The 71,432-nt window shown below is 47.8% G+C and overlaps 1 protein-coding gene across 1 annotated transcript; it reads right to left on the reverse strand.

Annotated features, from left to right (window-relative positions):
* Positions 1 to 18,743: 18,743 nt before the first annotated feature.
* Positions 18,744 to 31,622, reverse strand: GATA5 (GATA binding protein 5). Its single transcript, XM_032705304.1, has 7 exons — positions 31,364 to 31,622; positions 30,155 to 30,754; positions 27,812 to 27,978; positions 22,255 to 22,380; positions 21,249 to 21,336; positions 20,565 to 20,689; positions 18,744 to 19,561 (listed from the first exon to the last, which is right to left on the reverse strand). Exons 2-7 carry the CDS (start codon positions 30,672 to 30,674, stop codon positions 19,406 to 19,408), a joined length of 1,182 nt encoding a protein of 393 aa, XP_032561195.1. The 5' UTR covers positions 30,675 to 30,754; positions 31,364 to 31,622; the 3' UTR covers positions 18,744 to 19,405.
* Positions 31,623 to 71,432: the final 39,810 nt, after the last annotated feature.

Below are 71,432 nucleotides of genomic sequence, written 5' to 3' on the forward strand. Positions count from 1 at the left end.
CGCAGGATGCCTGGGAATGACAGAGAGCATTTCCCTCAGACGAGGCCAAACACATTTCTTGATAAACTAATTAAGCAAATGTGTTGAAACAATGTGAGTGTGACTGGGTGCTCGCTTCTCTGTGTGCTGGCTGGGGCTGCTCCCGGGACAGGAGGCAGCCCTGTGGGGGATAAAGCATTCTTCCAGGGACATGGAACCAAATAAAGTGCAGTTTGGGAGTGGGTCGTGACCACTGTACCCACTGTCACTGCTCAGCAGGGGATCTGCCTGGCTGAGGGAAGCTGAGGGGGTGCCCATCCCTGGGGCCATCGTCCCACTGTGTGGAGCAAAGGTCACTTTGTGGGGTTTGTCTGATATAGAGTGGAGTGCTGAGGTGGACTGTGGCATGTCACTGTCCCCGCTGGCTGGGATAGCCCATAAGAGTTCAGCCTCAGGGCAATGCTCCCAACCCATGACAGACATGACATTTTGTGGTTGAGGCTGCCAGCCTGGACCAGTCAGGCATTGACACCAGAGATATGGAGAGATGTGTTACAGGGACCTTTGGGCAATAGCTCTGAGTAAAACCAGCTGCAGGTACTATTTAGTTACTGGTGCTGCTGGAGTTGCTGGTGAGAGTGAAGGGGAAGGTGTAAAGTAAGGAAGCCCAGTGCATCCATCACCTGCTCTCTCAGGTCAGCTGGGAGGCAGCTGCTCTGGTGTATCCTGAGCTCCTTCCTGTGTCCATCACTTCAGTGCAATGCCTACAGCTTTCCTCACATGTGCTCTGAACCAGGACTATGGGATGCTTGTACCTTTAGACCTTCTCCTATTTCTTTGTTCGCACAGGGAGCATCCCTGAGTTCAGCTTGATGTCCCCACCATTCCTTGCCTTTGTGTTTTTTCTGCAGCCAAAAATAGTGACCAGGAGAGCCGTGCCAGGGCTGCAGAGACAGCAGCTGCTCTCTGCCTGTGCTGGGGACTCCCTTCCTCCAACCGCTCAAGGCCAGACCATCAGCAGCAGCAAAATGAAATATTCCCATCCCACATGCCTCCCCTCGGGATGAAAGATTACATCCTATCCTTCCTTCTCCTCCCTCTTGGTCCTCCACTGCCTTCCAAACATGACGTTGGGCCACGTGTATCCTGAGCAGCGTTCGCTCAGACATGACAACCTGGACTTGACCCCCGAGGTTCTGGCTCCACTGAGTCTTCTTGGCCGCTTTGGGCAGCAGGAACCTCTGTCAGCGCTGGTGATGGATGGGTTCAGTGGGAGAGAGGCCTACAGACAAAAAGTCTCACAAACACAGCGACAGGCAAAAGCAAAATAGACCCTGAGCAGCAGCTTGCTGTGAGTGGAGCTTATGGTCCACAGCTGCAAAGAGCTGTCCCTCCTCGGGGACACTTGGTTGTCACTGTCCTTTCTGCAGCCCATGGTGTGGATGGAGAGTTTTTTCTCTTGCCCAGGCATATGTTGGCTTTCTGACCTTCCTGCTTCAGCTTAACCACCAACAGCTGGAAATAAAGCAAACAGCAGCAAATGTTTCTGTAGTGTATCAAGAAGCAGAGGTGTGGGCTCCACAGGTGGAGGAACTGCCACCACAGACACCACATCTACCTGAGGCCATATTTTTGTTTATTCACAACTGAGCTCCCAGGAGCGGAGATGGTCCATAGGTATCTCCAATCAAATGTTGTGACCAGCCTGGCTTGACCAGCAGATGACTTTATTATGTTGTGCAGAGTCAGGACAACTTCTGGGCAGGATCCATCTCCTCAGGCCTGTGCCAGCTGCAAGAATTCACTGAACTCAAGGTTATCTGTCATCTCTGCCCAGCATCCACCCCTCCCAGCTGCCAGTGCCCTGGGCTGGGGGTTTGCACTGCAGGAATCCCTGGTGAGAGGCAGCCTGGAGATTGATCATGGAGACATCAGTCCCTTGACTCTGCTGCAGTGTCAGGGCAGCCAGTGCAGCCAGAAGAGGAAATGAGGGTAGAAGAGAGAGGATCTGACCTTGTATTTCTGCCTCCTTTTCCATATTAGGCCATTTCCTTATAAGAGACACACACCCTGCAGTCCAAATATTAGCTGAGTTTCCATTTCAGGCAATGCCATCATCAGCAAACCCAATCCCAGCATGCGCCTGTACCTGCTCTCCATTTCATGACATTTTAACATTGAAACTCTATTCATTTTTAGGACCAGTCTTTGATTTGTGTATCTAGTGCAGACAGCAGAGTCATTCGAAGCACGTGAGAACTGGATTGGGAGAACATCAAATTGGAGGGACAAGTCACAGCAACCCTTTGCTGCTACCCTGACTCCACGTGCCTGGACGTGAGCAGAGCAGTGCTGCTTCTGGGGACAGCTGAATTATGACCCTCCTTATTCCAGCACCAAAGCAGCAACAGGAGCCACGTTGTACAAACCATTTCCTTGAACCAGGAGTTCAAGGCTGAAGAATAATCCTTTGGGAATATTGACTGTGGCCAAGGAATAAGGGTTGCTGTCAGACGGTGACTATGTGTGCTCCAAACCCTTGCCCTCATTGCCCATGCCCCTTATTCACCTGGTGCTTTATGATGGGTTTTGCTAACTTACATGAAATTTAATTTCCGGTTATTAACCCACAAAATGGTATTGCTGTTTTCAGAATTACATTGCTTCCAATTAGTGTTTGCCCTTTGGTTTATGGTATGTTGTTTTTCTTGAAAACCTTTGAACCAGGCTGTGCACCAGATGAAGGGCATTCTGGGGCTGTTAATAAAGATTAACTCTTTTGAGCAAATACAACTTCTGATTCTGTTGTGAGGATTGCACCGTCACAAAGGAAGGGGCTTTCAGGAAATGCAGATGTCTCTTTGCTTTCCCTTCCATTTTCTCCATATATTTATGCTTTCCAGTTCCCATTTTCCAGCCTTGCTAAAGGTGATGTCTTTCTTTCCATTGTCACAGCAGGATGTTCAGGACAAAGTAAGAGCTGCCTTCAGAAGATGGACATTCAGCAACTGCCCTCCTCCTGCTAGAGAAGGGCTTGGGCTGGCTTTGTCCCATCCTTCTGTAAAACATGTATGGAGAAGAGAACACTTGTAACACCAAGAGGAGAGAAATGGGTTATTGTCACCTAGGAGCAGTGCTATACAAATTTGTTTGATGTCTTGCTCATTCTTAACTCTCACTGCTCATCTTTTCCCATGCAACTGTGAAATTTTATGCTTCAGAGTCAGCTTTAGTGTTTCTGTTTGTTGGGCATCATTTAGTCATCTCTCTAGCTTCAGACTACCAAATACAAAGACAAATCTGTCCTCAACTTATACATTTTCACTCTGACTGAATTTCAGCTTATTTTTGTTATAACATTACACTTCTATCATGCTGCCAAAGGCTGTAGTCTCCCATGCCCGTTTATTTTGTCCTTTCATTGGACCTTCCCCAGGCAAAATATTTAAAACCAAGGGGAAAAAAAGAAAATTTACCTTAGGAAATTTAGCTCATTCCTGACTTTCAGCCAAACACTTCTCTAGACTTCTTGCAGCTCCCCCAGGGGTCACATGGTTTTCAGTGTGGGTTCTGGGTTCTTGTGCTGTGCCTCTGCAAGCTGAGGTGATGGCATTTCATCCAAGAAGGATGGCAATGCAAAAGAATTCAATTTTCCTTTAATAAAGCTCTTTGCATTCACAACACCTGAATTTTATACTTCTTTAAATGGGGCACAAAACCTGTCCTGTTGTTCTGCACATACTAACAGTGTGTAGCTCTTATTTTCCAGTCAGATCACTTGAGGAGGAGATCATTGATGTTTCTGATTAGTTGATGGTACTTTTCCTCTTAGGGCATTATGCCAGTCGAAGAGGCTGTTTAAGGTGATCCCAACACTAAAAACTATCCTTGCTGCAGCCTCTCAAAACTGTGTCAGTCATTTATTAGCCCTTTACTAGGCAGGTTATCACTTGATGCTAAGCAATAAACCAGAGCTGGTATATCTGAGATGCCCATCTGTAGGTTTTCATCTAAATTCTTAGGATTTCCCCTGGACTTACTGTTTTTCCCCCTCCTGTTGTGTCTGGGTGGCACAAGGTGTAACTTCTTCCTGCCTTGGTGCTGAGCTCCTGACACCCATGTTTTCCAATGGACACATGACTCTCCAACCTGGAGTTCCAGGGCAGAACACGGCAATCCCACATTTCTCCCCACGCTCCAGGGAGACGCAGACATGTCACACCTCTGAAAATCTACTGCTGAGTTCTCGAAGTGTCAATGTGTGCAGAACTCCATTATCTTTAATTTCAAGCAAAAAAGGTGTTAATTAGACTCATTGGTGAACAGGTTTGATGCTTAGGAAGACAACATCCACATGGATTTCATTGCAATTCAGGAGCATCTCACCCATTTGCAGATACAAACCAAAGGCAAGATCTATGTGCCAGACAGCCATTGGTCAATATATTCCCTGGCTGAGCCCATTCCTTATGGAACAGGTTGCTTCATTCTTTGCATGTTTGAACAGTCTTGTTTAATCAACTCTCCTGGACTAGGACTTTTCCTGAAATTTGGTCTATAAAGCAATGAGCCCCAGATCCTGAGTGGGAAACACATGGCAGTTCCCTGTTTGCAGCATGGCTGTGTATCTGCAGGGACACACGGTGAGCAGAATGACTCCAGCCTTGGAGGGTCTGCAGACATTTATTGTGAAAAGAAGCTGGGGAACAATCAAAGTGATTGCTCTGGGCTGATGTACATGTTTCTAATGAGTGTCACTGCAGAGAGACTTATTCAGTGTGTCTGTGTTATTTACACAGGACAGCACTATCAGTAAAAGGTCTTATTATCTTCTCTGTATTTGTTTCTGTATCTTTCAGTTTAGCAACTCTCAAATTCAGTGTGGGTTGTTTTTTTTATTATTTTTTATAGCTTGTTTCCTCTTTAGTGATATTATCATGGAGCCAATAAAAGTGCTTTCCTTCTACATCTGGTCAAGGGAAGATTCTGCTGGGTACACAAGTCATATTTCTGTAAATGCCTCCAAGTGAACATAAAAAGCTGTTGGAAGCAATTGAGTTTACTGTTGCCTTATGTACTGTCATTAATTAGGAAATAAAGCGAACTGCATTTTATATCACTTGTAATCAAAATGTTACAGTCTTAATGTGAAGCCTTCCAAGTGCAGAGCCTGAAAGCAGGCTCTGTTCTTGTACAGATGAGCAGTGCAGAAAAGAATGTAGAGATCCTTTAAGTTTTAAAATTCATGGCCCAGATTTTCAGAGGGCTGCCATGCGGTGAGGAAGGATGGGGTGGGCAGGCAGGATAGCTGCACCTTGTAGCTACCTGGATAACCTGGTGGCCATTGTGACTGATGCCACCAATGCAGCACCCTGGCTGAGCTGCAGCTCATAGTCTGGCTCCTGTACCGGGTACCACAAAAAACCCATCTTCAGCAATCACCCGTTTCCTCTTTTTCAGATTAAATGGATATTTTTGCCCCCTAATTCTGTCCTCATAGAATTCCGAGTTTTCCTGATCCCTTTTCCTGCCTCTCAGTTTAAAACATTGAGCAGGATAAAATATAAATAATAAAAGAAGTACAAACAAAATACTTTAAAAGAAAAGAAAGAAAAAAAAAAAAAAAAAAAGGCATTTCATCAGCACCCCTTTTTCCACAACCTTTAACATTAGGTGCCTTTGTCAAATCCATTAGGACCATATCTGCACTTTCCGGAGTTTGAATGCTTTCATATATTTGGCTCCATATGAACAAACTGGTGGAACAAACATATTAGTAGATCATTTGCCATGTACATGATTCAGATACCCAGACATGTACAAAACCCAGGCAGGGATTAACTGAGTCTGACAGCACTGAAGTGACTCCAGTTCTGTGTATGTATAAGCGATAATGAACCAAAGGCCCTGTTTGCCTTCAAATAACACACAAAATGATTAATTAGACAGAGGGCATGAGTAATAATCACAATATTATATGCTCCACCATAATGGAACGCTGCTCTCTCCTAGCTTTGTTCCTCTAATCTCTGAGAAGCAAATATCCACAGGGTGTTACCAGCAGAGAGGGAGGCAGATTGTGGTTGCTCACAGGTTACGAGCAGCACTTCTTTCCCACTGTGATTTTATACCCCTGGGACATACAGAAAACCTCTTTGGAAAATACACATGGTTGCTAAAGGATTAAAGGGATCTGCAGGAAAAAAAAAGCAAAGTTGCAGATTACAGACTTGAACATGTTCCCATTAAATTCAATGACAAAGTTTTCTTTGATTCAGTGTTGGATCCTGAGTGCTTTATCATCAAGATACTTTTTGGTAAAAGTCATAGTTTGTCATAGGGGTACATAAGAAAAAAGAAATAGTTGCTCAACCCCCTATTTCCTGTTTATTCATCTACTTCTGCTGTAAGGCAAAAGTGCCCTATTGAGTATTTACCAAATGACTTTTCTGGGAGTGGGTCCCACCTTGGTGATGCTCGTGGTGAGTTGGGCACAGGTACCATTGGAACTTCGCCCTGGAGCTTGCCCAGGCTCAGCTTCCTGCCCACAGCCAGAGTCAGCAGAGGGAGCAGCAGCCTTGACTTGCTCCTGTCTCCTTGTCCCTCCAAGGACCAACATGGATGGCAGGTTTCCAGCACAAACTGGAAGAGTAAAAGATGATGTTAGGAGCCACCTTGCATGTTGGTCTGTGGCCCAGAGACCAGGCAGCAGCAACTGCACAAGCCCATTTCCAAACTGCTTCTGCAATCCGAGCCCTGCCCTCCACCCCTCTCTCCTACTTGGCTAAACAGCAACCAAGAGAAGGGAGTAAAATCCCCCACTAACACTCAGTGCCTTTAATATGTGATCCATACTTGCCCCCCAGCACCCCCAGGAAGCCCACAGTTGTGCAACAGCCCCAGGATAAGTGTGGACAGGTGCAGTGCCAAAAACGGGTTATTAGATTTGAAATTAAACCGACGCTAAACCAGTTACCCAGCTAAACAGACAAAACTTTCATTTTCCTCACTTAAGTAACAAAACCCATTTTTCTCTATTAGCTATATATAACTTTGCAATCCTCCAAGGTTAAAAATATTATAGGCAAATTCCTGTCTTTGCCTATTTTTAGTTGCTATTGTCCCCTTTGACATTTTGGTGTATGGTATTGACTTGGATGCTCATGGAGCTGGCAGAGGTTTTGCAGGGGTTGTTCAGTAGGAAGTGACCAGGGAACACGAGCTGTGATGCATTTCTGCATTTTAATTCGTTAATTAGAGCTCAGCCCAAGAGAAGATGGTGCACTTCCTCAAGCACCACATTATCTTCTCCCCCAGGGACCCTTGGGTTTGGAGGGACAGAGGAGGTGATTGCCTGTGTGGGAACCAGCCCCAGACAATAGAGTTTACAAATGCATATTTGCTTTTTACCACTATATTTTTCTCCTTCAAATGACTCCTACCTCTCTTTCCTCAAACATTACCTGGCTTGGGGTGCACTGTGCAAGCAGGCCATGTTCAAGTGGAAGCAGTATTAAGTTTTTCAGTCCCCAGGGTATTTCTCTCTCAGCAACATCAGTTTCTGGTGAAAAATTCTATATAGGATTACAAAAGCATTTTCTCGTTCAGTCAGTGAAGTAAGTTGTTTCCTCCATCACCCCTTGGTCCACCTCTGCATTTGAAACACTCATGTTGGCCACTGATGGACAGTACAGAGATCTGAGGTATCCTCACAGACTGTACCAAGCTCTTGCATGTTTCAGAAGGACCTGAGAAAGTAAAAGTTAAGGTCTCTTCTAGCCTATTCCAGAAACACTACCTGGATAAGGCTGGGAAAACTGGGAACTGTTAATGATTTAACTGTCTTTGTAATACTGCAGTAACCTCTGAAACACAGACCCAGACAGCTCTGCCAGAGTGGCTCATGAACATCAGTCTTTCCTTCACCATGTCTGGATCCACACTATCCCATTCCCATCCAGGGCTGCCCACCCAGCCCCTTCCCCACAACCTCTGGAACACCATGCACCCCATAACCACTCTCCTTGCCAGCCCTGACATTTGCACACACATTCCCGTGACTGACCTGGGCAAAGTTGGAGTCTGATGCAGAAGGGAAACTATTCCCTTCACTTGACATACCTACGTGTTAAAATGAAACAGGCTCATAGAGGGAAAAACCCCTCACCCTTATCAGTGTGACATTGTGGAGTCTCACGATCATAATCCAATATTAGTGTACGATAGGGATCCCACTGGTGGTGCAGCCTGTGCTGCAAGAGAGATTGGACCTTGTGAGTGACCTCTGCTTGGCCCACAGGTCTGCCTTCACCTGCCACAACCCCCCAGAACCTCCCTCAGACCGGGCTATTTGTGACTTTGGGAGAGGAGAGGAAGGTCTAGGACCCTTCCTCCCCTGTCACTGCCTTTGTGCAAAGTGCTCTGTAAGAGAGACCAACCATCAGGAATACTCAGATCTCTCTGGGTCTCCTTCATGTCCCAAAAACTTCCCACGTTTACATCAGGAAGGACTGTAGGAAACGTGGAGAATTCCGTGCTGGGGAGATGCAGTGAGGCTGAAGGGGAGGTTGGATGCAGAACAATGCCTCTTCCCATCACCCCACCCTTCCAGATCTGGCCTTCTCCCCCACCCTGGAGGTCACAATCTCATTTGGGTTCCTGCACCCTTTATCTTACACTTGCTCAATTGCTCCAGTATTAAAAGACCTCATCTTTTTGGCCCCTGAATAATCCATTCAGGGGTAGTCCCTGCATTCCCTGCCCGCTGTCCAGGGTGCAGGTGGCAGCAGCCCTTGGCTCAAAGGTTATTGTGTGAAGCAGAGTTTGGCCCCTGGTCCTGCTTCTGGACAGGGGTTTCGGACATCAGGAGGCAGCTTTTTATTCACACTCTCTGCTGAGCATGCCATGGCTTTGCTGAGAAGAACAGAGCTGAAGGCCACAAGAGTCCCACATCCAACTGGGATCCATGACAACAAACCTTGTTCCTCCATCCTGTGATCAAATCCCAGCCAACAGAAACCTTTCCTCGTTTTGTAAATAAACAAATATATATATATATATATGTCAAAGCATTATAATTGGATGTGAACCTGAAAAGCCCTGTGCCAAATGATGGTTTAGGAGTATTAAATCTCTATTGTGAGGGCTTCACTTGAGCCCTTCTGGCACCCTGGCATCCTCCAAGCCTTCCACAAAGCTCTGCCCATGGCTGGCAGAGCCAAACCAGCCAGCCTGTTCATATCTATCTTCCTGTAATCATTCTGGCTCAAGGAAGGACATTTAACATGTCAATCATATTCCCATTACTGTAGCAATTCATTAGTGCAGTGGAATGAGGTCCTGGGAGAAACTCCCTTGAAGGAAAGGGGTGGAGAAACAGGCTGGGGAGTCTGCAAGGTTAATTCACTGGGGAATTGCTTTATTTTTTAATTCAATGCAAATTCAATCATGCTTGCCAGCTATTTTAAGGAAAAAACAATTACCTCTGGTCCTAACACACTGCAGAGACAAGGATAACTAGGGACTGGCCTGAGTTATATCCCTAAATACAAATCAGATTTAAGTTGTTCCAAACCACGGGCAGGAGAAACAGGACAACAAATGGCTCACCCAGGCAGCCACACAGCACTTTCCCCAGTAGTGAGATCTAAACCTAATATTAAAGTTCAGTGTGACAGTGGTTAGATAATGCTAGAAACCCTCCTTTTCCTTAGTTACCTGCTTGTAGCTCTGTCTGTACCAGATAACTTCGTCAAAACAGCAGCCTGCTTATTTGCACCCCACACAGATCAGTGGGATGTACATGAGCTCCTGAAAGCCCAGCATTTGTCCCTGGCCCAGACTTCACCAAGAGCTACATGCAGCTGCTGAGAGCATCCATTTATAACTGAGACAGTGGAGATCCTACTCAGCACTACGGAAAGGCTCTTTACGTCATAAATTGTATTTAAAGACTCTTTCAAGAAGACAAGCAAATTTAAGAGGGCAGTTAGCTCCTGGCACTTAGATGCATAACTTTATTTGAGTATTCAATTTCCTCCTTCATTCATAAAGTAAACATCTGAGTTATCTGAAAGTGACTGTATACTCATGGAGTGTTTTCTTAAAAGAGTCAATAGGAGCAAGGCGACATAAAATGCTTCAGAGAGCATGACACAGGAAAACACGAGCCTTTAAATTATACACATTCAGGAAACGGTTGAATTCAGCATTTTAGATGGAAAGGTTAAAATGTTTGTGCTGAATTGTATTAAATCTTTCACCAGTAAATCCTGTAGGAAGCAGAACATTTGAAGGAGCCTACTTATTCCCAGTGTCTAGGAAAGACTCCCAGAGTTTCAAAGGAAAACGTCCATTAATCTCATTGGACAAGTGCAATCTAATAAAAGCTGTTGTTAAATTAAGGGGACTTTGTTAAATGTTTTCCAAATTTAGTCTATTCCCCCCCCCCAACAAAATCCCTTTTTGGTCTGAAATGGAGGATCTTCGTTACTTTTCAGCCTGAAATGACCTTTTTTAGGAAGATCATGCCAGCTCTGAGGAGGACAGCACAGTGCTGGTGGGGATGACCAGGGTTCCTCTACAGCAGCTCAGCTCCACTCCAGGATGGGTTTGCAGATACAGCTTCATCAGCAGGACTAACCCAGGCCCACTGTCTACCCCCAGCAGTGGTTGCATTGCTCAAAAACAATCCAAACTTTACAATGTAGATTGGTTTTACCCTAATAGCAAGACAAAATCCAGAGTCAAGAACCCAGGGCTGTTTCTGCCCTGGACCTCCTGCTGGATTTTTGTCAAGGTCCACTTTGCCTCATGACATCCCAGCTCCAATCACTGCTGAAGTGTGGATGCAACAGATGACTTATTACATGAAGATGACACCAGAAAGTGCCCTTGTGAATACAGGGTTAAAGCTTGAAAATCTGGTAGAGATTAAACATTTTACCAGAGTTTTACCAAAAATCTCATTGGGGAAGGGAAGGAAATCAACTGACAACAGGGGCAGCACTTTCACAGCCTCTTGCCATATTAGAACTGAATTAGTAATTTCAGTGGAGGACTGAAAATGCTTAGCTATATTTTTTTTTTAAAGGAATTTAGCACTTCTGGAGTCCAGAGAACCTGAGGATCCGAAGCGCTGAAACTCAATTGAGCTTCCCTGTGTTCAATTCAGAGTTGGCTGGGAAGGGAAATTCTCAGCTTTCTTACAAAACAAACTAAAAGCAAAACAAACCACTTTTCCTGGTGAGACTTTCATTCAATTCTGCAGACTCAGGAAGCTCCCGAGATAAGGCTCCACTCCAAGGATACGCTCCGTGCTGGCCGCAGCCTGGACCCGAGCTGGTGATTAGCGGGAGCGCAGCCTCCTTAATGAATCACCACCTTTGGGCAGCCCGGGCTCGGGGTGGAAAAATAACCTAAACATTTGGGCTGTGTTCTCTGCAGACCAATTGTGCACCTCGAGAAAAGGCATCAGTGATAACAAAAAGCATGTCGGTCTCCCAAGAAACCTTAGGAGGAAGTCCCTAAATTTCCTGCCTCTGAGTAAGACTGAGAAATCACAGGGATTTCTCCCTGACATTTTTTTCTTTTTTAATTCCTAGTTTTGGAGAAATTCAGAAGCACTCAAATGCTGCTTTTAAAAAGGCTTATAAACCTCAAATCAGATTCTGGTTTTGTTTGGATTTGGCTTCTGGTGAAGAGATAAGTACATTTCTATTCTATCCAAACCAATTTCCTACTAATTATGGACTGATCCTCAGCCTGCCTTTCTTTGGAAAATCAAAACTGGATTTAATTACAGGGATAGAAGACAGCTATTTTAACTGGAAAACATGAATGCAATTGTGGTTTTATTTTTGGCTTTTGCCTCCTGCAAATGCAAGAAGGTTTGGTTGCCATTTATCCAGGCTGCCTTTAAAAACCAAAAGGAACTCTGTCCCTGGTGACCTTGCTCACTGTTCTCCAGATTTTGTGGTTATGTTACAAGCCCCATTGACAACACTGTAACCAAAATGATTGGTGATGCTTGAACCAAGCCAGAAAAAGAAAAGTCAAGAAGTATCTTCATTTTAGAACAACCATAGGCTTTAAAAAGTTTAAGAAAACACAGTCTGTGTGAGCACAGAGACCTTCCAAAACCCAGAACTCCTGAGAAGGAAAAGTGCCAACATCTCAAAGCAGCTTGTGGTGTCTCCAGTCTGTCCTGGTTGTCAGTCCCCCACCCAAAACAGTAAAAGGTAGTGCTTTTCCTGTATGCACTTTGTTTTAGACATAGGTACCAACTTCCAGGGGTAGATGACAACGGCAGCCCAAGGGTCTCCTCCCCACGATCACCCCAGGGTGCTCCCGCTCTCCCAGTCATGTCACTTCAAGGTGATGGGGCAGATGTGGCTCACCTCTCCCCAGATTTATTTCCATTAACACTGCAAAGATAATGTTGGCTCTGAAACTGAAGTGCCCAGGGCACCCCAGGCAGCAGGGGAAAGGAAGGAACACACAGACCAGTTCTGCATCTTTGTCTAAAGAAAAGGGCGAGCAGCAATGTCAAAGTCAATGACATCAGAGCAGAGCCCGTCCAAGAAGGAGCAGTCTTATTAAAACTTGCTGCTCAGAAACGAGTTATCCATTATTAATATTTTAAATTGCAAAATCCTTTCTAATCATGTGTTAATATGAGGCAAAGCTGCATGATTTAAAAGCAAAGCTCAAGCCACTGTCAATCACTCCTGGGCACATAGCAAAACCTGTTGTGAGAATACTGATGAGACCAACTTTCCTGCTGAAGTGATGCTTCTGGAGCAGTTTTGCTGGGTCCTCAGCCTCCTCCGAGAGAAGGTGTGAGGCCTTTCATGTGTTGGGACTGTCCTGGGAGCCACAGACCATGGAGGTACATTCACCCTGAATGCAGAGCACAGGGCCAAGCTCCTGTTCACAGAGCCTCTTCTGCGGATGCGAGGCTTGATTTAGGAGCAAGCTCTACAATGGACCAAGAGAGAAACTCATCCAGGAACAAAGTCCCTTTAATCTTTGCTTTTATCTTGGTCTATCTCTCATGGAACTGTAAGATCCTTCTAGTGACTCAGCACACAGGTATGATTTGCTCCTGGGGAAAACCTGTTTTGGGGCATGACCTGAAGAAATCCAAGCTGAAGATAGTAAGGTCTGGGTTGCTGTTGACTAGGATGAACTTAGTTATGGAGGAATAACAGTCCATGGTTAACACTTTTTCCTCCTGAAGGAAGATGATGGCAACATGTTCACCTACACCTGAGTGCCAACTCAATCCCAAATCTTGCTTTGTTATTATATCTGCATTATTTAATACAGAAATTTATACATATTATATCCATGATGGTATAGGTTTAAAATGCTTTAGGACAGCAGAAAAGCCAGCCTACATGCTTCCAAGGGAATTCCCATGGAGTGAGGTTCAAACACCACCATTATTCCTGAACACAGAAGGTGACGGCTAATGGTGACCTTGAGTTCTCTGCTCTTGTTTGGTGCTGAGGTATTATTAATCAGGGAGGAAAGATGTCAAGGTCAGACTCAGGAGTGGCAGTCACCCTGCAATCCCCATCTGTGCTGCCTTGAGGTGCTGGCCTTGCCAGTGACAGAGCACCAAGGCAGTGGAACGTGCTCCCACAAAGCAAACAAAGGTGGATCTGAATAAACTGCCTCCCCAAAAGGCCACTTCATGGTGCCCTTTGAGCAGCAGCTTCCCCATTCAACACTCATGCTTAGAGATCCCTGTACACACAGAGAGTGTCTGTTACAGCCTCCATCACACTCGGGGTAAATGATTAACACCCATTCCACCTGGCTGCTCACCTTAGTCCTGCTGCTCGCACACGGAGGGGTGGGGTCTCCAGCAGCGTTTCCAACCCCTCACTGAGGCCATATCACTACAGGTAACTGAAGCACCTCTTCAAGTCAGGTGTTACAGCAGGCTCCCGTGGCTGAATGCCCATCATTCCCATGCATTTCACAAGCCAGAGCTACTCTTCTGTATTACAAGCAAGGAGTGAACTGATGGGAGGAACGATTCCGACACCTGAAATAACAGTGAGATCAGGGCCCTGCTCCATGTCCTGCCTGTGCTCACCTCTGCTTTCCTCCCACAGTCAGCATTTCAGGTGGGCCCACAGGAGGGTCATTCCCATGCCTTTCACTGGAGAAGGGAAATGTGAGCATAGATGAGACTGGGACAAGGGCTGGAAGTTTCCACCAGTGTGGAAATGCATTGAGCCATTTGCTTGGTTGGAAGAAAATCAGGAGAGGTACCATTACTTTACTCTTTTCTAGCCATCCTTTCCCCCACATGTGCTCTCATTTGCACTCATTCCCAAGATGAGGGATCCCAAAGCTTTCCCAAGCATGAAGCTAGTTTTGCACCCAAAACAAAACAGAATTTTCTACTTGAATGATAAAATTTTCCTACTTCCTCCTGTTTTCTTCTAGATCATCAGGAAACACAAATAGCAACTTTTTAATGAGTTAATTGTTTTTATGGAGGAGTGATTCAGCACTATTACCTTGTGTCAGCTGAGAAATGGGCCCTGGAAGCAGCTCAGACTCCAACATTTTCAAACAACACAATAGTCAAGGTCTGCTATTGGCCACATCTAACACTTCTGTGGAAATGCTTGCTATAAAAATCTTTCTTTAAATTCCAATACTAATGCATTTTCTAACAACATTAAAGTCAGCCTGCAAGAACAGTACAAAGGCTGGTAAATTCTAGCAGTCCCAGAGCTTTAGAAAATTGTAGATAAAGCTGGTTTTTTGTTAAGTTTGACTATAAAGACAGTCCAATACTTCTCCCCATCCTTTCTCTCAACACTTGCTGTATCCATACAGTCGTACTCTTGGGCAGAAATTTTACTGAAACATGGGATTTTGGGGGTTTTGGAGAAGACAACCGGGTAGGTATAAACTCCCTTCAACAAGAACCTTTTTGGAATGTGCTGCTGCTCACCAAGCTTCTCCTTGAAAAGGAGCTTCTTTGAAATAAAACCACTTTGCAGAAGTTGTTATTGTTCCTGATCAAGTGTCTTTTGGGTTATTCTATGTAAATTTGATACTGAACAGAAGAAATTCTTGGAGATGCCACCTCCTTCCAACCCCTGGACACAAAGCTTTCTCCAAGAAGGACCACCTGATGTGATTAAAGGAGCGGTGCTGTTTGTTTTCTTCTGCTATGCATACAATGGTGAGATTGAATATTCAGCTCTGATTTAGCTGCTACACAAGGAAATAGTCTGGATATTTAATTACTGCAGCACACTGACCTGGAAAGCAACATGAGTTGTTTTGCTGGCTGCTGCATGACACTGGCTTGGCAATAAAAGGCATTGGAGAGGAGCAGGGAAGCAGTGGACAGGGATTGGGAGGTAAAAGGAAATTTGCCTCTCTATATCACCAAGCACTTCCAGAGAGATTAAAAACCAGCAACAGATCCCTGCAGACCCCTCAGCCCCTAGAGCACTGCTGTACCTGACTCACAGCCTTTCTTTCAACCTTATTTCCAGGAAAAACCTCTTGGATTCACACACTGTTTCATAGGCTTATCAACCATAGGACAAAGAAAAAGAAATTTAATGCCCCATCCCCTTATAACCACGATGGGCACATTCCTCAGCTGGCACAAATCAGCCTAATGAGTGGTGCACAGCTTCACCTGAGGCTTGTGTGTCCCCAAGGCTTGTGCCAAGGAAGAATCAAACCTCCCTCCCAGCTGGGTGCTATTTGCAATTTAGGCAGAGCCCAGTCGGCAGCTGAGCTGCCACACAAGTTGTGCTGGAGATTTCTGTGTGCAACACAGTAAAAATGGTGTCTCTCTGTGCTCCAGCACAGGAGTGACACCCCATTAGAGAGTCTGGGGCTTGGGGGTCCAGCAGACAAGAAACCACAAGTTTCTATTTTTCATGAAGAAATCAAAAGGAAACTTTTTTTTAAAGCAACTGCTTGTGTGAGCAACGATTTTACTGTGCTATTAATATGATCATAAAGAAGGACAACATGTGTTTATAGGCTCAAGTGCTTCATTACTCACTCGATGACTTCGTAGAAATCACTGTGGTATCAGTATAAAGTGCAAAATGGAACAGATCATTGTAGTTGTGTTGTAAAATCATCTGGGCAGGTGACCTTTGAACAAAGGCAATTGATAGCTCTGAGGTAGCTGTACAACAACAGTAAACATAATAGTTGTCCACAGCCACCAGACCTGTAGGAGAGCAAATACACCCCATGCCTGGGAAGGGGAGAGAGCACCAAGGTTTGGGAAAGAGAAGTAAAAGTTGATCTCTGCAGTATGTCTGCAAATCAGCCTTGTTTGGGGATGGGGCAGGGATGGGTGAGCCTGGTGACAGAGGGTGGTGGAGCTGCTGTTAGCACAGCCTGGGCAGGCTCAAACCAATTGCTGGAGCCAGGAGGGGTGGGAGAGAAACCCATAACCTGGTCAGCTGGGAGGTCTGGTTCGCCCAGACCTCAGTTTTGTGTCTGATCTCCTGCATTGCTGCCACCCCAGCCATTCAAACTCCTGAGAGTGTGGGGGCTGAGCTGGGCTGGGCCACCAGGGGCCAGGAGGCTGCAGGAGCAGGATTGAGGATGTAGCATGAGGTGGGAAGACCCAAACTTTCCCGTGGCTTTTGGTCACGCTTATGGGGCAGATGCTCCTCTTTGTCATGTGATGAGAGATACAAAGGGATGTGGATTCCCTAGTGAAGGTCTTCAAAGTGGCAGCTGGGGAGGGAATGGCTAAATATCGCATGGGTCCCCCTGGACATGGCTCTGCAAGGCTGGGAGCTGCACAGGGGTGCTGGCTCCTCTGTGGGTGGAAGGACCAGGAGGAAAAGAATTCCCCCTCTTCCACAGGACTGTGCAGATACTCTGCCTCTGCCGTTAGGAGACCAAGACACAGAAGTCTGCAGGGATGGCTCCTGCCTTGGAAATGAGAGGGAAAGATTGGGAGACACTCACAAGGAATGAAAAACCAGCCTTGTGGATGATGTCACCCAGTGAGTGCAGGGAGCGAGCAGGAAGGAAAAATTACATGTCCCAGTTGTTTCACTTCTTGTCCCTCTGCCTCGTTTTGTCTGTCACCAGCCCCCGGAGCATCCCGACGCCCGGTCGACGGTTACCAACAGGCCATAAATAAAACTGCTGGAGCCACTGGTGTCAACATCTTGGCATTGTTTAGGTCTCCTTGTTTGCCTTTAAAATGACTCTCCTCCTCGGGGTCATGCAGATGAAAAAGCGGGGACCCCCTGCCACTATCCGTAGAAATCATCTTGCCATGGCTTGTGTTGCGCTGCCTTTTTTTTGCCTGTGAAGTTTGGGGTTTGGGGAGCTGCCCGGGAGCATTACTCATGCTACACCCAGGGCTCCTGCTCCCTCTTGCCCGCCTGTGTCCTGGCACGTCACTTCGGGCGCCGGTGGGTCGCCTGAGCCTGGGCCACATCACCCCTTTTCCTGACTCCCAGAGGCGGAGTTTGGGCTGGATTTGGGGACGGCGTCACCCGCCAGCCCCGTGCTGCTGGCTTATCTGCTGCATGGCTGTGCCTGGCTCTGCTGCGGATGTTGGCAGGCTGGAGAGTGGAAAAACAAACGGTGGAGATGTGGATTCATGGGTAGAGCCTGGCCATGCAAACGTGGTGTGCCAGTGCTGAGCCTGGTGCTGGAGGGATGCCACTCTGTGACAGCCTTCGCCCCAGCACTGGAGCTTTGCATCATAGAAGCTGCTAATGAGGCTCTGAAAACACAGTAATTACTCCTCCAGAGGCAGTTTTTCATCCATGGGCTTTAATAAAAGGGTGGCTTGAACCCCCTTGCGCCTGCACGGGGTGATGTTGAGCCAACAGACGCTGAGCTATGGCAGCACTGGAAGGGACCAGTGTTCCCCAGTGCCTGGAGCATCTCCTTTCCTCCAGCAAGGGTTGCATGGTGAAAAGCATCATCCTCCATCTCAGCTGAGTTGTGACTTGATGTCAGATTCACTCTCCCTGATCATCTTTAGCCTGTTGTTTATAATAAAAATCAAGCGATCCATCTCTTCTGACAAGAGGAAGAGTTGCTCCAGGAAGCTGTGGACAGGTCAACTTCTATATAAAGGAACTATTACTTGACAGTTTCCTGGCCATAAATAGCTGTCCAGCCAGGCTGGGGGTTTTATTTAGAAATAACAAATGAAGTAGGCCATAAGTAACTTCATGACCTTGCTCCCCCTTCATTTCCCACCCATCTCCCCTCCTCACTGTGGTCTTCTCTTCACCCCCAGGTTCCTCAGGACTTCCAGGAGCCCCCTGCATGTCCCAGCAGAGCATATCTCTCCATGTCCTACCTGCAAGAAGCTTTAGAAACATGCTGTTGCCAGCTTTTGAAAATGTGATGTTTTTGCATCACTGAAGATCTTTTTCTACAGCTCAGCTCTAAGAAATTGTTTTCTACTTGGTTTTCATTAAAATAATTAAAAAGTAATCTGCTCTGCATGGCTGAAAGCTGGAAATCCTCCACTCAAAACATCCCCAAAACTGGATGCAAACAAATATAACTCCAACATATCCTTTATTTTTCAATCCCTCAAACCTTTCTCTTAAGTTTTGGAGGACTAACTTCTGATTTTCTAATGCTCAGAGCTGGCAATATCAGAACCTGTGAGGAAATACAAAAGAGAAAACAGCATTTCTGTATTCTTTTATTATTGGGAGGTTTTGACCATTTTTGTCATGTCATTTGCCTAAAATAACAATGAGAAACTCTTTGTTTGGAGCTGGAAAGGGAAGAGCAGTGTGTTTATTTCATGTATGACTCATCAGCTCAGTGTTGATACGCGAAACGCTTCAGAAGCTAACACTCTATAGAGATGATCGTTTTTAATATAAAACAATAAATGTTTAAAACAACCGTTGCTTTTTTTTTTTTTCTCTTTTCTTCCTGTTGTGGCCAATAAAACATAAGGCAGGCCACATAGTTTACATTTTAATAAAATTAAGTTATTTGGTGCCATGTTATTACAGTCTTTATTGGAAAGTGGAATAAATTGCACACAGAGGAGACGTAGGAGGGAGAAATCACTGCGAATAAACATAGATTCTGGGATGCATTTATTTGCTGGTTTCATCTCAAAGGAGGAAGGCTTTCCCCGGGAAAGTGGAGGTGGCCCCGGGGTTCTGGCCTTGGGGAGGCAGCCCTGGGTTGCTGCGGGGAAAGATGAGCTTTTTGGGGAGCTGTTGCCACAGCAGAGCCATCCCAGCCCCATCCAGCTTTTCCACATACATCCTCCAAGAGAAACCTGTCCTGTGGCTGTGGGACACCCTGCAGTCCTGAGGCGCTGGGGCAGCCCGTCCTCCTGTCCGTCGGCCGTTTGCGGGGCCAGCCGAAAACATTGGTCCCGAGGCTTTTTGCTGGAGGTTGAGGGTTTCTAGGCAAGTGCCAGGGCACACCAGGAGTCCTGTCGAAGTGGCACACTCAGCCCAGGCTGCGGGGCCATGGTGGTGGGGGAAAAGGTGTAGTCCTCGGGCTCGAATTTGAACTCGCCGTGGCCGCCGGCCAGCGCTTCATCCGACTGGCTCTGTGCCTGCCCCAGGGAGGGAAGAAGAAAGGCATTAGAAAGCCAATAGTTTTTAGCCAACAGGACACTCAGCCCTGTGTCATAGCACAGTGGTGGGATTAGGATGGAATAGAGTGGGTTATCCCTGATGCCTACAGCTGTCCTTCGGAACAGCCTGGAGCTGGGCAGGAATGGTGTTCCATTCCAAGCAAGCACAATACCCAGGCAGGGAGGAGGCATCTCAGGGCCCATCTGTATTTATTTATTGATTAAATATGTCCAGTTTGGAGATCTCTAGGTGTGGGTATATTTTTTCAGAGCTCAGAACAAACCAGATTTCTTGGTTTCAAACCAAAAAAACCCCCTATCCCATACGGTGTAACTGGTGCTGCGCCAGGTACTTGGGTGCTGGGGCTGAGCTTCCCCTCCTTGCACATGTGTCCAGCTCAGTAAGAGCTTAGACTCAACATAAAGACAGTGTTGGGTCACAAAATTTTGATGCGTGGCTTGATTTAGACCCGTTTTTTCCTCCATCAATATTAAATAGCAGCCAGCCCCAAAGGAAAGCTCAGGGCACAAGGACCCTGAGGCCTCTGGCAGCATTAGAGGTCTGTGGTCGCTGAGCACCTCAGGGCTATAAAGTGCAGACAATGTTTGCCCAGGGAGCCTTTTCTTGGGAACTACAGAGGATTCCACCCTGGGATGATCTCACCAACTCAACAGGGTTGTGACTACCAGGATTTCAAGGCAGAAGATGGAAATTAAACTCAGCTCTGCACTGAAGCCTTTTCACCACCAATCACCTCTCACAGCAGGGCTCAGACCTCCCAGATGAAAGAGCTGATGAGGAGCCAACAGGCTGGAGCCCTTCCTGGTCCATGATGTCTTGGCTCATGCCCCCTGCTTTCCTCAATCTGAGGCAGCAATGACCTAATTTCTTAACCTCATCAGGGCCTCCCAGGTCAGTGGCTGTGGAGGTGTGTGGATCATCCAGCCCAGCAGGGGATGGCTGCAGGTCCCTGTGCCTCACCTGGGACACTGACACGATGGTTTGTCCGGGATACTGCGAGGTTGTGCTGGGCTCTGATTTTAAAGTGACCGTGCTGTCTGAGTTGGTGATGGAAGAAGGGGAGTTAGTGGCCGAAGTTGTAGATCCTGGAAGATAATTGGTAGAGGGTGGTGAAGCAATGTAGGCACAAATCTGCTCTTAAAGAAATTTATATTTTAATGACAATAATCATATCTCATGGCGTGACCCTACTGTTCTTTCTCTACCAAATCTCTGTCAGTGTAAGTCTTTGTATTTGGCTGCCAAGATGCTGATGGAGGAGGAGGGAACCCTTTCACAGTCTGGCAGTGCTGGTACAGGATGGATGGGCTAATGTTGAATGCATCATGATACATTCCCCTCAATCTTTAATATGCCATTCCTACCTGTATTTTTTCCCATTACTCAGTTTAGCCCAAATCTGCTTGAACATGGGCACTGCTGGACTGCATCTGGGTATCCACATAGGAACCCCACAGGAATATGACAGGACTGGGATTCCCACCCAGCATCTTCCTTTCACATGAGAATAAATACAGACCCTAGATCTAAAACAATCAGTGGAAAAAATCATAATATTATTTTCTAATTATCTATTTCTTGCAGAAGACATGTTGAGGTGAACTGTGCTCCAAGCCCTCAGGATGGATGATAACAGCACTGTACCTGTTGAGGCTTTGCCTTTGGTAATGTTTTTAGGCTTCCTTTTCCTCGTCTGGATGCTTTCCTTTTTCATGGCCAGAGGTCGTGGTACCTTGACATTCATAAAGTTTGGAATCATTAATATTGTATTTTGCTCAGCTCCTTTCCACACGTATTGCTCTCCTATTTACATGCTGTAGCTCATGCAAAGCACCTAAAGTCCTTGTCCTTCACTGAGTGCTATTTTTCTCTGCAACAGGCCTTGGCTGGAAGATGTATAAGGCTAACAGCTAAGGTTTTCCCACAGACTTTGTTTTTTCCTTTATTTCTTATTTTTCTTTTCCTGATTTATTAGTGACCTTAATGGCAGGGCCTTATTAAATTACACTGACACACTGAGAGCCTACATGGCTCAGATGGAACAGTCATGGGGTAAAGAGACTTCAACCCTTATGGCAGAAGTTTGAAGAAGCCTGTATGGAGGGATGGAGTGTCCCCTTTGGCTGATGGGCATGTTATCAACAGTTCCCATCCTCTGTGGATAAATGTCATCAGCCAGCCTCCATGTGGGCTCCTCAGCATCCTTCACACATTCTCAATTAGCACATATAAAAGTTTGGGTTTGGGGACCTTCATTCTCCAGCTACTGGAGCCTGGTAAGCTTCCTTTGTCATAGAATCCTAGGACAGCTTGGGTTGACCAGTTAGTCCCAACCCCTCTGCCATGGACAGGGACACCGTCCACTAGACCAGGTTGCTCCAAGCCCCGTCCAACCTGGCCTTGAGCACTTCCAGGAATGGGACATCCACTGTTTCTTTGGGCACCCTGAGTGTTTCAGTATCCCCTTAGCCTTATCCTGCCTGGAGAACCCCAGTAAACTGAGCTTTTAACTGTTCAAGGAGACAGGACTGGGTTTCAGCTCTTCTGGGTCCAGTCTAGGGGCTGGTCCCTCCACACCTGATCTCCCAGAGCTGCTGGGCAGTGATCCCAATACCCAAAGGGTCCCTCCCAGTGTGGACATGTTCCTCACCCCATGGAGCTTCATGTACAGCCCGCAGGCGTTGCAGACGGGCTCCCCTTCGGCGTTCCTTCTCCAGAGGGTGGTGTTGGTTGTGTGGCAGTTAGTGCAACATAGGCCAGCACGTCTCGATGAAGACTTAAAAACAAGCAAACAAACACACGAGTGCACACATAAGAATGATGAATTTGGAAGTTTCCTTTCCTATAAAAACAAAATCTCCAACTACGCCATTTTCCTGGAAAACGTGAAACACGCGTGATAACCAAATTCAGATCAAAGAAATTACATTCAAATGAGATCACTCTAATTTGCAAGTGGTTTTTTTTGTTATTGAGATCTATAAACATGGCAAGTATCCTTGCAACTCATTTCACAAACTTCCAACAAATCTTCTGGAAGTGATCAGGACTCAGAGCAGAGAGAACTTCCCTCCAGGAGATCCACTTAGATGGAGAAAGAGATGGAAAATATCAGCTGGACTTCAAAAGCATAAAGAAAACTCCTCATGCTTTACATGAATTCCTCTGTTTTTCTGCACTCAGAACTACTGCTAAAGTTAGCAACATCCCAATTAATCTCTGGTTTAAGACAACTGGAATCAATTGGCTGAACTGAGCAGAACTGAACTGAACTGGTCCATGGTGACACCAGGGAGGTTATTCTTCACATCTCACAGATCATCTGTTCTCTTAAAGGCTGCAGAAACACCCTGCAGACATTAATTAATGACATATTTTATGAGTGCAGTGATTGCTGGCTCTGAAATATTAATAATTCCAAATGGAGAAGGAAAATGTTCTGGCAGAAGCAGCAAACTCATTTCTGACAACTTTCCTCCAAGCCACTGGAAAATTCACCTCTCTCTTTATACAGACTTGTCTGCTCAGTAGACATTTAATTTGGAAGTGTCTGAACACTAAGTATTAAACCTATTCTAGTAAAAGATCTCACTAGGTATAAGATACCTGTGGCATAAGTAATATCTCAGGCTCTCCACATTCAGGTGTGTAAAGATGTTCTTCAACCTCAAGAAAAATCACTTTGAATCCACTCAAAGGCAGATGATAGGTGATGCAGGCAATAAAGAACTCCCTGTTTGTTTATTTTTCCATTATTGTTTGATATCCTGACTGAGCAATATAACAAATGAGGTGGGAAGAGTAGGAATAAAAATGAAATGTTTTTACAAGGTTAGCAATCGCACAAAGATCAGCTTTGAGTTTCAAGAGGCACAAGTGACATGGCCAAGGTTTGATTCACTTGTTGCTCAGCAAAGAGGTCTCAGCAACTATTTGCAAACAGTGGTATTGCTTTGGAAATTACTCAGCTTTCAAGAAATAAACCGGGCAATAATAATAATACATGGGGGTGTGAGCTGACAAGCCTGGCACAGGGGATGAGATAGCAGACCTTGTCTCTAATATGGGACATGGTGTCACAGCAAGATCCTGGAGCAGCTACAGCCTTTCAGCTGCTGGGGCTGTGCCGTTCATCCTGCAACTGATGGGAGCAGAAGAAGGTGAACACTTGATGGGTGGAAGGGTTCTGAGGTCCAGCTCCTGCTATGGGCACAGAGGGGAATTTGGAGGCACTCATCCAGGAACAGCTGTTCCTGGTGCAATCTGTCATCGCCTGTGGATGGGAGGAGGCCAATTAAAAGCCTTTTGGAAAGCCCCAAAATTTCTGGGCCACTGCTGGTCCCTGGGAGGCAGGGACGTGCTGTCCCTGTTTCACACAACATTTTGTCTGCAGCTTGCAGGTGAGATGGCAATGAGACCTGTGGCTCTGGTGACCCAAGGGCAATACCAGTCCTGTCAGAGCTTGGCCCACCCTGCCAGCATTGCTCATGGGCTTCCTGCTGGGGCAGTGACATGTGCCTTCTGCGTCTCCTGCACAACACTCTGCAGGCTGGCTCCCCCTCATGCAGCCAGGGAGAGAAAAAAACATCCTCTACCACCAAATATTACAATTTTTATCTGAGAAACCCCATGAGAACCTGCCCCTGCACCACAACCTGCCAGATTAACAAGAAAGAGACAGTCAAGGCTACTGTTGCTCACTGAAGGACGAGGGTACAATACATTATTGCTGGTTTCCCAGCAATTCTCTTGAAAGAAAATGCATTTCTGCCTGGCTCCACCCCGCAGCCTTTGTACCATTCTGACCTTGTCTAGGAAGTTGTTGACTTCAACATTGTGCTCAGTGTTTATTTATACAAATGCAGCATACACTCAAACAAAAACTCTTCACTGACCGGGCTTGACAGCCAAGTGCTGCTGATAAGCTCAAGGAATGGTGAGTTGGTGCCTATCAAATCAACCACGTGTAACTGCTGCTTTGAGAGCCCAAAAAATTCAGAGCCAACAGGGCAGGTCTTTCCAAGGGAGATCAAGCCATCAGAGACTTTGTTTCACCTCCTTTTCAAAGGTGGAAAAGAAACCGCAGGGTTTCACAGGAAAAAAGAAGGCACTGAAGCCTCAGATTTAATCAATGCTTCTCTGTCCCCCTTTCCAGCATGACTGAGGGGATCTGTTGTTTACAGGAAAAATATCGTAGCAAAGTGTGCTGAGATATCTGAGCTCAGCTCCTGAAAGTGGGCAGATCTGAGGCTCAGAGCCAAAGGCAGCAGCATCCTCTGAGATTTGTCTTTGTTACTAAGGCTCTGGGCAAACCTGCACTTTGGATGATGAGGGAGCAGCAGGAACTGAAGGGCAGGAGAAATCCAAGGCACACACCATAAGCACTGAGTGGTTCTAGGGTCCTGTTAGATTGCCCCAGGCCCGTGAGCAGTCCCACCCCCACCTTCTGCAAAAGTGTCACCAAGCCCATTGTGCATTGCAAACTGTAAAGAAGGACAGGCTGAAACCTCCTGAGCCAAAGTCAAAAAAAAATAATCCTTGAGCCAAGCCAGAAAAACTCAGCTCCAGGTTAGTCCTTTAGCTCAGGATTGTGTGGGAGCTGCTGAGCACAGGACAGCTGCTGCAACTGCCCCCCTTTGCTGTACCATGCAGGGCAGATCTCCTTGAAATAGGGGGGGAATTTCAAGTGTGAGATGCAGCCATCCACCTCCACCAGCTGCTCCTGCTGGCAAAAGTGATCTGGCTTTTCAGACTGGATCTAAGGTATCTTGTGAAACACGCCAAGAAACTTCGGCTACAAAAGGTGCTGCCTAAAACAAAGCGCTGCCTCCATCCTCCTCTAAGACAAACCCTTTCTGCCAAAAAGCCACAGTGCTTTGAATCCAGACACGGGCTGTAGCAGGATGGCTGTCCCTGCTGCATAGAGGATGTCACCCTTATCTCAAAAAAAGAAACAAAAAATGAAGTGGAAACTACACTACGACTGCTCGCCCTCTCCCACGCACGAGCAAGGCTGAGCGCGGCCGTGCTGCGGGACATCATTCCCGCAGCGATATCTGGGCCACGTCGTGTTCTCCAGGGCTTTCTGGGGGACTTTGCTTTGTGAAACACGAGTCAAAATAACTCCCAAGGCGGCGTCTACGTACAGAACAAAGGTCATAACGTAAAGGACAAAAGCAACCATTTTTCCTTCCCGTGCCCTTATTTCGCTGCACTGTGGAAGCCAATTTCATCATTCGTGGCATGTGTTCACTGCTCTGCTCCCACCCAGCCTGTGTGGGTGAAGCAGGGAAGACATCCATTCCCTGCTATGGAAATTGTTTGGGAGAATAAACATCCCAAGCCACAGGGGTGCAGGTTGCTCCCTCTGCGGTGGGTTTGCAGAGTTCACCTGGCACCCTCTTGTCCATCATCAATAGATCCACTGAGGTACAATTTGCTGCAACACGACATTTCAAACCCTTGGGGAAACCCAAGATTTTGAAATGTTTCACTGAAAATTCAGGATGGAAAGTCAAAATTGCAGCCCCTTTTCTAACCCATAAAACAAATCCCCTCAAGTATTTCAACCATAGGAAAGCGCTTCCCCTGGACAAGAATCAACCCTTTAATTTGAGCTTTAACTTAATTGTATTGATTGCCAAATAATGATAAAAAAGGTTGGAAGTACTTTGATAATTCCCAACTAATTTGCTCATTCCTGGGGAAGTGGTCTTAATTCTGCGAACAGAAAATTTTGTTGGAATGTTTGCCGAAAAAAATTTATGCCGAAGAGCACTCATGGATGCCGTGGATGAGGCTCGGACAGGGTGCAGGCAACGCACGGCTGCCTCCCTTCCCATGCGCCACAATAAAACACTGAGGAGCAGAGAGACCTCGCCGGTTTCCTTAGGGAAAAGCTGTTCAAAAGAACTCTGGAAGTTCATCCACTGACGCTTTTGGATGCCATTCCAAAATGTGGAGCTGAATTTAAACTGGTTTGCGCCTCCTTCTATGCACGGATTGTGTTCGCTCTGAAGAAATCGGCGGCGCGACTCTGGGATTTGCGGCACAGCAGATTTAATGTCATCGCATTAGAGGAGACGGGAGGGTTTTGGAGAGACAGGCAAATCCTGTCAGTATAATGCTAAATATTTCACAGAAATGCCTTGATTTTTATATGATGAACAGAAAAGGTGGATTTTCTCTGGAGCTACCACCCATTTCATTTTGCAAATCCAGATCTGCACTTCTGGAATCGGAATCAGAATGAAACATCTTGCTCAGTCTCAACTTTCTTTTTCTTAAAGGTTTTCTTGCACAGAAACTTGTCTCTATTGGGTTCTTGCTAATAATTTATTTTGCAATACAAAAAAAATAACTGCAGGAATACACCCTGAGTGAAAGCTCAAGAAGCTCCCAGCTGTTCCCCAGCACAGCTCCAACAAACATCCTGTTTTTAATGACGGCTTCTGATGACAGCCTCTAAAACCAAAACTGTTACCACCAAATTTAAACATCCCAAAGCGACTGCACAGAAAAAAAAGGAGGCGCCTTTCCTCTCTCTCCGTGGGATCCCAATTGGAGGAAGCCCAATATTATACTGGGGGGGGGGAAATTAGTGTTTAACCTTCAGGAAAACTGGGAACTGCCAAACCCCCAGTTTTCCCCTTAGGCAGGCAGGGAACTGGGCCCCATCCTGCTCCCACTGCAAGCAGCCACAAACCTGCTGGGCCAGCTCAGGACCAGCCCTGCCTCCTGTGCAACTACCCTGCCTAGGCTGCATGTGTCTGCAGGAAGAACTAGGAAATAATAATGGTAGCAATTATAGAATAAAAAGCAATGCACCCACTGCAGGAATGAAGCCAGGGGAAGCCCACTGAGTCCCAACCAGTGGCAGGGCTGACTGTCCCTGCCTGGCTCTGGTGCAGACCCTCTGCAGCCCCAGAACCCCTTCAGTCCCTGTGGCTCTGTTTCCCCTGCCCACCAGTCATTGCTGGGGCAGCAATCTCTCTGGTTTCATCCCATTCCCGCTGACCCCAGCCGTTTCTGCACCACAGCAAGGGTCTCCTGCCAGTGCTGATGGGAACTGATCTGTGGGAGGACCGAGAGTCAAACAGATCCTAACACAAGAACAGAGACCTCAACAGTGCAGGCACCGAATCAGCCCCCCGGCCCCTGCCCCCCAGCCACCCCCGGGTGTGTCCCGGGGAGTTTCCCCCTCTTACCAGCCTCTTCTGCGGCTTGAGCGGCCGGTTGATGCCGTTCATTTTGTGGTAGAGCCCGCAGGCGTTGCACAGGTAGTGCCCGGTGCCGTCCTTCCTCCAGAGCGGTGTGGACATGGCTCCGCAGTTCACGCATTCCCGGCCATCCCCGGGGAACTCCTCGAGGTACTCTGGAAGAGACACACACGGCGTAAGGGTCAGGAGCCACCCCCACCGCACAGGGGGACCCTGCGGGAGAGAGTCTACAATCCTCTTTGCCCCAGTACTGGGGACAATCCCGGTCCGGGGAGAGTTTCCCTCCAGCCTACCAAGTGTGCACCAAACCCCTTTATTCCTTCCACACTTTGATCTTTTAATATTTTGCTTAAAGACAACACATTCCCCCATCCCTTCCCTGAAAGACCCCAAAGAGCAGAACACGACTGGGGTCTCCCTGGGATGGGAAGGGGCCGGGATTCTACCAGTGGGAGAAAGTGATGTTACGCCGGGATGCAAAAATAAATGAGAGAGGAGAAAAAATGAGACCGTTTTCCTGATTTCTATCAAGAGAGAGGGGGAAAAAATGGGACGGTTTTCCTGATTTCTATCAAGAAAGCCCTGAAGCCGCTGGCCGGCGAGAACGGCCCGGCCGGGGAAGGTTCGGGGCTGCCCGTGGAGCGATGCCGGGCTGGCTCCCCGGGAGAGCATCACCGGCCGGCCGCGACCCCAGCTCCTGCTAGCGAGACTCTTCCTCACTTTTTGTCTCCCCGCAAAAAAAAAAAAACCAACAAAGAAAAAATTAAAAGAAGTCCCTGGAAGGAGCCGCGGGGCAGCTGCGAACACCGTCCGCGGTCCGTCCCTGCCCCGCGGCAAACGGGCAGCCGGAGCGAAACCAGGGGACCCCTCAATCATGAGTCGCTCTCTTTCCTCCTACTGCCTTTATTTTTTTTTTCTTTCTTTTTTTAAAGTAACTTCCTCTGCCTGAACTGTTATTTTCTTCCGAAGAAAAATACGCCTTTAATTTTTTTTTTAAATAAATCGTCTATCGTATTAATAATGATCCAAAGGAAAGGAAATGGGAAAAGAACAAAACTTAAAAGGGGGGGGGAATGGAAAATAAAAATGAAAGGTAAAAAGAAAAGTATAAAAAATTATTGCAGTAATTATTTACATTAAAAATAAATAAATAAATAAAAGAATAGTTTGGACTACTTAAGAGCCGTTTACACTATTCAAGAGCAAAAATAAACGGCACAGAGGATGGCGACCGCTCTGCCGGATCCTAAAGCACCGAATTCAAAGAGCAGAAAAGATTTCTGGGGCATCATCTCTGGCAGGACGATCCCTTCTCGCACAACGCAAAGGATTTTCCCAGACAAAGAGAAGGTCCTGTAAAGAAACCGCTGCCAAGCACCTCCGGCGTGGGAGGAAAAGCCGAGCCGGTGAGACAGCCCGGTGGGGAGGGGGCTGCTTCCCTGCTCTAACTTTGTTCTTGGGGTGAAGATAAGATAATTCGGTTCACCGCAGTAAAAATGATAACGCGACTGAGGTCTTGAAGTGGCTTCTAAAGGACTTTGCAAACCGCAACCGGAGGAGGCTGATGAAGTGCCCCCGGGGTTATAAACCCTGAGCATGCGGAGTCCTGTTAAATCAAGCCCAAAACTTTATTTGCTTAGAGTTTGGTTTAAAAGGACTTTTGGTGTGGATGCAAAGGAATTGAAGTGAGGTTTATTGTTCAACGCCTGAGCGCGTTTCAGTGTCTCCCCAAAGGCCGCAAAGGGATGCAGCTGCCGACCTGTTTGGGCGAAGGTGAATAAGGAGACCGAGAGTCTGTTCAAATATAAACTAATTTACCACAATAAATTACTTAAAAGGGAGGGAGCTATAAATCTGCCCCGCTAATTTAAACACAAGGGTAAGTATTGAAGCACAGGCACAAAGTCGATATTGTGGGAAGGAGATACCGCGGGGGTGGTGGTGGAGTGGGGGAGAAGGGGTTGAACGGCCTCTGCTCCCCTGTCCTCCGGGGGAATTGCTCTGCTTTCAAATGTGGTCTTTGCCCTTCTTGTCACACACGCACACCCCTCCACACATCCCATCTCTACCCAGGGGCAGCCGCACACACCCCGTTCCCAGACCATTTCTCCATCCTGGGGTAAAATCATCTCCTCCTCTGCTGTCGGGGATGCTAGCGGGGCAACTCAACCCGCGGCCGGGCCACCGACACGCCGGAGGGATAGGGATAGGGATGGGGATGGAGACGGGGATGGGGACGGGGCTTGGGACGGGGATGGCCTCCACCCGGCGCCGAGAGCCGGACAACGACTCGGCGCCCCGACAGGTCGATGAGGGACGGCGGCGACCTACCGAAGGTGGACCTGCGGCCCGGTAAGGCCGCCTGCCTCGTCTGCAGGCTGTGCAGCACGCTGCTCTCAAAGTGTCCGGCCGTCCAGGAAGGTGGTATCTCGGGGGTCACGTAGGCGGGGTAGGGGCTGGAGTAGGACCCGTTAACGGAGCGCACCAAGGCGTTGCCGTACTGCTCCCGGCCCCCGCCGCCCAGCAGCAGGGGCCCCTGGTAGGCGCCGTCGCGGCCCGGGGGGCTGCTGCCCGGCGGGCTGTGCGAGTACGAGAAGCCCGACGGTGGGTGGGGGCTGCCGGCGTTGAACGCGGCGGCCTCGCCGCTGCTCTGCCCCCAGCCCGCGGGGTTGCCGAGGTGGCTCTGATGCGGTTCGCAGCCTTGCAGGTAGGGCAGCGTCTGCAGGACGGAGGGCACCCGGGTGGTGGGCACGTAGACGGGCGAGCCGGTCGACGAGTGGAGGAAGTTGCTGGAGTCGTGGGAATAAGCCGACTGGCCATGGTTGGGGGCGAGGGCCAGACCCTGATACATGTTCCGTCCTCGGCGGCGGCGGCTGCTCAGGGCCCGTCCGGCTGCGGCCCGGCGGTGCCGAGGGGCTCACTCAGAGGAACCTGGAGGGAGAACCGACAGCAGCGGGCTGAGACCCGGCACACATCGGGAACCCGATGGCCTTTCCCGAGCCGAAAACGCCTCTTCCCTGCCTCAAGCAAGGACTGAAATTTGGACTATTTTTTTTCCCCCTTTAAACTTTCCTCTGAGCCACGGCGAGAAATAACCTCCTCTGAACGGGCAGCGACCCCGCCGGCACCTTCCCCGGCCCCGCCGCCCGCCTGAGCACCTCCAAGGAGCCGGAAAAAGCCTCTAACAATTAAATTATTTTTTTTCTCCCAAAAGTATTTCCCTTCCCGTCTTTTTTTTTTTTTTTTTTCGGAGTCCAGGGCCTGGAGCGCGGCTCAGGGCCTTGCTGGCGGGGAGGAGGCCGCCCGCGGCGCTGCCCCTCGGGCGCCCTTGCCGGGCGGGATCGCAGTCCCAAAGGACCTGGGCAGCCGTCCAAGATCGGGAGCATCCCCGGTGTCCTCCAGACACCAGCACTGCCGCTTTCCTGTGTAAAAGCTCAGTAACCCTCGGGCAGGCCTCTCCGTGCGGGCGGAGGGCTCGAGCCGCCAAGCCTCGCAGGAGCATCCCGCCCCCCGGCCCGCTCCTCTCGCACAGGTACTCACATGGCAGCGGGCCGGGAGCGGAGCCGGGCACGGCCGAGGGGGCATGGAGTTGTGCTCAGACCATCCAGGGAAATCCCAAGGAAATAAAAATATTAATTAAAAAAAAAAAAGAAGTCGAAGTTCGCGGGGGAGGGAGGACTAAAAAACAAACCAGCAGGACCCCCTGGCAGAGCGGGGCTGCCCTCCCTCCCGGTATTCTCCCTTTCGTCTCCCGTGGGTGCGTCCCTGGCTGCGCCCGGCGGGGAAGTGGCGGCGGGGGCGGCGGCGGCGGCTCTTTACGGCGGCCCCGGTGCGGGCCGGCCCACGTGACGGCCGGCGGGGCAGCCCCGGTCCCGGCCGGGATTGGGCGCCTCCCGGCAGGAGGGGGGGACGGGATAAGTCCCGCCGGCTCCGCTCCCGGCGGGGGGGACGCGCCCGCCGGCTCCCCCCTGGCGCGGGTCGGCGGGCGCCGAGGGGAGCAGGGGACGGATGCGGCCCCCGGGTGCGCCCCGCACCGCTCCGGACCCGCTGGGCGCCCCCCTCAGCAAGGCTGGAGGGGTACGCCCGCCCCCAGGAGAGTTGGGGGATTCCTCCGTCCTTTGCTGGCCTCGCTGCCTTTCTGGGGTTCGCTCCGACCACCCCATCTGGAGGCGATGCCCCCCCTCCCCAGGCCGCCAGGAGATGTTGAGGAACACACCGAAAACTTCCCGGCAGGGGTTCGGTAGCAGAGGATGAGGGCGAGAGGTTTTCTCTTTCGAGCGAGCGCTCCGACTGTGCTTTGACATAAACCCCAGTCTTACGGGGAAGGGGGTCTCAGCCTGCCCCCCACGCCCGCCTGACTTTCTCAAGCGGCCCAGGGCCCCGCCGAGGATGCGGTGACGCTCGCAGCCTGCTCGCTCCGGCCGTGCCCGGGGCTCAATGCGCCTTTACCCGGCTGGGCCACTTCGGAGAGCGGTCCCTCACCGTCCCGTCGGGGCCGCCGGGCCCCGGGCTATCCCACTTCCAGCTGCTCTGCTCTCCCCTGCGGAGAGCAGCAGAGATGGTCCTCCTCCCTGCAGCCCCCCCGCCGGGCCGCTCTGGCCTTTGCGGCGGGGACAAAACCCCTTTCCCCTCTCTCCCTCGTCGGTGCTAGCTCGGGAAGGGACTTCAGAGGGCAAGCCGCTCTTAGTCCCAGCTGCCCGTTTAGCCCGGGTAATTCGGCCGTTTTAACTCTCCTCCGATAGCGACCAGCGAGGAAATAATTTCATCGCTACCGGGATTTGTCCCCGGGGCGCTCAGCAGAATTATCGCGCCTTCGCGCAAAGTTGATGTGTCTCTCCTCCCCGGAGAAAAAGCCACGGCGAGTCTCCCCCGCCGCTCTGTCTGTCTGCCCAGGCGGACAGAGCTTTGCCGCCCGCAGGCCTCTGCCGACGGATCGGGCCCTGCTCGGCCCCGGAGCCCTCGGGCAGCGCAGCCCAGCGCTGTCCGCCGGTGCGGGTCCGACGCCCGGGGGAGCCCGCCCAACCCCTGCTCCCCAGGGACCAGCGCTGCGGGAAGGGTGGGAAATTTCAGCTCCAAAATAAACTGGTGCAGGAATGCCAGCTATTTCCCTCGGAATAATGCAACGCAACTGGCTGGAGATGTATTTATTTGCTCGCGAAAGCGGCCGTTTATGGCTCGCAGGGTATCCTTTGCGCCCGCGGGGCAAAAGGAGAAAACAAAACTAAAACAACAAAAAACCCACAAATAAAAACGTAAAGAAAAAAAAATATTAAAAAAAAAAGAAAAAAACAGGGGACAAAAATTTTTTTAGAAAGGTGGAAAAGCTATAGAAAAAGAAAAAAACAATTCGAGGAGGCTCCAGCCCCGCGGCGACACGGGAAAATCCGTCCCTGAGGAAAACCAGCCCCAATCTCTTAGCGGCTGTGGCAGAGCCACCTCCGGGGTTTCTTTCGTTTCGGTTCGATTGTTAAAAGCGGGGTGAAGCCGTGGGGACGCATGGCTTTCCAGACTTTACAATTTCAAGGTGTTACTTAATTGTGATTTATTCTGGCTATTTTTAATGCTTGAGAACTGCCCACTCCGATCGCTCCCGGCATTCAAATAAATATAAAAACGCTGAAAAAAACGAGGCACTACTAAATCCAGAGAGATTTACCCAGTGAGCGTGTTCACGCCGGAGGAAACCACCGTGTGCGAAAACCCGCCCGTGGACCTGTGGTGCGTCTGTGGTCAGACCCATCTAGCGGTTGGATTTTTTGGTTTATTTTTTTTTAACTAGTTTACCAACCGATTTTCTCCTCCGGTGGTGCCGAAGCTGCCTGGCTCCCTCCCCACCGGGCAGAGGAGACCCGAGGGGCAGCTGGTCCCACGAGCGGCTCCTCCCGCGGACGTGGAGCAGCGCTGAGGGCAGGTGCTCCGACACCCGGGGCTTCGAGCACCACCCGCCGCAGCCGCCGTCGGGCTGGCCCCATATTCCAGTGCCCGCTGGGCGCCGGCTCCGGCTACTGTCACCCACGCGTGTGGCTGTCCACGGGGTTGGATGCCCGTGTTTTGGGATGTTTGTAGAATTTCGAGCTGAGGAAGGCCCGGGTGGGCGATGCTTTAGATGAAGTGGGAGGGAAGGTGCCAGCGTGGCAGCGGCGGCAGCGGCGATGCCCCAGTCCGCAGCCGTCGCACTGTGCCCGGGGAAGTTGACGCCGGAATGCGGGACACAGGGAGCCCGGGATGTGCGGGGACCCTCCCGCAGGGACAGGCGCCCCTCCCCGGGGCTCCCTACCCCACCGAGGACATCCCCTACGTGGCGGCCGGACACCTCTGCCCAGCTCACGCAGAAGATTAGATACAAAATTGGTAACGGAGCACAGGTACGGCTGATGCTCTCTTTTCCATCCCCATTCGGAGCGGGGACAGGCGGGAAGCTCTCCCGGGAGAGCCCAGTGTGACCCTGACAGTACCCGCCGCAGGCTTTGACACCGGTGCACATCCCTTGTCGGGCTCACGGTCCGTTTGACGCGCTCAGTCGGACCCAGCTCTGCTTTTCCAGGGGATACGACCACTTCTTTTGAGGGGGTTAGGAAGGGACCTTTTTCTAATGTCTCCCCGTACCCCCATACCCCACCGTCCAGGCAAGAGCTTGGCTCCCCCTAGGTCCCAGAGGGGCCGGTGCGGCTCGACAAAGCCCCGAGGGAGCCCTGACCCCTCCAGGTGAGGCTCCCCCGGGCCGGGACAGACTGCCCGGCGCCCCGGCCCCTCGGCCCTAATCCCGCTCCGGCTGATTTGTGAGTCCTGCACGGGGGCGGACGCGTGGGAGCGTACTGCGCGGTCCCCGAGGGGGCTTCTAGCTCCCCCCTCCCCCTAAGGAAAAACCAAGGGGAAAAAAAAGGAAAAGGCGAGCTGAGACAGAAGGGTAGAAACGTTCCCGCTCCTGCTACACCGGGCAGGGAAGCAAGGCACACCCCGAGCGGGGAACAGCCGGTTATCGTTCCCCCTCGGTGCGCCGGGAGGTGACAATTAATTGGATACGTCCCCTTTCCTTCTTCTGCCTCTCCGGGGTTGCAGCATCTTCCCCTGGGGCTCAGAGGCGTCTCGCAGCCCCCTGCCTTCGGGGGAGCCGGGGAGGGCGAGTTCCGACGTCAGAATCGAGCCCAACTCGGGGCTCTGCCCTGTGCCACCCGCCCAGCAGCCGGTCCCGAGCCGGCCCCCTTCAATCTCCCCGTCCCGAGCCACCGATGCAAAGCCCATTGCGAGCTTCGTCCCTCAGCCCTGACGGGCGGCATCGGGCTCCTCTCCGGCTCTTCCCCCATCTCCCAGAGGAAGAACGAACTGCCCGGGGCCACAGCAAGTTCCCGGAGGCTGCTTCCCCTGCCCGGTGGGCTGTGAATGGGGGGGATGGATGGGAGGGGACCAGCGGGGTTTGTATCTCCTGGTCCGCATCCCCTTGTCTGCATTGCCCAGTCCACATTCCCTAGGCCACATATCCCGGTCCAGTATCCCTCCATCCTACCCCCAACCCCTTCCTACCCAGTCTCCAAAGGATGGGCTAGTCCCTGGGCTCAGGCACCTCCTGCGGTTGAGGCTGGGCTGATTCCTAAGGCAGTGCTGGAGAGAGGTGATGGACACAGCCAGGGCTGGGAGAGGCCCCGTCCAGCAACAGGCTGTGGGCAAGGGCTGAGCTGCCCCAGCCCAACCAGGCAGGAACCGAGAGGTTTTATGCTTGAAGGAGTGAGGGGATGCCAGAGGACTGTATCTCAAAAGGGTTAAATAAACAGCAGGCTCCACCAAAAAATATTTATCTCCTATTATATGCATGTGGTGGTGGCCCTCAGGAGGGGGGGCTGTGATAGAGGTGGGGAGAAAGTATTTAAATTTTCCCCCCCTCTTGGTCTGAGATCCCATTTTCTTCCTTAGCCCATAAGAATTTCACTGGCCTGGAAAATAAAAGAGGTGCTGTAAAGATGATGTTTCTTGCTGTCCCCTATGGATATGTTTTACTGGGATGCTTCAGTCTCAGCCATTCCTCCAGCCTCCCATGAGCAAAAAATGGCTACAGAAATCACCTTTTTTCCTTCAACATTTAGAGAGTACAAACTATTGACCACAGTGTGTGCCCCCCTCAGGTGGGTAATTTGGCATGGGCCTCCTGAAAGTGACCGTTGCTTGTGCGACTTTGGCTCAAATTGTTTAAAATTCATTTGCTTTCCAGGCTGATTTAACAGAATCTCCAAGCTGTAGAGAAGTCAGAAAATCCTCAGGCTGACAATGGCAGGGCCAGTGAGCTGGGCTGGGGCTGCAGCTCCTGCTGGTGGGAGTACCCTGAGAGGGAAACCACATCTTTTTTGGAGACGGGTAAACTGTGTTTTTAACTCCATGCGTATTTTATTTGGGGGACTCTGAGGGCTCCAGCTTTGCCCCAAGCCCAAAGGACAAGGACTTCCAGCCCAAGGAGGATATCCAGACCCAGTGAGGGGGCTCAGTATTTCGCAGGGGTGAGGGTCTGACTCCGCCTGGGAGGTTCTCCAGGAGTTTTGCCATGGGCGGGAGCAGCAAGTGACTCAGGATCCAACCACGTGGGCACGCTGGGGGACGCCTTGTGTATACAATTTGTTGTGCACGTAAACGTTTGTGGGGTGGAAGCCAGAGGGCACAGCGAGGCACTGGCCAGGCAACAAGAGGCAAAAATCTTCTGTATTGTGTAATGGAAACTATTTCCCTGTACAAACTCCAGCCTGTGTGTGCTGAGCTGGTGGGCTGACGCTGGAGATGCCAGCCCGGTCCTGGCAGAGGCCAGCGAGCAGAGGTCTGATATCAAACCACTTCCAGAGCCTCTGCAGCTATGTGGGGTTTCCACCGTGCTCCCCGCTGCCATTATGGGCAATAAACGGGGAAAGGGAAAAAAAAAAAGAGGCTATTTTGGTATATTAACCTCCTTGTGGCCAGGTGAAAGGTTAAATTCACATGATTCATTGGCGGCTGAGAGACAGCACTTTGTTGCTAGGATTTTGGGGAATGCGGAGGGCTCCAGCGAAGGAGTCTCGCTAATCTTTAAGGGAGGGAGCCAGGCTCCTGTCTGACGGCTGCAGGCCCAGCAGCTCTGTGTTTCATTTCAGACTGTCACTCTCCTATCTCTCAGCTCACTCCCAGCTCCAGCTTGCTGCCAGATCTTGGGAACTGTTAACTCGGACAAATTTATAGATGGAAAAAGAACAGTTAGCCATTGTTCCTGGGGTGGGGGAGGGAGGAAAGCGAGGAGCTTCGGCCACCGAAGTCATGATGTAACCTGGTTGTTGCTTGGTTGGGAGAAACGTGCAAAAGATCTGCCTCTTCCCGTGCCAGGGAAGGAAATTGGGACCATTATGTTACTACTAAATGTTGGGAGATGCAACATCGGTGCCCAAGCCATTTGGAGGTATCTGTAGAGTGTTCCCATAAAGTGGAATCTCTCAGCTGGACATCTCTGGGGCATGAGCTCATTTTCTCATTTCAAGTCTCGTGATACTGGGTGTTTTTCCTTAAAGCTTCAGACTCTGGAGTAATGAGATCTAATATCAACAGCAGTGTTCTCATAAACAGAGCCCCTTGCTATGTGGGCTGCCAAGAGGAAACTGGAAATGGGGACATCTCAAGGATTAAAAAAGAAAAATCCAGTTGGCAAATAGGGAGACCCTCAGATTCATTATTCCTTAGAAGTGCAATGGCTTCGAGGAAGCTGGGAGAAAAGGAGGAGACTAAGAAACTGTCTCACTGGCACTCTACCTCTGCTCTCCATTTGGATACACTTCCAACCTGCCTTCATGATGGGAAGACTTCTTTTTTTTTTCCCAATACAACATTAAAACCCTTATCTTGAAAATGCAAGAGCACTTGCTCACCCCAGGGTTTGCTTTATAGCTTTTGGACGGTGTATGGCTCCTGAGTGTGGGTCTCTTTTGGAGGTATGTCTTCCAAAATTACCCAAAGAACAGAGATACACCTTCTAGGAGTGTTCACCCTCTACACAAACCTCCCTGCAGGAAAGGTTGTATCTGTGTTACCATCCTCACAGTTTCTGTAGCCCCTTCCCCATCCGGAGCTGTTCCTGGTTCTTTGTGCTCGCTCACTTGGAGGGAAATGTGGGAAGGGTCTGGAGGGCTGTTACCTGCAACTGGGTCTGCCTGCCCTCTTCTGCATGTAGCTTCAGGACAGAAGGAACCTGCATCACAGTGGGATAAATCAAATGGGATTTTTATTGCTGCTCTGAATCCAGATCTCCACTTTTTAAAATCATTATGTAGGTGTACAGAGTAGAAGGAAGCAAGAAATGTTGGATTGAAAAAATAAATAGTGAGATACTGTGCACTCAGAAAATCCAACCACTTGAGAATCTGTCTGCGGGGAAGGTGGTTTCTTCTTCCAAGGTCTGAAGGTTTGCAGAAGTCTGTTATTTTAATCAGGAGACTGCATAGGTTTGATTCGGAAGGCCTAGAAGATGGCATGGTCCCAAAACTTGCCTCCCCTTCATATTACTTACTGGAGTTTTATTTAACTCTGCTATAATGGGGACAGAATTTTACATTTTATAAAACTTCTGCTCAAAGTCATCTATGATATTAGTGCTTGTTTTCTGCTTTGTTTTGATGTCTATAAGTAGAAGCAGTTCTTTTTCCCATTTGCAGGCTTGCTGTGAAGTTATTGACTCAAAAGCCCAGCTTTACACAGATGTGCACTTCTAAATACAATTGTGAATGAACTTCTGGTGGAAGTGTTCCACTGAAGTTAATACAGGTGCTCTAGGGATGGATCGGGGACAATACCTGTATTATGGGCTACTTTGCATTTTGCATCTCTCTCCTCATGTATTTTATGTGTCTAAAAAATAATCTTCCGTGAGGGAGAAATGCCACTGTGGTTTCTCATAAGCAAGGTACTGAAATGATGTGACAAATGAATGATGTGGCCTTTCCTATCTATTAGAACTAAATTAAATGTTCCCTGCATTGCTTTGCCACACTGAATTTGAATACCCCCATGCCAAATATTTTTCCTGCCTTCACTCACTGTGTTTGCAGGCTGTGCTTTTCTTTCACAGCTTCTCTGCCATGTCTGAACTGCCTTGATTTGGGTCAGCAAATCTTCTCTTCCACCTCACGAAACTCCACTTCCCACTTCTCTCCATCTCTTTGACTGCATCTCTGACCTCTCCTAGCCTCATTTTTCACCTTCTCAACAACCTCTCAGCCCTCACTGGCTGCATTTTTCATCTGGTTTGGCATGAGAACATGGCTCCAATTAATTGGAAAGGTGGCATGGAGAGGGAGAGGTGGAAAGGCTGCTGGTTCTGCCAGAGGGGGAAGAAAAGCCCTTCTTTTTCTCCCTGGGCTCCTCAGCTGCCCAAGACATGTGATGCCTTCCATGGTTGAATGCTCCAGAGTTCAGGATGAGGAGAGAGCTTTTTGCTGCTTGTCCAGATTTGCAAATACAAAGTTAAGCCAGAACCTGAGCTTTGCACCATGTGAGTTTTAGGCTTGGACCACAGCTGGTCCTGCCCAGCTGCTTTCTCCCAACACAGTGGAAACCCACCAGTTCTGTGGCCAAAGCAGTGCCTGGGGGAGAACCCGGCAATGGGCCACTCACAATCTCCTGATCACTCTTGAGATTTTGCAGAAACAGGCTGAGCAAAGCCATGTGTTGCAAGAAACCTCTGGAACCATTTTAAGAGAGTAAAGATATGCAGAAGCAGAAGTCCTGGCAAGCTTTTATTCAGTTCCCCGTGGACGGGAAGAAAATTATGAGCTTGTATATCCCATCTGACTGTACCCAGGCCAATCTCTAGGTAGAGTTTAACCATTGTCCAGCTCTTCCAAACCTTCAGCCTCACATCTGGTTAGCTGGCCCCTTCCTGCAGCCAAAAGTTAGGGGTCTTCCTTTCGGGGGCCGTTGGCCAATCTGCATACAATTGGTGCTGTGGGTTGAAGCTGAGGTCACCATTGAAATCGTGTGTTTCCAAGAGTTGTTTGATCAAACAGAATTTACAGACCAGGACAGTTATTGACAGAGCTGACAAAAGTGATGCTCCAAAGATTTACAGTCCAGGTGTGTTGTCAGAGCAACATATTTACCTGAGATCCCAAGGACTGTTAAAATTTAATCCCTAGAGACCTTCTTGAAGGGTCACACCTCCAGGACCATTTGAAGTCACCATAAAACAGCCTAGAATTTAGGAACTTCCAGGGGAAATAAAAGCAGATACAATGATGTTTAAATGTTTTTTTAATGGGTATAAAATTGGAGAGGTGAACTGATATAGGATGCCCTTTCCCTTAACCCAAATGTACAATTCTCCACAATAAAGCTCTTTGAATATATACACATTAGTCAGGATTATCTCTGAATGTCTAGTGGGCTAAGGATATGGATCCTGGAGACGTCAGGAGAAGGATTCATTAGAGGAGACGGCAAGTGCTTGGAAATGGGAAATGTATTCTCTTATAAACACAGCCTGCACTGGGGTTGACCTTAAGATTGAACAGAATTGGCCGGAGAGACGGGGAAGGCAGGGAAGGAAAACAACGTTCCTGTGCAATCATCTCCGTTTTTTGTAACAAAAATTTTTATTGAGGTTTCTGTAACTTCTCTTCACGTTCCAAACGAAAGGAACTCTCACCCTCAAAACCGAGAATGCTGAAAAGGGAATGTCAACCCAGCCCAAGCTTACTCTTCCCCGGTGAGACATATTTGGTAGGATTTGGGGGTACAAGGTGCTACTCCAGAAGAGATTCCTCCTCTGCTCATGTGCTGGAGCTTCCACATGACCAAAGCATTACACATTTGTCATCCCACAAACCAGATTAATTGTTATTGTCACTTAAATCTTACTGTCCATTTCAACTCTTCAATATCAAGGTTCATGTATTTGGATGAGTTCTTGAAGTAGAAAGACGGTGGGGAATTTCAAAGCTCCTCTTGTGAGTGCATGGGCGCAGTCTGGTTTCCCCTTTATTACTGCCTCTCCTTGCTCTCTCATTTGCCTACTGAGCAAAATGAAAGGAGCTAGCACTGAGTATGAAAGGAACTCAGCAAGCCAACATTGACTCCTACCTCATATCTATTAGCTGTAAATTACTTTAACATGAGTGACATCACACTTGACTCTTGGTAAAACAGTGTTAAGTTAGTGGGTAATAAAACAGCTTGACACTAATGATGGGTTCTGTGTGATAAATTACTGTCAGTGATCAGATAAGGGTTCTTGAGACTAACCTTGAACTAAATCTATTTTGTTGCTACGTCTTGTGTGCAGTGTTCCACTTCTTACCATGGGGATTAAGGGCTCAGAGCCCAATCCTGCACCGTGCTTGGAGACGAAAGGGCTGTAATTTGTGCAGGAGCGTTTCCAGAAGCAGCTTCCAAGCATCAGGCTGCTCCCATGAGTGGAGCAAGGAGGGTTTGGCCCTAGCCTTGAGAGCAGCCATCCAGTTCCACAGGCCTCATGACCACTCTGTCAGGCGCAGGAGCAGTTTCCAGCAGATTACTTCAGTATTCGAATCTCTGATATTTTTAATAATAATAATAATAATAAAAAAAAAAAAACCAGGAAGGATTACACAACTAAGGGGTGGATCCTGAAAGTTTCATTTTTTGATGTTTTATGTGATGGATTTCATTTTTGGGTATTTTTTGGACCTATGCATTAGGTCTGTCCTACAAACCACGGATGTCAATGACCTCAGTAAGAACAGAGAACGCTCAGCAGCTGCCTGGATCAGGCCCTCATTCAAACAACTTGTTTTACTTGCAAAACTTTGGGAGAAAGCTTTATACCCAAGAGCTGGGAGCTGGCCAAAGTCAATGTAATGCATGGGATTTTGAATATTTTTTGCATGTATTTTTTTTGGACTCTAATCAGGGTGCTGCTTAGAAAAAGGCTTCCCAAATTGTTTTACATTGTTATTGTTATTTGAGGCTCTGTTTTCATATATCATTCAGGTAACAAGCTTGGGAGATATTTTTTTTACTACTTCTTGTATAAACCATTGTCTTAAAACATTTACCATTGTTCATTGTCATGGGTAATCACTATTGTCCTGGCCTATTTATTGCAAGTGGTCTAATCCTAAATACTTTTGTGTTATAAATGGCTCCAACAAAGAGCAGTTTTCACTGTGTTCATCCAGATACCTCATTCATCTATGGTTATGACAGAGCTCCTATTAAGATGCACTGGTTTTAGTGCAAGTTGTAATTAATTTTGGAATGTCCAGAGTGCAAGAAGGGCCCTTGAGAGGATGGCTCTAGCACAAGAGAGAGGACTGTAGGGAAAATAGCTGGATGTGTCTGGGTCTTCCAAGGAACAGGGATTGCTGAACCATGGACATCACACCAGGGATACAGTTAAAATGCTCCTGCTCTCAGTTCTTTAATCAAATGCAAAATATTTATTGCTACTTCCAACTGAGCAGCAGAGACACCATTTAAGTAGAATTATTAATTGACCCCTATATTAATCTAAGGTAAATGCACTGTTTATGGTGAGAGCATGGTTAACTCTCCATGAAGGGTAATCTCAAGGATGAAGGTGATGACTGGGCTTTGTTTGTGCCCCTGGGCCCTGCTCTCAGGGCTGGAGAAGTCACAGGTGCTCCTGCAAAACTTCTCCAATGAAGCAAAATCCATTTTGTTCCACGCACTTCTCCTATTAAATCCCATTTTTTCTCAGAATTTTCTTGGATGTTCAGTTACATTTGAAAGGAGTGGGCCTTTTTCTGCCTGATTCAATGCAAAAATAATTTCTCTTGGCTTTTCGTTTGTTTGTTCCTTTGTGTTACTTCCTATCCCATATCTTGATTCCCTCTGGAAAGAAAAAAAAAGGTAAGGAAAGAGAAGGAAAGTAACACTTCTGCTTGGAACGAAAGGGAGGAGTCTGTGCGGGAGATGTCACATGGAGCAGAAAATCCCTGGACTTTCTCCAGAAACCCCCATCCACTTGAGCTGTGGATACAATCAGTTTATCAAAACACCCTCTGGTGTGTCTCTGTGGGGGAGTGGAGTCATCCCTCTGTCAGAAAAGGTTTTTAAACAGTCCCTTGGGTTTTATACAACAGAGGTGAGATTCTCCTTTGTATCAGAGCCCCTGTACACAAAGTAAAAAGATGCAAGGGGAGACAGAGAGGAGCTGGCACACCCTGACATGTCCCAAAGGAACCAGGAAGAGATCCAGGTGTGGTGGCACTGGGGACACAGGGGACACTGGGGCTGTTGCTGCTTGCTGAGCCCCTGTGGAGATGGAGTCCTGCTCCCTCCTGCTGCCCCCTCACATACCCACTCACCCCAAAACTCACCCATGTCCAAGCCGTGATGGTCCTTCCTCTCCCCTCCACTGCAATCTGCTTCCTGACCAGATTCTGTCCTGTGGGGAGAAGAGCTCTCCTGATCATTGATGAACTCGGTCTCATCAGCACAAAGGACCAACTCGCACCTACCCCATCCTCCCACCACTCAGTGCCAACCCCAGGTTCCCACAGTGAGGATGTGAGGGGCACTGGACACATGAATTCCTCAGTGGGAGCTGGTCTGCACCACAGACTTCCCTGCAGCTCCACTGCTTGGAGGGGAAGAGGCACGCCAGCAACATTTGGGCAAGGTCTGCAGGCATAGCCAGAGCTGAGGAATTCCTTCTTTCTTCCATTCCACTCTTTGATTTGCTGAGCACGACTGGGGGCACAGATTTTACATCCCTGCTTCTGACAAACCAGCCCATGAATGTGTCACACACATGCTCACAGGCGTGTCCGGGCTTAAACACTTTTGTCTTCAATATGCTCCTTTTTTTCCCCCCTTTCTTTCCCTTCCCTTCCCTTCCCTTCCCTTCCCTTCCCTTCCCTTCCCTTCCCTTCCCTTCCCTTCCCTTCCCTTCCCTTCCCTTCCCTTCCCTTCCCTTCCCTTCCTTCCCTTCCCTTCCCTTCCCTTCCCTTCCCTTCCCTTCCCTTCCCTTCCCTTCCCTTCCCTTCCCTTCCCTTCCCTTCCCTTCCCTTCCCTTCCCTTCCCTTCCCTTCCCTTCCCTTCCCTTCCCTTCCCTTCCCTTCCCTTCCCTTCCCTTCCCTTCCCTTCCCTTCCCTTCCCTTCCCTTCCCTTCCCTTCCCTTCCCTTCCCTTCCCTTCCCTTCCCTTCCCTTCCTTCCCTTCCCTTCCCTTCCCTTCCCTTCCCTTCCCTTCCCTTCCCTTCCCTTCCCTTCCCTTCCCTTCCCTTCCCTTCCCTTCCCTTCCCTTCCCCTCCCTTCCCTTCCCTTCCCTTCCCTTCCCTTCCCTTCCCTTCCCTTCCCTTCCCTTCCCTTCCCTTCCCTTCCCTTCCCTTCCCTTCCCTTCCCTTCCCTTCCCTTCCCTTCCCAGACATAACATAGCCCAACCGACCAGAGACACCGTGACTACCATGATGTAGGAAAGAAACAATCTCTGGCTGGAGCAGCGGGCTCCAATCAGCTTATCCGACAGATGCAGGGGCAGGAAATGCAATATCATGTCCAACTTCTCATACCTCATTCATGACTGTTGCAATCGCAGAACACATGTAGCCCAGCGATACGTGGAGCATGATGGTTTTGGTGTGAGTCTTTCCTCTTCTCTTGCTCCAAAACAGGCGCTTTTCTCCGGGAGAGAAGAGGGCTCCGGGGAGGTGCTGATTTGGCTGAGATGGGAAATACCCGTGGGCTTATGTAAAACGGCGGGAATGGATCCGTGCCCACATTTGCTTTGCTAATTAACCTTAGGTTGGGCTCAGAGGGACTTCTTTTGGAGGGGTGAGTGAGATGATATGGACCAGAGCCCAGGCTCCATGTAGCTGCCTCTGGGGTTCAGGGAGGTATTTTTCTTATCCTTTTGGACCCGGTCTCTCTTTCCCCAGTAGCACCCTGAGTCCATCAAATAAGTGAAAAGACTCAATGTCATGACCTCCCAAGGCACAAACAGGACCCTCTGTCCCAGATGTCCCAACCTCTCCCCAGCCAAAGCCTAAAGCCAGAGGAAGGAGGAGAGGTCAGATTCTCAGACAGCATCAGGGCTCCTCAATGCTCCTGGAGTTGTGCAAGGAAAATGTTATTTGTCTCCATCTCCTGCGTGATGGGAGCCTCAGGTCAGATACCCAAACTGCACCCTGCTCAAGCTGTTCCTCTGCTCTGCAGGAGGACCTTTTCAAAGAGCAATCAAAAATATTTTATTTTGTTGGGAACTGTAAGATTGACTGGGCAGAACAGGATGAGGAAGCTCTTCAAGGAACAAACTGGGACCAGTTTCCATGCTGGGATCCTGGGATCAAGCACCCTTTGGTGTTGGCTCTGTGTTTCCCTGACCTCTTCAACACCAGGTTTCAGCAAAAACCTTTTTATTAATGTAATTTTTTTCCTTATTATACTCTACCATAGAAAAAATGATTGAGTGAGAGCCTAATCCAAATGAAACTCCTCTGGCAGTGAGGGCAGGAGACTAAGGATTGTGCCCCGAAACACAGCCCTGCACAAGGTTACAATAATAAAATAATTGAGAACTGCAGGAAAGATGAGTTCGAAGTTTTAGAAAAATCCCACCTGGTTGTGTTTGTGTGGAAATACCTATTTCTGCATGTCAGAACCACTTGCATGAGAAAAATTTAGCAAAGCTCAGTCCCGTCCACTAGTTTAAAAACCTTATTTCTGGAGTTTAACCCGAGTGGTGAGGTTTTTCTGAGTAACGTTCACCTTAACCAGGTGCCCACAAATTTAATAATTGTCATGACAAAGTTTCTACATTCTTGCCCAGATTCCAGGGTTTTCCTCTAAGCTGGCTGGCCATACTGTAAAAGTTGGTAATAAATATCTGTCTTTGGTATAATAAAAGCAATGTTTATATTCTTGACAGAATGCATTTGTGAACTTACAGTCATTAGAGATGTAAACTGAAGGCAAGAAGATAACCTCTCTCCCAAATGTTCTATTTATTTCTGTAAAGTAATTTGTATGATTTATCTTATAGACTAAGGTTTATGGTTCACTTTGAACTCCAGGTTCTTAACTCAGCAATTGCCTGTTTGGGCTGAAGCGTATAAGTGATGGCATGACCCAAAGTGCTAGATGAAAGGAAAAAGACAAAAACAAGGCAGGCTTCTGGGATTTTAACCATCATTTCTATATTCCATTGACATCCCTGGGTTAAATATTTTCCTTCAGAGGCCAATATGATCATTCCATCTGTATGCCATATCTCCCAGTGACAAGGCAAAGCGCAGACACGGGCATCTTCAATGAGGCATGCCAGGATGTGTCCAACAGGGAATGCAAGGAGGTCAGATTCTGGCTTTAGTCATAACTCCCAGTTTACAAGTACTCATAAGCATTAAGCCAGCATCTGTTTCGTGATTCATAAAAGCAGCTGCTGTGCTGGGCTGGAAAGTCCACCTTTTTCAAACCGGCTTTAAAGTCGTGTTTGCAAGAGAGAATATTTAATACTAAAGAGACATAATGTTCCAGACTTTGCAAAGTCTGAGAAGGAACTGAGATCACTGACCTGCCACATTTGTCCAATGCCAACCAGCAAAAGCTGTTGAAGTAACAGGAAAGCTCCTACAACACCCAGGTTTGGGGTAGATGGACACTCTGGTGCCAGAGCAGCACTGAGGGACCTGCAAAGCTTGGCACAGAGCAGTGCTGAAAACATGGGGTGGCCCCAAGTTTCTGTTTTATTTTGTATTTTTATCACATTTTTATAAGCAATGTCTCATTCCGGTGTCCTGTAAGAAGACAATTGAATGCACTGTGCTAAAATATTTAAGGTTGGTTTAACTCTGCCCAACACTGAGTGCATCTTTCAGTAAATAGGAGTGACATCGTTAGGGAGAATTGCTGGAGGCAGTGTAGGACCTGGTTCCCACCATGTTGTGGGTTCTGAGAGATTTTTCCTGGGAAAAGTGGGGGAAGTGCTTGCTTGCATTCATCCCCAATTTTAGCAGATTCTTGATGTAAGGGTATAGTTAAACACAGCTCATTTCTCAGCATCTCCACCAGCGCCATCAGAAGGGATGAACTAATTTCTCCATCACTTAGCCTGGCAAAAATGCAAGAGACTCAAGTGTGTATCGTGCCATTTATCAGTTTTCTTTGAATAAGTGAGAAAACCTGGAGTAGGAGGAAAATTATCATTCCCAGACCTGGCTGCAAGGTGGAGTTTATATTCTGTAGGAAACTTGGATTATTCAAACCATTTTTCATTCCAAATCAGTGTCAGAAAGTCACCTCTCCTCCAAAAACAGCTCATAAACTTGAAATTTTGAACATTTTCCATTGAAATATCTGAACAGGTCAATAATAGAATAACATATCTATAGATATGATATGTAGATATGAAATATATACCAAAATAAACCCACAAAAGTCAAACTGTTCATTTGATTGCATTCCTCCTCCCTGTTTTCAGAGCGATGGGCTATCTCTATATTTTCAAGGTGACAAAAAACATGAACAGCTGATTTTAGGCAGATTATTATGTCTGAAAAACAATCCTGTGAACTTTTAGCTGTTCTGGGCAGCTCTAACATAGGACAGTGAGATGGTTTGGAGAACTATGAGTAAGTTTAGGAGTTATTAATAAAAGGTGCTGGCTTAGCATGCATGGAAATTGTTCAGCCACCAAACACACCCAGGGTGCAGGGAAAACACAGTCCTCTCCTTAACTCTGTCATCGAGTTAGTTGGGTACCAACACTTGTTCAGGTGTTATTTTATCCGGTGGTGCTGGAGCATAATTCCAGTTGGGAACTGTCAGGGTCCTTGCAAAAATCCTTCCTGGATGCTGCAGGAATTGGCCTCCATCTCTCACCCAGATTAACAGGAAAAGATGGTCTTTGTTCTGGATAGGGAACAAAGCTGGAAATTATTGAAGTCATTTAATCTCCTGGCTAATTGTTTGCATATGAAATACCTGCCCTGCTTGGCACTTCTGCTGTCTGACCCAGCTGACTATGATTTCTGAGAGAGAGGAAGAGTTGCGTGCTAAGCACTGGCTTTATTTTGGTGCATTTAGTTATCAATATGAGGAATTCTGTCCAGTCCTGGACATGAAAAATCCATATCTTATCTGGCCTCTGCCAGGTCAACATTACTCACAATTCAGACACCATTTACTCTGCCGGGCTGAGACCCGTGTGATGCCTGGCTCTGACCAGTACTATTATTCACTTACTCTTGAGAACACTATAATTAATCAGAAATACATGTTAACACCCTGTCTTCTCTCCCCTGTCTCCATCAAAAAATCCCCACCAGCCACCCAGCTTCTGAAAACCACTGGATTAAGCCCTTACTGAAGTTAATGGGAAAAAGCTCAGCAGGAATTCGTCATGCTGGGGGTCAGCCTTCTGCTTTTTCTTGTCTCCCAAGGTAGGCAGAAAGCCTGGAAAATGGGAGTAAGGTTAGGAGCTACCAGCTGCCTGTGTCTGGTGTTTGCTGTGCTGGATGTGGCCATTGCTCGCTGTGCAGAAGTGAAACAGAAACTTCCCTGGAGCTGGTTTAAGTGGAGACGGAGTTTGATACTGAAGCTTTGTCAATAAATTATTATGTAGCACAATAAAAGTTGCAAAGGGAGTTTGGAAACAACTTCATGAAGTGCCTTTATTTGTGGGTGTAAAAATTATCCTTTTTTTTAGTGATAGATATAACTCATTGATATCAAATAACATATCATACTTAAGAGTTTTCCAACTGCTGTAGCACCTGAGATGTCACCCAGTGATTAACAGGGATGACTAAAAGATCACCTACAGGCACATGGGTTGGCTGGCTCCAGGACACATATTTGTACCCCAGAGATCTTCTCCACCCAATTTCTTCAGCATTAACAGGAAAACCATCCTGTTGCAGGCGGTGACTGAGGTGCCCCCACTCAGGAACACAAGCTGTCCTGCCCAAATTCCTCTTAGCACATGCATTTAACATGAAACGTGGAAAATAAGAGGTAAGAGCTGGCCCCAGCACCAGGTTCTTGGGAGCCAGTGCAGGCAGGAGCAGAGTGTACAATGGACCATCTGTTTCCCTCTGTTTTTATTCCCAGATTGGATCAGCTGGGCTAAAGAAAAATACAGAGAGCCAGAGCACCAGCACCACAACGCTCACTGCACGAGGGGCATGGGCACTGGAGAGGTGCAGAAATGCAAAACAACCTCTTGCAGTGGCCAGTGGAATGGAGACAGCTCGGTGCTCAGCTTGGAGAACCATCAGGAGCCCCTGTCAAAAGTAAAAATTATGCCAGAAACCAGGAAAAACAAGAAATCCCCCCAAATACCTGCTTCACCCTGGCTCTGGATGATGCTGGGTTTTCTATATGTCCTAAGCTGCAGTAAAGTTTTCTTCTCAGAGATGGGGTTGTTTCTCCTGAAATTGTGCCCACTTGCCCCAAAACGTCTCTGAGCAGGGCTGGGGAAGGGCTCTGCCCAAGTCCCAACCCAAGAGGCTGTGATGAGGTTGGTGCTCCACATGGGAATAATTTCATCAGTGTCAGGGAAACTACTGGTGGCCTTGATGTTAAGCACATGATTAAGTGCTTTGTTCTTTTAAGCCTTGAATATACAAATAGTTGCAGGTTGCAAGGTGTATGAGAATAAATATGGGCAGGATTCAGAGCCTTGTTTAAGGTTACCCTGTGCTTCAGGAAAACTTCGCTCTCTCCTGGGTCAGGCATGAAAATGAGCATAATTCTGTCTGGAAAAGCACCTTTTTTGAGTCAGGCAGGTACTTGCCATTTCACAGTGCATGTTGGCTTTATATCAGAGCTGTAACAATGCAGGAGGAGGGCACCAAACTGGACCAAATCTGCCTTGAGATTTGTTCCCCCATCAGAGCAGCTGTTAGTTGGTAACCCAGGGGTGATCCTTGGGCTGTCCCTGTGCCCTTTTCCCTGAGCCCACCCCACGGGTGTCTCTCCACCCACTGAAAGCACTGATAAGCGGGAGGCAATTGCTGTTTTCTCTCTTTGGGGCTGACCTGCAGCTGACCCTGCTCTTGACAGGTCACGCTGCAGAGCTGGTGGGGACAGCAGGTCTCTGTGCTGGCACTGGGGGGGACAGTGGGACAGGAGCACGCTGGGGGTGTCCCAGGCTCTGGGGAAGCCTCTCAGGGGCTTTCAGTGTGTTTGCTATGCAACATATGGGAATGAAGGCATAGATGCCTGCTCGTGGTATGTGAACCTTCCCCATCCATGTGCACCTTCCCCATCCATGTGGATGTGTTACTGCCATCTTGCAAACTTCCCCAAGCACTCACCTCTCTTTGAGGGGTATTTTAAGCAAAACAAATCTCTGTTTCACAACGTCCTGGCAGAACCCACTAATTTTGAATCTAAGTGGATGTCTCATTGCACTCAGAGGGTAAGGCTGGGCAAGAGCCAACCTGTGGGGCACAAGGTTGGACTCTCTAGCCAGTTCTTCCCCTGTGTGGAGGCAGAAGCCCCCAGTGCTGTAATAGAACCCCAACACCTCCCTGGGGTCATGGAGGGGGGCCCCATGCCATGTCTCAGCCACATAAGCCTCCTGCTTCTCAATACCTTTGAATGCCTGAAACATTAGAGTTTGTAATTTCAAGCTCTTCTTGGCAGCCACAAGGTATAAAAAATGATAACAAATAAAAGCTGAGATAGTTGCACAATCCCACAACTCCAGTAGTAGTGTAAAATCAAAAACAGAAACAACACTTGTTGCAAGATTCGGGGGTTTATCATCAGAGCCAGAATTGTTATCATTCAAAGCAAATATTGCACAGCAGGAATATCTCTGTTATAAAGTCATATGGGAATTGTGCCCTAAAACTACTCTGGATTTCTCTCAGCTGTATTATGGGAGAACCTCTGGACCTGAACTGTAAATGTGTTAGGTGCCCTGTAAACAAATGTCAGTATCTCCTTTGTGGTATTTATACCCTGTATAAATGCAGCAGAGAAAAACAACTTTGCAAGAGAGGGTGGGGAAGCATAAAAAGATTATAAAACCTGCAGAAGAAGTCACTAAGAGATACATGACTGAATACAGTGTTTTATCATTAATATCACTCCTCTTAGGGGCCTAGACTAGATAGGTATTTTTAGTGCAGTCAAGAAATATAAAGGCAAAGTAGTGAAGTGATTTTAAATAAACAAGTAATAATAAATAACTTGAATATATCAACAATGAAAGCACAACAAAAAGGTTCATATAAATTAAAGTGTTGATGGCAGAAATGCATTTTGCACAATGGTGCATGCAACAGAAACACTAACACTTACTAATAGCACAGAAAGATTTGCAGGAATACTGTTTGGGGGCCAGAAGGTTATTCACTTCAGAGCTTTTGATTTTCCTTCAGAAAAATTACACTCCTTCATTTCGGCTCCTGAAAATTACATACACTGTTTTTTTCTTCCAAAAAATAATCTCATTCATGTTTTCAGAAATGGGTTTTTTCCTTTAAGTGTTACAAAAAACTTTTACAAATAACCCCTCATTTTGGCTCATATTGCTCTGATAAATCACTGAAACAACACTCTAAATTATTAGAATCAGTTGACTCAAGGAGTTTAACATTTAGAATTGAGATAAGAACCAAAAAGTCACCAAAGGCAACGACAACTTTGAGAGCAAAACCAAGGAAAACCTGTAAAGGGAATTTGAAGTTAATGGAAACACCACTTGAAATATTTACCTTGTACCTTTAAGTATTTTCCCTATAGTTTTTTCATATGTCCAGACAAATACTGACCTCTCTCTGGCTAACAACCTTTCCAGAACTTTTCTCCTCCAGCAACCCTGTGTCCTTGGATCTGTGATCCTCCTGCCTTTATACTCACTGTGCGCACTCCTGTGCCGGGCAGGGTGTGCAGAGCGGCTGTGGGTGCACAGGGGGACTGTCCTGCCTCTCCTGGGGTCGTATTCATGGCCACCCCCAGCTGGGCCCAGCTCAGGGACCCTCAGCCCTTGGTGGTGGGATGGTGGGGAGTGGCTGGGCAGAGCAGATGTGCACCCTCCTGTCCCTACTGCCAGCTCAGGGCATCGCCCTCCACCGTGGAGTGACCTGGGCACTTCCTGCTGGCAGGACACCCCTGCTCCCCTCCAGCCCCGGGCCACCTCTGGAAGGAGGAGAAGCTGTGTCAGGCAGCTGCCAGCAGTGCAGCTGCTCCACTGCTGCTGAGCCATCCCATGTGAGCCCCAGGCGGGTGCTCATCCCTGGACTTTGCCCGATGAGTGGTTTCTCTGAGCTGTATCCTTTCATGACCCTATTTCCAAAGCTTCCCCCTCACCCAGAACCATGTGTGTCCCTGCCTGGGGTTTGGGAGAAACCCACCTACTTATTTAAACCAGATCAAGAGGGTGTGAGTGGATTAAGAGAGGATGTAGAAAGGCTGTTTCTGCCAGGCACTGGGAAAGCTGCAGCTGTGCTTCGTATGGGACCCTATGGAAAATGCAAGAGCTGATGTCTGTTCCTGCCCTTAACCCATCCCAAACCCAATTACCTGGTGGTACCCATGGAGACATCACAGCCCACAGGTGGTGGGCACCATCAGACCTTCTCCACTGCTGTGACCCTAAGAAAACCCAACCTAACATCATTTCCTGGCAGCTGGGAATCCTGAATCCGTATCTATTCCTGCCCTCTGCTTCTTATAAATTAGATCCCAACATCAAAATGTGTTTTCAGAACTTTCCAAACACTTTATTTATCCACAGGATCCTGCAGGAATAATCAATCCCCTGAGCATCTGGTTTCTTTTGATTTATTTTCTTTTTTTTCTCTGCCCCCTAATCTGGAAACCTGCTGGGGAATCAGCAGGAGACATGTATGATACTGAGAGACTTCATTTATGTGGCTTATTCAGTAAAAGCCATCTTCCAAATGCATCCTACTGATAGAGGCAACAGCTGAGTATGGAGAGAAGGGAAAGAGGCTGAGCAGGGAAGGGATGTTCATCCGAGATGGTGGGTTGAGAAGAGGGATGGATGTAGAGGAGAAATTCAGGACATCAAAGGGACTGGTGTCTGAGGACAGGGGTTATGGGTGCAGCCTGGGCAATGGAGCTGCTGGACATCCAGCCCTGCTCCAGCAGATCAGCAGATCGCATTAATCAGCTGTAGTTGGGCAGGATTCAAAAGCCCAGTGCATTTGAAGGTTAAAAAGCAAAAGTCCCACCCAACTCCCTTCAACTCAAGGGCTTTCACCCCGTTTTCTTGGAAGGGCGACCTCTGCGAAACGACTCCCATTCACGGCGCAGCTGTAAAGTAAATATGTGTGTAAATCGACAGGGCACACTTCAGACTTTGAACCGCAGAGCCGGGGAGCCCGGGCCGGTGTTTTCACAAGCTCGCGATTGAGCTCTAGCCCTTTGTAAACTTTTACTGGATTGCCTTGGACGTGGCAGAAGCAAACAGTCTGCCTCAGCAATTGCAAACACGCGAGGAGGCTGCGGCGGCGGGCGGCCGCCCGAGAAGCCGTGCATGGCACCGGCAGACACGGGGCCGGTGACTCACGCCCTCCTGGCCATAAACCCGCAGGGACTGGTAGGAATTGCAGTCTGACGGAGCTGGGACCGGGACTGGGACTGGGGCCTTCGGAGCAGCTCCACCGAGAGGGCATCTGGGCGATGCTGCTGCTCCCCACGCTGCCTTATTGACCGCTTAAATCCTCCGCAGATCAAAGGGGGTCTGAGAGTTTCTTCCTAATGCTGCTTGAACTACACTGACCTTTTTTCTCTGGAACCTCTGTTAACTCCTGCCCATTACTCATTGTAAACAAAAGGGAGATCCAAAGGGTTTCCAACGGCCAAGATGGATGGGAAATGTTAGGAAACTGGTGAAGGATGCTCAGGCAGATGACATGATTTAGGAAAAGCAAGGAATTCAGACCCACACGGGCTGGCAGCCCCAATCCACATCGCACAAAGGCAACACCTTTAACTTTGTACGTCTCATGTAGAAATGGCTTAGAAACAGCGATGAGCTAAAATGCTGGAGTGGCTCAATTATGAACTTTATAACTTGGTCATGAGTTGGACTGGAAAGGGATCGCCAGCCCTGCTGAGCACATGCCTGGGCCACGTCACAGTTTGCAGCTATATCGGGCAAAATCACCCCATCAAGCTGGAGGGACCTTGAACTCTGGAGTAGGTCTGCTTGGAGCTTTGAACTCTGTGGCTTGTCTCCGCTTCCAACACTAACGCTGTGTTGCCATATGGATACTTGGCACCACAGTTTATCCTCTCCTTTCATATCTTATCCTCTTTGGGAAGTCCTCTGGCATACCTCACGTGCTCTTTTCACTGGAAAGACCATGTGTACAGGCTTGAAACAACATTAAACCCTGTCATGGTCCATTACTCTTGTTGTAAAAATGTCTTTTTTTCACATAATGCATCAGAAATATCTTTTTAAACTTCAGGGATGTTTCTGCATGGACTGCAGAAGAGAGGAACAGCAATGCACCCCTCTCCCCAAACACGAGCCAATGCTCTCTGGCACATGGTCTGATTTTTGGGGTTTCCTGCTCAGCACCAGGGGTTGGACTTGATGATTCTGATCGGTCCCTTCCAACTTAGCATATTCTGTGATTCTATGAGCCCATGGTCATCCTGCAGCTGATGGACAGCAGCCACAGCCAGTTCTGGACTGGGACTCAAATTTTTCTGAACCCTTCCTAGTGGTCAGGAAAGTGCTGGTAACTGAGTGAAATGGATTTTGTGTTTGATGGCTTCTCAGGTTCATATTCAGGCACAGGCATATGACTTATCTGACAATTCAGATCAATTCTTCGTGCTCTCCGGTGAACCAATGGTGAGCTGAGCCTGGCAGATTGTCCTCCTACCTGCTTGTCCTGCCCACAGTCAAGGTCCTGGCACAGGAGGACAGGGAGTGACTGGAGGCCATCCTTCTCTTGGGCACCTCCAGCAGACCTGCTTTCCTGTTTTGATTTAAGCAGGCCTTGTCCTTCTCCGGCCATAACCCCCACCCACTGCCTGCGCCGAGCCCTTTATCTGCCCTCCACTGGAAACAAAGGCGCGGGGTGTGACACGGTACCAGCAGCGCCGATTCCCCGTCCGATGGCGAGTGATAACGCGGAGCCGCTCTCACTCGCCACCACCCGAGCGGCTCTGGCCGGGCGGCTGCCCCGTGCCCGGGCACGCTGCCTCCCCCGAGCCCCTCGTGGACACAGATCAATCAATCTCTCACTTCTCCCCATTCCCTCCCTGCTGCAGCCTGGCCCTTGGCCCAGGAATTCCCCCCTGGCTGCCCATGGAGTCTGCTGCAAGCCCTCAGGAAAATGCTTTTGAAACAGCTCTGCCTGGGCAACCTCAGGACTTTGGGGATTTTTGGCATTAAGGCCTGGGGGTTTAAATTTTTTTGGGAGCCAGAGTTCCTGGTCCGGTACTGCGGGAAGGAGACGATTCGCTGTGTGAGGATGGGTAGTTTGGTAACTCCTCCCTGCTGTGGCTTTTTTGAATGGAGCTGCAAGAGCGGGATGGGGAAGGAGAAGAGAAGGGAAATAACCATCCCACCGTGCTGCCCTGAAACTGGGGGGGGGGGGTTTAAGATCACTTCAGTGCTGTAGCTGCCCCCTGCGAGCTTCTGCAGTACCATTTGTGTGGAGAAACTAAAATTGCTGCTGCAGTTTCACCGAGTCAGGAGCAAAACGGATGAAACTCATGAACATAAAAAGCAAGAGGCTAATTTTGCTCTTGGAAGCTCTTGTTTTGCAGGGACAGGGGGAGCCCAGGATTTGGGGGTTGTGTCTGTCGGGCACACAATGACCTCTGCTGTCCTTCCCCCCAGCAGACCCCAACCCGGCAGGCGACGGCAGATGCACATGCATTTTATGGGGAATAGGAGCTGGGATTGTTGGCTAGTCGATCCTGTATTAATCCCACCGAGTGCCGCCGCGGCCGCACGCTCGCCCCAGCCATTCTGTAGTGCCATCTTCAGGCAAACCTTCAATATTGCTGAGATCAAAGAGCCGAGCGTGGCACCAGCCAGTGCCTCGTCCTGCCCTGTCCAGGCCAGCAATGGCTTTGTCACCGGCTGGAGTCCGTACAGGGGAGTGATTTGATCGAGGTGAGTAGGGACTTTCCAAGGATTTGATGATGGGCACAGCATCTCCTGCTTGAGATTAGATGAGAAGCTGGGCTAATGTGAGCATATTTTTGAACAAGGGATTCACCAACAAAAACTCCCTCTTGGGTCCTGTTTAGAAAGGGGGTGGCAGAAAGGGCTGGGGATTCCCAATCTGTTGCCTCCTGACTGAGATTCAAGGGATGGAGTGGGGGGGTTGGGCAGGATACAGCCTTGCATGGGCTCCAGGGCCAGCAGCCCTGGCACTTGAAGTCCTGAAATCCTCACTGCACCTCACTTTGCTCAGAATGCTCCCAGCAATATTTACCAGTGTGCATTAGAGCTGCAGGTCTGGCCACACAGCCTGAATGGCCAGGCTGGGCTGATCTCTGTTATCTCAGGGGCCTCTGAGGCTCCAGAGCAGGCAGAGATTATATGGTGCTGCCTGCTCAGGGCTGGGAGCAGCCAGGCTACAGCCTGGCATGCACATGGAGCAGCTGGGAGCAGCACCTTCGTTGTGGATGGAAGCAGCACATGGAGCTGAAGATCCCATTCAGAGCCCGCAGCAACACCCCGGGGGGCTCCCCAGAGTTACCGTGGCTCTGGTACGTTTGTGCCTCAAAGCTGTGACCTCCAGCTTTGCCAGCATGGGGATGTGGGATGAGGAAGGCTCCAGCCTTGCCTGCCTGCAGCACACATCTGGCACAGACATGAAGCTGATCCTGCAAACTGTTGCTTGTGTTCCTCTTCCGCTGGAGGATTTTTCAAAGACCAGGCTTCCTACAGCTGATTTACAGCGCTTTTTAGAGCAGAGGGGCGATTCCAGAGAAGCCACCAATTATGTTGATGAAGAGCCTGACAGTAAACAGTGTCTTTTCTCTCTCTAAAAGAAAAAGACATGGAGGGAATTCAGCATCTTCTCAACATCAAAGCTAATAACAGAAGTGAAGTGAGACTCTGACCTTTAACAGCCTGCCTGTTAGTGTGGATTATATCATGTCAGCAGCCATCTGCAATATAAACTATACCTGGCTTTGATGAGACCTCTTATAGACCTTTAAATGGGTGGAAATACTGCATGGTTTTCTGCAGAGAGGAAACCACAGGAATACCAAAGCATTAGCTTTGTGGCACAGGGGATGAGGGTGTCCTGCTGAGCTGCTGGATTGTCAGGGCTTCAGGACCCTCACACACATGTGTCTGGGAAGCTGGAGCCAGGGCAGGTTGTGGCTGTGCCTGCCAGCTCCAAGTTTCAGACATTTCAAAATATTTGGACCAGTACCACCTCCTGGGCTTTTTCCTGAGAGCAGGATGTGGTCTGTCCCTGCTCTCGTATTGGAAGTTTGATTCTCTAGAGACTTTAAGGAGTTTTTCACTCCTACAGACAAATTCATCCATTTTGGCAGCCTTTGTCCCTATTTTTGCTGATCTTTCTTTTCTTTCCACCCAAAATGCCACCTTTCAGATGCTTTGGGGATGCCTGTCCTCTCAGGACAGGCACCTGAGATTCAGCATCCACCTTACTGCAGTGGTTTCATAAGGTGCTGGACTAAACCTCAGGTCCCTCAGGTGGTTAAACAAGCTGGCAACCTTATAGATTTCCAATTTTCCCTGTGATTTCCCTTCCTCCTTCTCCCTCTGGAGACTGGGAAACAGCAAAATATAAAATTAGAGGCCTAAATATAGCAGGAGCTGCTTTCAGTAGTGTATTAGTTTAAGTGTCCAATAATTAAAGCTGAACAGGAGTAGAAGGTCTGTGTAAAGCACGTGCATTGCCCATGTGAATTCCAAGTGCCATCATCAGGAGTGTGGCACTGCACAGGTGCTGGTGACCACGAGCCAGCACAGACAGCCCGTGCTGCTGACAGGGAGGGTGGAGGAAAACTATTTGAAATATTAGGGGACTTCAGGAAAAACACGTTTTAGCCCAATTCCATGTTAGATTATGTCAGTGATTCCTGAGAGCTGAGCAGCCCTTTGCTTAACAGGAAGCCCAGCACTAACCAGTGCCTGTATGAAAGAAAACCAGCAGATATGCAGGACAGGCAGCTCAAAACTCAAGGCACCAGCACTGAAATGGGGAGAGCACTTGTACCTCTGGTGCTGTGAAGCTGTGTGTCTGACCTGGCTCTCCTGAGTGAGCTGTGTTTGGTGCTGCCATGCACCTTTGCAGTGATTTTTTGTGAGTCTCCCCATGTTACTGCTGCTGTTTCTGCTGGGGTGAGGGGACAGTGCATGAGCTGTTCCACCTTGAAGCAAACTGCTGTGCTTTGCTGCCCTCCTGCTCCCAGGAATGATGGAGCCATTTGCTGGTTGATGCCAGAGGCAATTTAGGGAGCCTTTTGTGTTGTTTTCACTGTGCTGGCCATGGCACTGAGGGCTCCAAATCTAGCCTTTGGTCATGCCCTGGAGTTTCTGGACACTGATTTGTGACCCTGACAGCAAAGGGCTCAATGCTGGAGCGTCTGCTCTAGTGCAGTGAACAGTGTGCAAAAACTCTTCTGCATTGAAAGCTGGGGGTACATAAGGGCAGAGTGGGATCAGGGATTGCAGAAGATGGTGGCAGGAACTTCCTTCCGCACAGAAGCATTTCAATGCATTGGAAGGTAATAGCCTTGGCTCCCCAAGAGGATCCAGAAATAGTAGGTCTGATGGAACCATGGAACATCACTGAGAAGCTGATCTAATTTCCTAATATGTTGAAACATCTCACTGACTTCTCAGGGGACTTATTCTTAGAAAGGAAGTTTTCTAAGCCATGTCAGGAAGAAAAAAAAAATGGAGTGAAAAAAAGTCATCATTACACTGACACCTGGAGATAACATTCAAAGCTAAGTGTTGGGTAGGATAACTCTGCTCCTAAACAAAGCTGATTTATTGGGAAAACTCATCCATTTACAGTCCATAAGTTAAGGGCTCAGGCTGTGTGCACAGAGGTGTTTCAGTCATCAAGGAATATGGTAATAATGTTTTATGGAAATGTCTGATGCTTCCTCTCCATGGGGCCCTGGCCATTTCTGTTATGAAATACACAATGCTTTAGCATCTTGAAGTCCTACACATTGAGCCATAAAGACAAACATGAGTGATCTTGTATCTTCTGGGGCTTTATGGTGTTATAAAATATGGTTTATGTTCCAATCAGCAGCGACGATTTATGAACAGAGAGGCTTGGAAAGATATAACATCAGCCTATGTATTTTAATATAGTTTGAGAGAACTGTAATGCCTTGAATGACATTTGCTCTCAGCACACATGGAAAATGAATAGTAATGCAGCAGAGATTGATGGTTTATTTCATCAGGAAGGGTCTTCTGTGTGAAGAGTTTTATGAATGTTATAGACAATAAGTAGTTGGCTTAAGGAAGACGATTTATTGGCCGTGTGGCTGCCTTCTCCTAGAGTGCTCACATTTTCTTACTGCCTTGTTTGTGAAATTTGTTAGCATCAGTTCCAGGAGGTTTGTTTTTTTCCTTCCTGTAAGTGTTAAAATAAGAGCCGGAGATAGACACCAACCATTTTTATTAATGTTACATTTTATTTACACAATGTATCAGTTATACGAATGTATTATGAAGTAACACTGAAATTATTTATTTTATATGCAACTCCTCTGGGGAATGAAAATGAAGCTGCTCAGAAGTGGAAGCAATGCGAGTGTCAGGCAAGAGTTAGAACATGCTCTTTGTGGAGCATTGGTCACATTTAAGCATCCTGGTTTTAAGATTACGCTGAGAATTTATCGCTAGTGCTGGATTTTTGTGAGTTCAGCACGTTTTGGTAAATCATTCTCAACTGTTCTGTCGTAATTCATCTTTGGTTAAGCATTACTGCGAAGGATGATATCCAGAGGGATGCACAGGCTGGTGGTGGCACAGGGGCTTGACTCTGCCAATAAAAAGCAGCTGTTGAGTCCTCACATTAGCAGGGAAAATTTGGAAAATGTGTTTCTTTAAAGCAGCCAGTTTTGCTTTTGAAGCAAGTGTGAGTGTCCTGAAAGGACCAGCCATGATTTGTTTCATGCCGGGCACTTCAGCCATAATTTGCTGGTCTGCAGTGAAGCAGAAGAAGAGGTGACTTGTCTCCACGGAGGGGAGAGGGTTTGGATGCTGATGGGTCATGGCAGAGGCAGGGGATGGAGGGAGCAGCAGGGCTCTTACCTTCTCCTCCTGCTGTTGGCAAGACTGTGGGAGCTGCATGCTGAGGATGGCCAAGACCTGACCCATCCCAGAGGTGCTCACAAGCCTCACCCTGTCAGCATCAGCTGCTGCCATGTCACCAGAGTGAAACCCAGCCTGGTTGTCCCCTCTGATGCATTTATGTGAAAATTGCAGTGCCAGCTGCAGTTCAATCCTTGAAAATCACTGAGATATTGTGTCAGGAATCAGTGGAGAGGATCCCAGCCACAGCCCTGCTGTAGGGGTGGAATTCCAGGCCCTGAGGGATTTTAGGCAGTAATGGGCTGGGTCAACAACAACTTCACAGGAGAGAGGTGGCCATGAAACACCAAAGGGTGAAGCACAAGCATCAAGGGGTCATCTTAGCAGGGGCCTTTGGATCATGAGAGCTGTTGATGATTCCAAAGTGCACAGGACCACTTGAAATTTCACAGTGAGTCCCTGGTCCCTCTTGAGGCAATGCCAGAGGTGAGTGTTTTGTTCCTTCATGTCCCCTTATTGTACCTCCTGATTTATTTTTGCTCTAAGAGTTTTATTAATGCTGTTGACTCTCCTGTGCTCAGTATCTGCCCCTCCACGGTAATTAAGCATTAGCTAATATCTGCTCATTGAAAACCATAAGAGAGCTTTATTATCAGGCAGGAAAGGACTGCATTGATTTAGAAGACAGTTCACATGGTAATTTCTGTGCCACCTTAAAAATCATTGCAAAGTGATCTCTAGAAGGTAATAAACAAGATGCAAAATCACCATGATAACATAAATCACCTTGAACTCACTTGATATTAATAAGGACTATGCCATGGATCCATCCAAGGGAATTGCTTCATAATGCAGTATCAGTGTCCCATTATTTTAAAGTGTTACTAAAGTAAAAGGGAAAATGGGATTCTTTATAGGATACGTAGGATTTTATTAAGCTCTTGTGTGAGGAGAGGAATGGGAGTGCATGGGTGTGTGTAGCAGTGATGACATCTGCTAAGGTTGATCAGTTTGTCCTTTCAAACCTCTGTCACCTGAGTCCCCCTATGAAACAGCCTGTACTTAAAACCAGAGCAAGAGAATGTGAACCAGAGAAAATAATCCTGAACATCAACCTTCCTGTTCCAGAGCCCAATACGTACAGAGAAAGGCCTAGAAATACATCTTCTTTCCTGCTGCCTGCCTTGGATGCACACGATGCAGCACCAGCTCCTGGATGTCATGAGGAGTTAGGAGCAGAGGAGGTGGATTAGAGTCTTCTGGTTGGCATTCTATGAAATATGTGTTAGCTCTATATCCAGCCATTCATTAGAGATTTACCAGCTGCCTTTTGCCTAAATATTTGCTTAAAACCCTCAGCGTATTTCATTCCATAGATTATTTTTTTCCTACCAGTTATGAATCAGGGCTAAAAGCATTTTAGAAAGAAAACACATTTTGCTGAACTCAGACATTGCAGTCAGTCAAAAGCCATGACAAACTTAAGACCAATTGGAAATACAATTTGTTCCAAATTTTGACTGGGACCTGTGACTGGGACAAAGTCACCTGGGGCAAATGCAGATGGAGCAGAGGTGAGCTCATTTCTGCAGTTTTAAGGCTCCTCATCTCCAACTGAGTCAGTAAGAAAAATTTTAATTATTATTTTTATTTTCACTGATTAATTTTTTTCCTTTTCAGTGGTCTAAGCCAATCTTCCTGCCATTCCTCCACAAATGTAGTAAATTTTGCTGTCAGTCTGGGAACACTTCTCCAACAGCACTGGAGCTCTCAGCTGATGCCAGTCTTCCCTGGGAAGGGTCTGTTGAAGGTGGTTGTATTGACCCAAATGGTGGTGGGAATCACTGTAATCAGGAATATGGGAAGGCTGCTCCATTTTATATCTCTATTTAAGTTTTGTTTGTGTTATAAAGTCAACATTTCAAACTTGCACTGAAGTTCTTAATTCTGTCCAGAAGTGACAAACGGACTTATAAGGGGTTGAAAAACCTGTGCCTCTGTCTCAGCTCTCACTGGAGCTTCCTGAACAGAGCAAAGTTTGAAGCAACATTTAATTTAATCCAATTTTAAAATATTTCAGGATAACTAGATGACTAGATAATTTTAGAAGTTTTTATTTTTAGCACAGCCTGAATTTTGATGCCATTTCTAGAATGAAAAAAATTGAGACAATACAGAGTAACTCTAAATTCCCAATGAAAACTTCCAGAATTTGCATCCAAAGCCAGGATCTGTTTCCAGACTCAGTGAGGAACCAGAGTCTCCTCTCATGCAAGTCAATGCAACCATCAGCCAACGAACCTGGATGAACTGATTTGTGGAGCAATGCTGATGCTGGCAGCTGGTACCAGTGTGTACTGCAGGAGCTTCACCAATTCAAACCAGCTGCAAATCTGCTCTAAGTGATTTTAGTTTTTTTTACAGGTCCTTAATCCACTGGGTTAAAGCTTTACAGTGAACAGAGTACAGAGCAGGACAGACCAGCACTTCAGATTGCAGCTGCTAAAGCCAGTCATCCCCCTCATCTCAGTGTTTGAAATAAATCCTTACATGGGGATCTTAAAGAGCTGGACTAACTCCCCAAAGCATTAATGGGTGTTAAGTGGTGTGCAGAGATAAGAGTACATCCCATTGTTAGGAGTGACCGATAGAGCTCAGGGGTCAAGTGAAATTGGGCTTATCTGCTGGCAATTCAGCCTTTTTTCTTCCTGTGTTTGCTGTCTAGAATTTTCTTCTGAGGGAGAAAAAAAAATAAAAAGAAGAAAAAGGAAAGTGTAAAGCAGCCCATATTTTAATCAGGAGTCAAACAAGAGATTCTTCAGGGCAGATGAAAGACAGACACAGCACTTTGTGTGGAAAAGCCTGGGATGCCTTCCCCACATGATGAAATCCTTGGGACCACCGATATCACCGGGAAGTCAGAGCTCCCTTCATGAAAGCAATAGAGCAGGAAAAGTCCTTTTTTGGATACTGTCTCACAGAAGTCTCCTCACAACTTTCTTTAATGTCCAGGAGCTGGCATTTGAACCTGCAAACTTTCCTGATCCCTCCTGGGCGGCTGAACCTCCTGAAGGTGACATGACGAGTCTCTGGAACAGCTTCTGCACTGGGAAAGCAAGGAGACAGCACAGCAATCCAGAGGACAGCTCCACTTTTCCACACTTTGCTGGACTTGAAAATTTTTGCAGCTGTAGCCAATGTGTTTTGGAGTGAACTGGGTGGGAGAAGGTCCCTGGCTCTGGAACGGACTCTCTGTTCTTGGCACAGCAAAGTCCGTTCTTGTTACCTGGCACGTTCACCCAAGATTTGATTAAAAGATTGTCATAACCAGGGAGAAATGAGTTTCTTATGTACTGGGATAAGTCCCAGCACATCCATTTCGTGGGGATGGCTTGCAGAGCAAGCAATGGGAACAGTCTGGGTCTGTTTTACCCAAGGGCACCTTCACTGCGGTTACAGGAGCACCTGAACAGTGAGGTAACATCAGAAGCAATGCCCATTAGAAACAAACACCTGTGATTTATGCTTTTGTGGAAAAGGTCCAACTTTTTTTTTCTAAATGAAGGACTTGAAGTCACAAGTGGAACGAGCAGCTGAACTCCTTAATGTGGTTCTCATGACAAAGCGTGAGGGGGTTTGATCACTATGAAATGGTTTAGACTGCTGGCCTGCACACAAACTCTCCTAAGTAATTCTCCCTGATTTCTCAAGCTTTGCAGTCTTTCTGAAACCTGAATCAGCACTTAGCTGACTGGGCAAATTCCCAGTCCCACTGAGGTCAAGGGATGCTCTGTGCTCACTTGCAGCAGGCCAAGGATCACGCCTCCCTGTATTTCTCTCTGTTTCCCTGCTGGTCACCACACCAGAAGGTTCCCAGATTTGCCATGACCACAGAAATGCCTTTTGACATGAGTGGTCTAATTTCACACACCCAGAGCTGAGTTTTGAGATGTAAATGCAACCTCCTGAGCTGTTGACTCTGACCCACTTTCTGCCTAGAGCGCACCGGGAAGGCAGCAGCTACGTCCCTCCCTTACTGAAATCTGATGTATCCTTATAAAAATATTATTTGAAGGTTGAAATAAACAAATGTGTTCTTCCCCAAGCATTAAAGTACAATATCCATACACAGTGACAAAGAACAGGTCTCTCTAACACGGTGTGTTAAAGTCATTTGTTTATAACCCTGAAGGAGCCCAGGATTTCCCTGTATTTATCTGGTGTCAGCGGTGAAGGGAACCCTGGATTGTTACAAAGCTGAGTAGGAAGGCTTTTACTGAGCTATCAAGTCTGAATACAGAAATAAAAATGTATATTTTCCCTCTTTCTGATTAATAGTTCCAGTCAACATCAGCTAACTTATTCCTATTGACAGATCTATGAAATACTTGCAGAATCAACAGCCATAAAGGGGGTGGCAAAGCACTGGCACCATAAAGCCGTAACGTCCACGTCTATTGCAATCAAGGCTTTTAAAACCTAATTACTTCTGGGTGACATCAGTCATATATTTTCCTGTGAAATTACAGTGGCATGCAAGTGCCCAGCAAAATAAAAGAAAACAAATGATGTCCTATAATAACGGAGAAGTGAACTATCATTTTTAATCTGGCATGAAAGCTCCAACTGATGAAGCTTAATACAACTTGTTAAAACACCTAACAAGTGAGGAAGTGATTAAGTATTGTCCTTTTGCCTCTGGGAAATAGGATCTGCTCTCAGCAAGCAGAGAGTGACTGAGATAGCCCTTTGGAGCTGATTGAGCTGCACATAAAGTAACTTCTAATGATCTCAGTCCACTTTGAGCTATAAAGATTTAGAAGGGACAATATTTTAGAAATGATCAAGTTCCACTCTTTTTATTAGTGAGGATAAAACACCTTTGTGGAGGAAATTAAACAGAATAAATTGCTGAAGCCTTCTGCAGCTTCCACCGTTCCATGGTGTCGGAAGAGCGCAGCAGACACCAAGCCAGAGCAGGAGCTCATCCACAGCAGCAGGGAGCGAGGAGAGAAACTGCCTTTTGCTCCCAAGGAGTTTCCAGGCTGGGTAAAACCCTGTGTCTGGTAAAATCCTTCAGAACAGCTCCACTCATCCGATGCTTTTGGGGAAGGGAGAGAAGACACCTGACAGGCTCCAGCTCTGTCACCTTTGCTCTGTGACTGTGTTATGTTGCTCCATCGCTCAGGACTCAGGAACCATGGTGGGGTTTAGGGCTGTGCAGGGCAGGCAGAGCCTGGATCCTTCTGCAGCCTGGGAGATGGAGGAGCATCCTTTGGAGCAGCACATAGAGGGCTCCAGGGAGGCTCTGCCTTGCTCTCCAAATTCCTGTGTTTCTGCCAAGTCACCTCCAGCACTAATCTCTCCACAGGGACAAACCCGCTGAAGCTCCCAGTTCCTGCAACGGACCATGGCAGAGCCTGCTACAGTTTGTGCTTCTGGCTTTTATTAAGGACACATTTTTCAGGAGATGCTTCTTTTATGGTGCTTAAATTAAGTTTTCAAGGTTAATTGTCCAATTTGATGTCTTTGGTTCAATAAATAATTCAGAGACAGTTTACGTCCTCCCATGTAAAGATGCCTACTGAGGTTACAGTCGCAGCCAGGCACTTCCTCTGATGCGCTATTAGCTAATGTGCTGAAAGTTTTTCCACCTCATTTTGGAAGCATTTATGCTCTTCAAGAGGAAATTTGAATGGCACTGAAGTTCACTGGAAGGGATCATAGTGAAGACAGTCAAAGCCACCAAGCTATCGATAAAGTCGCTGCCAGCATCCATCGTCCAGTGATTTTCCTGTTGTCATCCACCAAACTGCAACAGCACAGCAATAATTTTAGGTCTTAATAACAACTTCAGTTCAGCAGGTCAAATTGGGGAGCCTTTGCATGCTCTTTGGGGACTCCTTCTAGAGCAGCTAACTCAGACAACCCTTTTGTGTGAGACTGAATCGTTACCTGAGCTGATAGAGGTGCTGTTAGAAGTTTCACATCACTAAACTGCTGTGTGTTATAGATGAAGTTGCTTCTCTTAGTCACATTTTTATAGCTCTCTTGCAAACAATCTGCAAGACTGGTTTTCCTATTGGCTGTGTGTATAATGGGATCATAACCCTGCTGGGAGTCCCAGGTACCAATACAAAAACCCCTATAAATCATAAATATTCCTGTGGTGCCTTAGTGTGAGTTCCAAAGGAAGGCTGATGGGGATGGTGAATTGCTCCTACCCCGGGGACCTGGAGCTGGCAAAAGAGAGGGATGCTGCTTCTTTTAGCAACATTTGAGGAATCTTGGGGGACCAATCAGTTAATAACCATACCACGTTACCGATATATAAAGCAAAATATTTGCAGTGCTTACTAAAATACTGGTCTTTTCCCTGTTAGTCAAACTCCACACAGAGACAACACCATCAGATTTTCGGCAAATCCACGCCCCCCACCACTATCTATAGGTGCTTTGTAATCTCCAAAACCATCGTCCCCCCTCAAGCACCAGTGCAGGTCTGCTGGCACCGCACTTGCTGGAGTGTCAGGAGGTCGTGGCAGATTCAGGTGGGAGCTGTAGCTGGATCAGTCCCGGTGCTGACACTGCAATGCAGCTCCGATGCAGAGCTCCTGGCAGAGGGACATTGATTCAATGGTACAGTTGCTGTCCTTTAAGTAAAGGTCACATTGCAGGGGCTGGATCTGTGTTTGTGTGTACCTGGAGAGGATGGCTGGACCAGGAGTTTGAGTGAGATGCTCTGCCCAGTGTTAGTGCCAGGGCTGGGACACGTGCTGGGATGGAGCCCATATTCCATTCACCCTGTGCTGAGGATGCAGAGCTCTCCCAGGGTGACCAGGCACAGGTATGGTCTCACTCTGCAAGAACCTGGGGGCTCAGCAGAGCAAAAGCTGGTACCTAGAGCATACTATTTCCATAGCTGTCTGGTTACCCCACAGCCTATTTTTGGTCTGCTCACGGAGAAAAAAATATAATCTGAATTTTGCCTGCTAGAGCAAATTGTGGCTACAAATATTCTCACTTAAAAAATATACAGCTATTGACAACCTGGCTCAGAGCTGAGCAGGGCTTGCACAGCAGCAGACTCCGAGGTTTGTTACCGGCAATGTATTCAGGAGGCATCTGATCAAAGCTATAAAAGGGGGAAAAAAAATCATCAAGGCAACATTGTAAAAGATGATAGTTGTTAAATCTAATTTCAATACTCTGTGTGCATAACCTCTAACTCGGAGGCATCTAAGCATTCCAGACATGGCCGGTGCATTGTAATTTTTGCATCGGTTCACATTACTCACAAGGTACATTAGATGGACACTGAAGGATGAATTATTCTTTTCAGCAAAACATTTTTGTGGAGTAAGTAAATTTATCTTGTGGGGAGAGTAAAAGGAAGAAATATGGCATTAAAATGTGCAGATCTGAGTTGAACACATCTCTCTTTTACAGGGAAACCATGATTTAAGTGCACTCTATTACTAATGTTTAATAAAAGCCATAATTCAGAATGTCAGGCTGAGGCTGTGTGCATTGAAACTATGATTTGGGGAAAAAATGACACAGACATTTTTCAGTACAGTAGCTCTTCTTTAAGCCATTTGTCTGCAGGCCTAAATTAGCTTTGAAATGCACTTTATCTTTTCTAAAAAGGCATTGATACAGCAATTATACTTTATCAATTAATTTTACCCAGAGCCCTGGAGTGGACAGAGGTTCATGGGGCTGGGTGCCTGTCACCTCCCCATCCCAGTGGAGGCAGGGGCTGCCCAGGAGTGGGATGCAGGTGACATCACTTGCATTCCTGCATTGCCCTCCACTTTGAGGGGTGGGACAGTCTGTGTGTGCACAGGCTGAACCTCTGCCTGCCTGCGAGCAATTCTCCCCAAATATTTGCTGTTAAATAGGTGTCTCACCAGCCATGTTCCTGAGGTGGAGAAGCCCTGTGCTATCTGTAACACTGCCAGCAGACTGTACATTGCTCCATCAGTGCTGGCTCCCAAGGGAACATGGAGTTGGCTGATTGATGACCTCTCTTCCCCTGACACTTCACAGACCCAAGCTGACAGACAAACCACAGACCTGAGCAGAGCTGACCACTGTCTGCCTCCTCTTGCTGTGTAGCTGACACCCATTCCTCAGAGAAGTGTGAACAGTGAAGATTTTGGTGCAGAGCAAAACCCCAGCAGTACCTGTGTAACAGCAGAGCAGCAATGCTGAGTTCAAAGCTGCATCCCTGGTGTTGCAGCAGCTTGGTGGGACACCTGATTGGGAACTCAACTGGAATGCTTCCCTTCTGCAACCACACTACTACCTCTGAGAGGGTAATTCAGCTGGTGGTGTTCCTCCTGCAGCTCCGTTAGGCATGTCATTAATGTCTACATGTCCCCCTTTAGGGGTCATTCAGAGTTATCAGTGCCTCAAGGTCCATCAGAAGGTTGTCAAGGGGGAGTTTTTTTGCACCCAAATCTGCAAACATAGTCTGGGAAAGTTGTACTGGAGCCCAAAGGTGTTCACAGATGTGTAGTCATTAAAAATGTTCTGGACTTCATTCTGCTTTCTCTTCCCCTACTTCCCCTCAGTGACAGCTTTTTCTAGATTAAAAAAAAAAGGTAATAAGCCAGTAGCTTGTCTGATCCCTGCTCTGCACATCATGTGTGTGCAGCTATAACTGAGCCCACTCATCTCCTGCTTCTTGATGCTTTGCTGAATCTCACTGCCTTTAAGGAGACTGGGGCAAGTCCTCCTGCCTGCTCTGGGCAGCTGCTGCCTGTGACATCCCCATGGGGACTCACTGCTACCCAGCACAGCCCTCACAGTGCACTGTATCTGCTCCACAGACGGCCACAGATTAAACTGTGTTTTGACCTGCAGGACAAGAAGTGATACTGTGAGTAAAAAGAAAAAAAAGCTCACCTTCCCTCTCTTCCATTTTCCTTATCTCACGATGCAGGGTGCTGGGTCCTGCCTTGGGACTCCCTCATATGTCTGCTCAGGCTGTTATGAATTTGTCAGGGACTGTCTCCTTGCAACAGCTCCATCCTTGGGAGTGTTATAAACCAGTGTCAGGCTCTAAAGACCCTCCCAAAGTCATGCCCACAGGTCAGTAACACCTGGATTTAAACCAAGCCAGAGCCCAGTGTGAGCAACAGAGAGGGCTGGTTTACACCAGCAGAGGATCTGGGCCATTAAATATCACTTTCATTTACAATCTGACCTGCAGCTGGGACATTTATTAGCACAAACCAATTCCCCTCAGGGCAGGCAAAGCCTGGGAGCTCGATGCTGAGCCTGGCCCTTGTTGAGCCTCTCCCAAGGAAGCACTACCTGTGTGAGGCTCTGCTCCCAGGCACCCCAGCTCCCGCAATTAAACTCTCCTTAAACTTTAAAGGCATGCTTAAATGTGTGTTTATGGCCCCATTACTTTCTCTTTATAACCCTGGGTGAAGGCTGGAATCCTGTCCGAGACGTCTTAAAGGTTATATGTACAATTAGCTGGTTCTCATCACGTCCTTTAATATTTCATTTCTTAAGCCAAAACAAACCCCAGTAAATCAGCTGGGTAACCGTGGCCATATGGAGTGTGGGGGCACCAGTGGGGTGAGGGGACTGTCACCCCTCCCGGATATTAACGGGTGACTCGGCTACAGCGAAAATGATGCTGGATGAGAGCTGGAGCCGTCTCAGCGGAATTTCAGCCGGGATTCAAGCTCCCCTCTCCCGCTCCCTGACCTGCCTGTGATGTTGGGGCAGAGTCATTAATGACAGATGTGTAAACTTTTGCATGGAGGGATGCCAATATTTTGCATACTTACACAGTGCTGCCATAAATATTAATGCGGTGCTAATATGGGAAGTTCCACCAGCTGTGTCCACTCTCGAGGGATACTTCAACTATTTATATTCGGGGTAATGAGCAAGCTGTTATTATATAATCAGGCTGTTGGAGAAGCCTTTGGAATAAAAGTCTCACTGAGAATTAGCCAACAACCGGAGCGTGTTTGGAGCCACGAGACATCACAGATTTAATGATGGAAGGTTTGACAGAGCAGTGGCAGATCAGGAGAAAAACAGGACAGAAGGAAAAAGGTGCTGGGACTTAAGTTCCTGAGTAATTAATGCTGACTGAGATGAGGGGTTTTTTGCAGTTGCAAAATTGCCTTCTTCCATAGCATCCAGCTTCAGCCCTGGGAGCAGTGCTAGGAAAATATCTAGTATTTATCTTTAGCCTTAAAAATTAGTTTTCTGCCACTGCTGGAGTGGAGGTGAGGTGCCACCTTGCTCATAGCTCAGCTTCTGCTCCCTTGGACAGACCCAGCTACTGTGGGAAGGAGGAGAGAACTCTCCCTGAGTCCAGCACAAGCTCATATTAAGAAAAATAAGTGAAACACCCCCAAACACAAACACTAAAATTCCCTACTCACAAAGTAATCCCAAATTCCTTGCATGAAAAGAGGCAAAAATGATGAAAGGTCAATGTTTGCTCAGTGCTGAAAACTACGAGCCAGAACAAACTTTATTATGGTCCCCCCTCTCCAAGCACAACCTGCTTGCTTTAATCAAAGCTGGAATGATGTTGCTTTCATCTGACTTGAGAATCAGCCTCTCTTCTCATGCTTGAAGCTGGATTTGTGTTGATTTTATTACTGTTTTGGACTCCCATAACACAAATGACTGATGAGCCAAATCTGTGCCGCATCCCTGAATGTATTAGGCTCCTATTGTCTTTTTTTGCATCAAATCTATGCTTTTTATAAGGCAGACTTCTTCCTCTTTAAAAAAAAAAAAAAAAAAGCTGGAGAACAGTTTAGAAGTGATTTAAATCCTCTCCCCCCCCTTTTTTTGGGAAGGATGAATATTTAATTGAGTTGAAGGCGGATAAATGATCATTTTCTTCATCCTATATGGTAGTGAGTAGTAAATTACTTTACCGGGAAACCCAGTTATAATTGCAAAATTGATAACAGAGGTGTGAAAATTTACACCTGTGATAATAAAGACTAGCTTCCCATTGTACATTGACATTATATCTTGTGAGTTATCTCTTGTGCATGATCTAAATATTTCATATAAGCCAGTAATCAGAGCCTTCAGCACACCAAGTAAGAAATAATGTGCTTTTATATTTCATATGCATATATATAGATATATATGTATATATATTACAAATAACAGCATGTTCTGCATGCACCTACACACCTGCACAGCAGCGCTCCAAGGGTGGGTGTTCACGTTCCTGAAAATTGATGGAGAAACCCAACATTGTGCTGCAATGCAGAGTTTAGAGGCAGCATGGCAGGGAGGGGAGGGCAGAGCATCGTAACCTTGGGCAGACCCAGATTAAAAACTGCTATTTGGCATCCTCCATCTCCAGGCTGGACCCTGGTGAGCTGCTGAAC

The sequence above is a fragment of the Chiroxiphia lanceolata genome, chromosome 17 (assembly GCF_009829145.1).
Source record: "Chiroxiphia lanceolata isolate bChiLan1 chromosome 17, bChiLan1.pri, whole genome shotgun sequence".
Classification (NCBI taxonomy): domain Eukaryota; kingdom Metazoa; phylum Chordata; class Aves; order Passeriformes; family Pipridae; genus Chiroxiphia; species Chiroxiphia lanceolata.

Coding starts and splice junctions, on each gene's coding strand:
- GATA5 (XM_032705304.1), bottom strand. CDS start 30,674: ATGTATCAGGGTCTGGCCCTCGCCCCCAACCATGGCCAGTCGGCTTAT. Junction 22,381..27,811: donor TCAAGCCGCAGAAGAGGCTG/GTAAGAGGGGGA, acceptor CTTGTTTTTAAG/TCTTCATCGAGACGTGCTGG. Junction 21,337..22,254: donor TGTACATGAAGCTCCATGGG/GTGAGGAACATG, acceptor ATGAATGTCAAG/GTACCACGACCTCTGGCCAT.